Genomic DNA, 72,089 nt, shown 5'->3' with positions numbered 1-72,089 from the left:
CAGCTGAAATGTTGAGTATGCTCCTTATCTATCAGCTGCTAGTTTGAGGATTTGACCATTCTTAAGTTCCAACATGACACATTTTCACATTTGGATTTGGTAGGCACTTTCTTCAAGCATATAAATATTTTGAATGAAATTGCTATTCCTGTTATTTTATCAAGGTTTGTGAAATGTTTTTATCTGACTCTGATTTTAGGCAAGGATACTCCTGGAGCCTGGATATGTTGCTGCCTACAACAACCTACAACCATATGAACAAAATGCTGTAAATCAGGAAAATGCCTTTCAGCCTCCTGAGGATTTTCCTGAAACAGACAATTTATGCCAAGAAGCTTATGAAATTCAAGAGCAGGGCACTATAAGTAAAGAAGAATATTTTAGACAGTTAGATGAGTTCAAAGCTAAAAATATAGATGAAACTGATGAGGAAACGGATGTTCATGATGGAGATACATCTTGTCTTGCAACATGCACAACAAGTGACATAGAGGATGATCCTTTCAAGAATTCATATTCATACAAGGCTGAGGGTGGTGGAGATGATGGACAAGGTTGTCTTACATCCTGTGTTGGAACTCGTTGGTTCAGAGCCCCTGAACTACTCTTTGGATCCACTGACTATGGTTTAGAGATTGATCTGTGGTCATTGGGTTGCATATTTGCTGAGCTTTTTACTCTGGAGCCCATTTTTCCTGGAACTGCAGATATTGATCAACTCAGCAGGATTTTTAGTGTTTTGGGAAACTTAACTGAGGAAGTCTGGCCAGGTTGTTCTAAACTTCCTGATTATAAAACAATTTCATTTAATAAGGTAGAAAATCCAATTGGTTTAGAAGCCTGCCTGCCCAACTGCTCCCCTGATGAAATATCTTTGGTAAAAAAACTTGTCTGTTATGACCCAGCTAGCAGAGCTACAGCAATGGAACTGCTCCATGACAAGTATTTCAGTGAAGAGCCTCTTCCGGTTCCAATGTCTGAGTTATGGGTTCCTTTGACCAGAAGTGGGCAAGATGAGAATTCTCCTAGGGGGTGGTCTGGCCATGATGGAATGGGTTCGGATTCCGATTTTGAGGACTTTGAGAATTATACCAGGACTGATACTGGATTTTCCATACGGTTCCCTTGAGCTTAAAGGGCATTAAGGCACTCTGATTTGTTAAATTATTTGTTGCAATTTTGTGTGATTAGATATTGGAAAGTTCATCTTACCTTTCTTCTCAAAAAAAGAAAAAAGAAAGAGAGGATATTGGGAGTTCATGCCAAGAGCCTCGTAGCTTAATTGCAACTTCTTAATGGTTTCAATAGAGACATCTAGAGATCAAATCTCTCCACCCAACCATTGAATTATAAAATAAATATATTGTAAGTACATAATTTAATTTAGTATTGAAAGATATCTAGAAATATATTGGACCAACCTAATGTTTATATGAAAGTAGTACTCGCCAACTACCATCACTCCATAAAAATAAAAACCCATAAAATCTGGAAACTCTCTTTCTTGTTAATTTGTGAGGAGTGTGGTTTTAGCACCACCACCACCACCAACCTCTGGCACCCCCACTATAAAGATATCGTCAATGCCATTAAGGCCATTAGCGGCCATACTTGATGCCTTTGCTAGCACAACCACACCGATTTGAAGCACTACCGCCAACCTACAACGCCACTACAACCACAAGACATCACTATCGTTATCTCTCTTTAAGCTCAACCACCAAACAACAAGAACAATTTTAGCTAGCAAAAATCCACTAAAAAAAAATCAAAGAGCAATTACATTTCCGTATAGTTGCAAAGAGAACGTAAGATGCGAGTTTTTTTTTTTGACATACTTATAATATACGCATATAATATGCTTTTTTTTTTTTTTTTTTTTTTTTGGGGTCAAAAAGGGCTACTTATATATTAGAAGCAACAATTTTATTACAAAAAGTGTTAGCTTTATCACAAGCTAACAGATGCTCCACCACAGACGGTGGTTCCACAAACACTACAAAAGATAAATTACAGCTAGCCCCTACTCTAGCTAAAGCATCTACGCAACGATTTGCTTCTCGGTAGGTGTGCTCAACCCGTTTGTTAGGGATGGCTCTCAGGAGGGTCCTGTAGTCAGTCAAAAGAGGCTCCATTAGCATATTGGCAGAATCATTATTCATTAGCTGAACAACACTCTTAGCATCCAATTCAACAACAAGGCTATTAAGATTGAGGTCCTTAGCAAGAATGAGTCCATCTCGTAAGGCCCACAACTCTGCCATAAAGCTATTAGTGCAGCCAAGACTTCTAGAGAAGCCTGCAACCCAATCTCCATTGTGATCCCTGATCAGCCCACCTCCTCCAGCCTTTCCAGGAAATCCTAATGCCAAACCATCAGTATTGAGTTTAGCCAATCCCACTGGTGGTTTTCTCCAAGCCACAAGTATAATGGACTTAGATATAGCAATCTTAGATCTCATTCCTATAGCAAAAAATTCAGCAGCACTCTGTTTGCATTTCTCAATAGCCTTAGTAGCCGAAGTACCAGTCCTAAACAAACAATCATTACATTGCAGCCAAATGTGCCAAATTCCCAAAGGAAAGACAATACTCCACGGGATTCCCATACAATTAGATACAAGTTTTGTACAGCAGTTAACTTCCAACCATTCCTTAATGGGTTTATTGAATGATTCCCTTAGCAAATGAGGAAAATTTAGCTTCAGCCAAAAATCTTGGGCAAATTCACAAGTACGCAGCAAATGATCAAGTGATTCAGTCTCTTTGAGGCATAAAGGGCAAGTTGTATTGAGGTTTAAACCTCTTGAACCTAGTACTTCACCTAGGGGTGTGCTCGGTTCGGTTTCGGTCGGTTTGTATAGGTATGGCCAACCGAAACCGAATATTTCGGTTTGTGAAATTCTCAACCGAAACCGACCGAAATGGCTGGAAAACCATCGGTTTCGGTGTATATCGGTTTCAGTCGGTTTCGGTCGGTTATTGGTTTTCCAAAGAGAGGGATATTGAGATTTTCAAAACCCTAAATTTAATCACATATAAAAAACAAAATAACAGAGCAACAGAGAAAGAGCTGATGAACAAATCAGAACGACAGAGAAAGAAAAATTTCCAACAATATTTGTTCAACAATTTACAGTATTACATACAGAATCCAACAAAAAATTGAAAATATTTTTAATTAGCAAAAGGGTCCAGACAGAACTTTACCGTTGTTGCACCATAGCAGGATCCTACCACCATGCTTGAGCCTACCACCATGTCTCTGTAGTGATTTTTCAATCTGAATTGAAGAACGAACAGAGACATGTGACTTAGAGAGAAGAGAAAGGCATGGCCATGGCCCATGGGACTCAGAGAGCGAAAAGAAAAGAAAAGAATGAGGCGGCTGGACTGAGAAGGGCAGAGACCAGAGAGAAAACTGGGGAAGGACCGAAGGGTAGAGAGAAAAAAATTGAAGGATCGAAGGGAACAAGCTGAAGAAGAAAGAATTGAGAGAAAAAAAATGGGGAAAGGGGCGGCTGAAGAAATAATTGAGAGAAGAAAGAATGGAGAGGGGCGGCTGAAGAAAGCAAAAGGGAAAAATAAATAAGGGTATTTTAGTATTTATGCTAGTACTAGGGTTTTAAAAAATTAAAGAGCAAAAAATACCCACACGTCCAGCGCGAAGGCTTGAACTTGGGATCATGTAGCTGAATCATAAAGAGCATACCATTAAGGCAACTGATCAGTTGTGCATTAACATTACATAAATATATATATTCGGTCGGTTCGGTTTGGTTTCGGGTGAAAAAATCCAGCACCGAAACCGAAACCGAAAATTTCGGTTTTTAAAAAATGAAACCGAAACCGAACTGAACCGAAACCGAACCGAAAATTTGGCAACGGTTCGGTCGGTTTCAGTCGGTTTGTTCGGTTTGTCGGTTTTTTGCACACCCCTAAGTCTTCACCAATGGGAAGGCTATTATGCATGCACAGCCACAGGCAAAACTGAACCCGAGGTGGTGCAGTAGTCTTCCAGACCCAAGACATATCTATGGTATCCAGGTTCAAGGGGTTTAACCATTTTTGGAGAAGGCCCAAATGAGAGAGTCTTCAGCATTGGTGTCACATGAGAAAGGAATTGCTATAAATTTCTCTAAAATTTGATCAGGTAGCACAAAAGAATTGTTTTGCAAATTCCAGCCAATGCCATTGTCAAAACATTGATGCAACATTACTTTGTCTTCATCCCTTGCAAGTGGTCCTTCAATAAGGCTTCGGAGTGTGCCATTAGGGAGCCAAAAGTCCAGCCAAAGGTTGACATGTAGACCATTTTTCACTGACCATCTTAATCCTTTGACATAGACAGGTCCACCTATTTTGCAAGCTGTCCAAATTCTTGAGCAAGGGAGGTTTCTGCCCTCCTCAGACAACCTCTTAGGAGTGAGATATTTCTTTACCAGCATCTTTGCCCAAGGGGCTTCACTTTCATTAGCTAGTCTCCAGCATAATTTAGCCAAAATGGCTTGATTCCTGTATTATACGCATTTTTACTATGGTCGGTAGTGGTGCTAAGATATGTAACGATTTTTATTTTTATTATTTTAGGTAAGTGAAATAAGAAAAGGTATAAAATAGGTTAATTAAATTAGTAGACTTCATGGCCAATTTTGATTTGTGGTACATAAAGTGATATAGTGAAAGTGGTATAAAATATTTGGATTCACATTAACGTATATGTAACAAATTTTTGCCTTTTAGATTATAGGGTAAATTGCAAAGTACATCATAAAATTTAGGGTTGTTTAAATTTTACATCAAATTTGAAAAATTAGATTTTACACCCTGAAATTTCTCTCTATTAGCAAAAGTAGCTTCCATTAGTGACTCGCTTACATGGCCATCAAATGACATGATGGCAACCAAGACACACTCTACTTGAGGTTTACTCCAAAATTATTTTGTCTACCTGTGGTTTAAAAAATGTCACTTTACCCACCTGATGTTCACTTTGTTTGTCTCTCATAACCCACCTCTGTTAAAACTGAGGGTGTTGATGCTCATTTTGGGAAGCCTAGTAGAAAGAAGAAAACCAACAACATGGGCAGAAAAAAGAGTTAGTAAGTGGATAGGAAAACTATTAAACCCAAGAGACAGGAATAATGAATCACAGACCCATGAAATAAACAAATGGGCCTTGAAGAAGCAAATGGGCTTAAAGGAGCTCAGAAAGGAAGAAGTAGCAAACCTATAGGCAGTATATGATGTAGAAGAGAATGGGCCACAGCAGGCCCGGAGTAATGAAAGTAAAGAAAGTAAGGGGTTGATGGAAAGTCCATGAGCCCTAAGGATGAAGAATAAAGTAATTGGGCCAGGGAAGCCCTAAGGAGTTAGTTAAAGCCCAAGGGAACACAAGACTAGAAAGGGCCGAGGATGCCCAAGGAAAGTAAAATGGGCCAAGGATGCCCAAAAGGAAAATGGGACACAAGAGCCCGCAAGCAATGTAACCAAAAAAGCCCAAATGACTATACTGAGTCATTGAGAAAAGAATAAGCAACAAGCCCAAAAAGGCCTAGCAGGCTTAGGTCAAATAACACCACAACAGAAATAGCAAAGTGATATGATAGGAAATGATGGCAAGGCTATGGAAAGAGTAAAAGGGTGTTGAAGGAAGGAAAGCCCACAATTAGGCAAAGCCTAGCCCCCAAAGGAAGTAAGGCATAAAGAATGGGAGATCAAAAAACAATCCACGCCATAAGAAACCAAAATGACCGTCATAATGTGCAGACAAGCCTCCAGATCACGGCAAACGCATGAATGACAGGCAAGCTTTGAACACACATAAAAGAGAAGCACGCGCAAGGCCCAAACATCACCAGCCTGTACCCAGCCAATACAAGACGTGGTGAGGTCATGGGTCAAAGGTAAGAGGGCATGGTCTAGCAGTGGGCAGAGGAGAAAACCTATTCTGGGTATCTTGTTCAGGCTCTTTTGGGAGAAATGTCCTGCTGAGATGACATGCCACCCAAAAGAAGTAAGGATGAGTTAGAGCTACTAGGTGCATGCCATGAGAGAGAGAGAGAGAGAGAGAGAGAGAGCACCCACACTGTAACAAGTAGGAGGGTCACGACAGAAAAATAAACAAAATAGCCTTCTTTGTCTGATAAGGGGAAGTGGCATAGCCAGCACAAGTAAGTGGTGATGGTTGAACGACTGACAAACCAGTAATGGTCGACAAGGACACCCATATCAGACAAAGGTAGTTAAGGGCTAAAATAGTAAAAACCAGTCACGGTAAGCACTATAAAAAGGGGCCTTTGTCGTGCACAAGGGGATCACAATCATGGTAATAGTAATCTCTAAGAGAAAATCATAAGACAGAAGAAGCACTAAGAAAGGAAGGGGGGAAAAACAAAGGAAAAAGAGATAACTTAGAATGGCAAGCATGCACCAATAGGTTGATCTCCTCTCTTCATCTAAAGCTCTGCTCTCTACCAAAGAAAAAGGATCCTCATTGAACATAAACCATTTAGGCCCATTCCTTAAAAGCGATTAATTTCTTTTCCTGGGGAGATTATTCGCATTGAGGAAGTGGTTTTCCTTCTAGGTTTCAAGCTCTGTAGCCTTACTTGGCAGGGCAAACTGATTTTTTCCTTCCTTGATTCAAGAAGCCCATTATTATTATTTCCCCATTTATTTATGTTACTTTGGTGTACGGGGGTGCTTCTTGCTGCCTCCTTTTATTTATTTCATCTAATATTTCTTGTGTTATCTTTATTATATCTGTCTGCCATAGCTTTCCCCTAGCATCTCTGCCTGCCATGGGTATGTGATCAAAACCTGTCAAAAGGGGTATAGTTTGTGCACAAGCCGGACCAAAGTGAGTTGCAGTTAGATCGGTCTCAACTCCTTTACTTAAAACACTTGACCTAGTACCGCAAGAGGCAGCCCAGCCCAACATTGTAAAAAAGGCCCACTACATTAAATTGGTGACTTCACTGGGGAGTTAAGTCACAGATAAGGATAGAAGTCCTCGCAAATAAATGCCTCTAAAATCCAGGACGACGCGAAACATGAGCGCTATGCCCTCACAAGCAGAGTTCAGACCAACAACGCCTCACCAATATCAGCCTAACTAGACGGAAGGTGCTGACAGAATAGGGGCTGAACCCCAACCACAACCAAGAATCCCTATTGACAATGCCAACATCTTCATTGAGGTGTTGCAATCCCTGCAGCACTCACAACAACAAATGATGGAAGAAATCCGTCAGATGAAAACAGACAAAACAAAGGAGAAAGGAAGCCAGCATGACCCTGAGCATGCAATAGACAAAGAGGAGACACTAGCAGGAGGTGTCTCATAGAATGCGAAACAATGTTTCATCACTATGGCCGAAGTAGCGACCCTCCTAGAGCAGGAGAGGGCTATAGCACCTAAGGAAAGATTTTATGCACGAAGACCTTCGTACCCACTAAGGGTACTCAGCAAACCATACCCTGAGAGGTATGAGCCGCGAGCCTTTGCATAGTATGATGGCAGGAAAGGAAGTGTTGTTAAGCATGTGAGCAAGTTTAATGATACTCTTGGCCCTTACACCACAGACGAAAACTTATGTCTTCAAGAGTTTTCCAAATTACTATGTGACCGAGCATACACTTGGTACATCGGCCTAAAGCTAGGATCAATCCTAACTTGGGATGACATGGTGGACATATTATGCACTAAATACTTCCACGAGGAAGAAACAGTAACGCTTGCAACCCTACAAGCAACCAAGCAAAGAAGTGATGAGGATTTAATGGAATATATCAAAATGTTCAAGGACATAGCACTTGACTGCTATGATCATTGTGAAGAAAGAACATTGGTGGAAATGTGTATGACAAACATGATCAGGGAGTACAGGGCAGTCCTGGAAAACTTAGAAATCTCCCAGTTTGCACAGTTGTTGCAAAAGGCTAGGAAGACTGCCTAGTCGGTGAAACCAAGTTCTGACAAGAGGAACGCTCTACTGGCTATGGTAGTATCCACTAGCAAACGGAGAAGGAAGACTGATGGAAGGGAGTATGATACTCCCCCACCAATACCATGTACCCTAAAGGAGTTAGATGTACTCCTAGACAAGTGGATAGTATACTGAGTCCTTAAGCCTAATTAAGTTTCTAGAGAGCCCACAGAAGAGGAGCGAAGGGACCCACGCTTCTGTCGTTTACACAACTACGTGCAACATCCTACTGCAGAATATTGGGCGCTTCGCAGACTGGTGCACTGTAGGATTAAAGAAGAGACTTTAGAACTATCGCAGTAGGAAGTTCAAAGAAACCCATTCCCAAACTACAAAAAGGAAGGGTGTAGTAGTGGTAGTAATTTGCACAAATCTAGGGGAGGACAAAGAGGAGAATCCAGCCTTGCCTACCACAGTAATTACCACCTTACAGAAGAGCTCTAAATTCAAAATTTTTTTTGACCAATTGGGGCTTACGGCGAAGGAGTGAAAGATAGCCACAGAGGCCCTGGTGAGCATTGCCTCCGGGGGCAAGAATAGAATGTTTATCAGCAAAAGTCATGGATGACAAAGCCCTCTTACAGGAGTCAAGTGAAATCACTTTTAGCAATAAGGATATGGAGGTGAGGCACCCGGACCACAGGAGGCCCATCTACTTAGCAGCATCTATAAATCAAATACCCATCAAGAGAGCCTTGGTGGATACAGGTGCTTCTATAAATCTCATTCTATTGAGCACTCTACAAGCGGCAGGAATTTCAGAAAGAAAGATTCAGGGTTGCCCAATGGAAGTGATAGGGTTCGGAGGAAGGGGCGAATACACTACAGGCCACATTCAGCTGTGGTTAAAGGTGGGCCCCATAGCTTCCTTAGCTCGGTTCCATGTAGTAAAGACAGAGGTCTCATATCATGTGCTATTCGGAAGGCCATGGTTGCACAAACATCGACTAGTCCCATCCACCTACCACCAGTGTGTGAAGGGAAGGACGAATGGCAGAATGATACGCATAGCAGCAAATCCCTCGCCATTTAAGCAGGTGGAGGCTCTAATGGGCTCCATCTAGGGAAAGCTTAGTATCAAAACCATGAGGCACCTTCGTACCTAAGTAGGAAGACATCCAAAGTGATCCGGAACCTGATCTAAGGGAGTTGCTAGCATGAAAAAAGAAAAGGAAGGAAGCGTCCGCCGCGAATCAGATGACACACCGTAATGTGTCAGGGTCTGAAGCCCTAATGGCAGGATTGTTCACAAATTATGAAGGCATGCAAGGCCCACGAGTGGAATACAAGCGAGCCCCAACCAAGAGTGGCAGTACAGGAGTTTGGCGTGTTGCGTAACTCAAGAAAGTTTGGAGGAAGGTAATGAAGAGAAAGATAAGGAAGTTGTGGCATAAAAGGATGTACAAGTTATGGCAGAAAAAGAGTTGGAGAAAGTTGACCTAGGGTCTAGCTCACAAGAACCAAGGCCTATCTCAATTAGTGCGAGTCTGACGGAAAAGGAAAAATCAAAATTGATACTGTTGTTGAAAGAGTTCAAAGACGTTTTCGTATGGGATTACAGTGAAATGCTAGGGTTAGATCCCGGGCTAGTAGCGCATACGTTGAATGTGGACCTAGAGGCTAAGCCAGTGGCCAAGCTTTCCAGGATATTCCACACTGAGATAGAATGGCAAATAGTCAAGGAAGTACAGAAATTGTTGGCTGCAGGATTCATCAAGCTTGTTCAACACCCGCGCTGGCAATCTAACATAGTACTAGTAAAGAAGAAAATCAGGTAGATAAGATGTTGTTTAGACTTCAGAAATCTCAACAAAGTCTGTCCGAAGGATGAGTTCCCATTACCAAACTGGATTTACTAATAGATTCTGCGGTAGGAAGTGCCATGTTTTCATTCATAGACGGGTTCAGTGAGTACAATCAGATCAGAATGGCACCAAGGGATGCAAAGAAAATTGCTTTCAAAACACCCATGGGCAACTTCTACTACACTGTGATGCCTTTTGGGTTAAAAAATGCAGGTCCAACTTATCAACAAGCAATGATGGCCATATTTCATTACATGATGTATCAAGAACTAGAGGACTATATGAATGACATAGTGGTAAAATCAAGGAGGAGAGAGGAACACTTCCACGTGTTAAGAAAGGTATTCGAGAGGTGTAGAGCTTTCAAACTAAGAATGAACCCTCTCAAATGCTCATTTGGAGTGTCCTTTGAAAAATTCTTGGGCTTCCTAGTTCACAACAGGGGAATAGATGTGGACCCGGCCAAAGTCATGGCCATAGCAACTATGAGACCTCCAGCCATAGTAAAGGAGTTGAAGAGCTTCTTAGGGAAGGTATCAAATATCCGAAGATTCATCCCTAGGTTAGCATCAATTACTTCTGCTTTCACCAAATTACTCAGGAAAGGGCAAAGCTTTGAATGGGGAGAAGCGCAGTAGACGGCCTTCAAAAGGCTACAGCAGATCATGATGAACCTCTCTACTATGTAAGCCCCAATTCACAAAAAACCATTGCTAATCTACTTGGCCACCAACTCGTATGTCATTGGTGCATTAATCACCCAAAAGGATGGAGGTGGCATTGAGCAACTAGTGTACAACATCAGCTGTGCCTTAAAAGATGCAGAAACTCGTTACCCAAGGGCAGAAAGGGCATGCCTGGCTATTGTGTATGCTTTGCAGAGGCTACACCATTATTTCTTGGCTTACGAAGTATGGCTGATGACCATGTCTCATGTTGTCAAAACTTTGATGCGGCAACCAATCCTCTCTGGTAGAATATCCTAGTGGTTGTTACAATTGTCACAATACGACTTGAAAACAAGAACGCCCAAGGCAGTAAAAAGCCAAGCTATAGTAGACTTGTTGGCGCAGTTTCCAAGAGAGGAAGAATTCCCGCTGGATGATGAAATTCCAGGGGAAGTAGCCATGGTGGAAGAAGTCAGAGAACAATGGGTAATGAAGTTTGATGGGTCTTCTACCGCCCAATCAAGGGGAGTGGGAGTAGTTTTATACCTTGAAGAAGATGAGGCAATGGCGCTATCGTTCAAACTAGAATTCCCCTGTTCAAACAACATGGCAGAATACGAAGTCCATCTAATTGGGCTAGCCACGGCTCTCGAAATGGGAGTCAAGCATTTAAGAGTAATGGGTGATTCGAACCTAGTAGTCTGCCAGACCAAGGGGAGCTTCTCCTTAAAGGAACTGAGCCTAGCCCCGTACAAAGCAATAGGCCCAAAAGATGGAGGAAAAGGTTTCAACCTTCGAGATAGAACATGCTCCAAGGAACGAAAACCGGTTTGCAGATGCATTCGCCGCACTAGGCTCATAAATAATTTTTGAAGGGGATAACACCAGGATAGAAGTTAGCAAGAGGAGGGAGTCTATTATTGAGACCTTGAAGGAAAGGTTCCAGGAAGAACAGTGTGAAGGAGATTGGCGGATTCTTATAAGGGAGGCCCTGGTGAAGGAAGAAGACGCCGCAGAACTAAAGGTGCTAAAGGACTATGCCCTGGTAAAAGGAGAATTATATCGCAGGATGCCAGGAGGGGTCTTGTGCAGGTGCGTAGGACAAGAAGAGGCCCAAAGAAAGTTAAAAGAAGTGCACGACAAGACATGCGGATCTTGTAAAGAGGTCAATCTTAACCGTATGCTTCAAAGGGCAGGCTTCTATTGGCCAAGTATGGGTAAAGACCCAAACCAAGTCCAAACCCAATGTGAGACTTGCCAGTTTGTGGCAGATAGAGTAGAAAGTTACGCTGTATTCGCCAGCGAGGACTGGAAAAGTCCATTTGTGCAGTACTTGACGGAGGGTATCCTACCACAAAGGCACACGAAAAGATGTAAGCTTAAGAGGTTGGCAACACGCTACTTTTTGCATAACAAAGTCCTTTTCAAGAAAGTGTATGATGGGGACCCCTTAAGATGTTTGGGTCCCGAGGAAGCAAAAGGAACGATAAAGGCGGTGCACTCAAGACAGTGTGGGGAACACCAGGGGAAGAAGAAGCTATACGTATGTCTACTACAAATTGGCTATTACTGGCCCACCATGAAGAAAGACACAGCGAAATTTGTAAAACAATGTCATGGTTGTCAAGTATAAGCCAACCTGATTCACACCCATCCGTAGAACTTACATAACATGGTCACCCCATGACCCTTTCACACTTGGGGGCTTGATTTAGTGGGACCAATTAACCCACCATCGTATGGATACATATGGATCATAGTTGCTACAGAATACTTCACAAAGTGGGCAAAGGTAGTGCCACTCCGTAGAGCCACAGAATGAGCAGTAGCAAACTTCATCAAGGAGACTGTAATTGTGAGGTTTGGGGTACCCCACAAGATTATCAGCGACAATGGCACCCTTTGTCAACAGCGAAGTAAGGAAGATGCTGGAATTCTACCAAGTCAAGCACCATCGTTTATCACTCTATTATCCTCAGGGAAATGGGCAAACAGAGGTGACAAACAAGACCCTCATAAAGATCATCAGTAAAATGAGCCAAGAGTATAAAGGAGGATGGGCAACGCACCTGCTGGACGCTCTTTGGGCTTATAGAAGTTCACCAAAGTCAACCACAGGGTTTTCACCCTTTTCCTTGGTCTACAGGACAGAGGTAATGAGCCCGGCAGAAGTAATGACTCCGACAGAAGTAATGACTCCATCAATGAAAGTTATGCAAATGCAGGAGAAGGAAAAAGAAAGGGAAGTATTTGCAGAAAAAAGGTATGAAGACCTAAAAGGGCTTGATGAAAAGAGGGAAGAGGCCCAAGAACACAACCATAAATATAGACAAAGGATGACTAAAGTCTATGGCAGGATGACTAAAGAGAGAGTGTTCGCAATAGGGCAACTCATGTTAAAAGTAGCGAACTACGTCAGGCGAGGGATGGCAGGACCATCTAAGTTTGCACCAAAATGGGAAGGACCCCTTGTGATAAGGGAGGCGCATCCAAGTGGGTATTACCATTTGACCCAAATAGATGGCAAAGACCTAATGGACCCCATCAATGGAAAGTGGTTGAAACGTTATTATGCTTAAAGAGAAGAAGTTACGTAGTTATCCCTTTTGTTTAATAAATTTTATGTTTCATTTTCTTCCTTCAAGTGACTATGTCACAAGACAAGATTGTAACGTGCTTTTATGAGTATGTAATAAAAAAGTGCAAAGTATTATGAAAGCATTCTATGTCATAGCAATAGCAAAAGCAGTAACAAAATGTAGCATCATAATTACAAACCCAATCTGTGGCAAACTTGCCAAATAAGTGCTATAGGAAACATAAAGTGTACTAGATGGGGTAATAAGAGAAGGAAAACAACAAAAAAGGGGGGACTACATCATCATCAACGAATCCCGGAAATAAGGGTCTGATCTTCAAAACAACCGGATCCACCAATACTAGAAAGAAGGCACTCATGATGGCCCTCCAAGTCTGCTACCTCCTTCCTTAGAGCCTCAATACATGTATCAATGGCATCAATAGCAGGCTGAACCCTCCTCAGGCAATCTCATGAAGATGGTCTAAAATGAACTCCACAGCAAAACCCACGCTAACAAGCTCCTGAATCGCAGCCCTCCACTGTAGGATCCTCTCGGTAGAGACAGTGTCAACAAAGTTATGCTCAATATCGTTCATCACACTCCCCAGCATCTTCAAGAAATTCTCTCTAGCAGAACGGCCAAGGCGGAATCCTTGTATGAAGTTACCACAGCTACTGTAGACCGCCACCAAATGAGAAGCACAATCCTCGAGGACCCTGAAACTGTGGAAGTCTACATAGGGAGGACCAGAACCCCAAAAATCTACAGGATCGAGGTCATTAACTTTAGGCTGATCAAAGCATGTAAAGAAGGTCGCGGCCTCACTCACAAGGTCCGGAATGGTGGTAGAACTGCTGCCCACCTCAAACTGAGAAGGGGCAGTGGGAATTGGACCTACCAGGAAAACACGAAGCATGGTGTGAGAAATCACAAGTTAAAGAGAATGAGCTCGCAATGAATAAATGAAGAAGGAGGGGAGGGAAAGAGACACACCAAGACCCACAGGAGTAGGGGCTATAGGGATAGCAGGAATGGGTGATGTGGGAATGGCAGAAACAGGTACAAAAGGTACTGCAGAAACTGGCACTGTAGGAACGATAGTAACGAGTGCTATGGATGTGGCAGGAGGAGCGGCTGTTGGCATCCTTATGTTTGCTGCAACTCCTGGCCCCTCAAAGGTCTCTGCAAATAGGGAAATAGACATACAAATAAAAGAAGACTGCAGCAAAGGGGGTGACACAAATACATACGTATAAGGAGAAGATAACAAAAAAGAGGGAAGAGTGAACTTAGCAAAAAAAAGGGGGGGGGGGGGAAAGAGGCACGTACCCATGAATTCTGTCTCGGGGTTAACACTCTCCTCTTCATTAGAATCAGAAATCCTTTTCTTTATGGTAGGCTCGTCGCCAAGATCCTCAAGACCGTCCTCAAACCCCTCAGAGGACAAGTCTGCATCAGGCCCATGTGTAGCAGATCTAGGAATGGAAGATGGGGTAACCATCAAAGAGGAACCATCATTCACAGCCTGAGATAGAGCTACAAAGGGGTCACTGGTGGAGATAACAAGGGGTGTGGCAAGAGAAGCAACCTCGGTCTGAGCATCAGCAGGAGAAATGACTTCGTCTTAGGGAGTAAGTGTCTCGGCAGGAATGGGAGTGGCCTCACTAACCCTCTCAGTATAAGTACCCTCATCTATGGGTACCAGCTCAGTGGAGGGGATAGGAGCCTCAGCAAGAAATCCATGTGCAGCAAAAGGAGGGGCAAGTGTTGCAAATACTACATCAGCCCCATCGAAGAAACCTTCCATAGGCGTGCCCATGGAGGCAAAAAGCTCCTCGGCCGTGGGGTGGTATATAGAGATAGGCTCGGGCTCATCCTGGAAAACAAAAAAAAACAAAAACAAAAAAATGGAATAAAGGAATCCATAACTAGTGATGATGCTGAAAGAAGGATGAAACAACCAATGCCATATGGCAGAGGAAATATGGGCCGAAGAGAAGAAAAAGAAGGAGACATACCTTAAACTCGAGCTCATTGAGTAATATGGGACGGGTGGCAGATACATCCTCCTTATGCTTAGACTGCAAAGGGAAAGGAAGAAAAAGACAAAGATGGAGAAATGAGTTAACAGGTATATGAGGGTTAACCGTAGGAAAACCCTATATATAAAGAGAAGGGAGAGGCAAGGTTAGAGATAACATAGTCTCCGCTCAGTGGTAGTGGACAAACGAGGAGAGGTCTTTCTCTTACTACCTCGGGTCCTACTGGAAGGAGGAGCATAGGTAGGCAGTCACGGAGTAGTGAATTTGGACTTGCTGGCAGTAGGGCACACACTAGAACGGGTGCAGGTAGAAGCAAAAGAAGGGCTCTCCAAAGCTATATTGCCTATGTGAGGAAGGCCACTCTCAAAAGGTACAATGCCTAAATAAGCTTCAGAAGAATCACCACATTTTTTGGCGGATTTAGGCTTGGAAAAACCTTTCTTACCTGGCACAGAAATGTTCGTCACTTTCACTTTCTTCTCCCAACCCAGAGGATAATCACCGGCATGCCAATACCACCATATATTCTCCTCATCCCACTCAAAGATGGCAGACCGACTCTGCTTCCTGGCATATGCTAACACAAACTTGGAGGGCAGGAGCAACTGAGGATTAGCCAAAATGACCGCACTGAGCCCATCAGGAGGAATAAGGGAAAAACCATGACTACCCATCAATTCCTACTCAAACGAAGTCATCACAACCTACCAGTATCCGTGCATGGTAGGAGTACAAATGCCCTCTCTCAGTAAGCCTGGAATGGTAACTGCAATAAAACGTTGGCTCCAGAATTCGAAAGCAGTATGCCGCAGGAATGGTCGAACGGAAGTAGGAGACTCCATAAGAAAAGAAAGATCATCGGGAATGTCCTGATCTAGCCCAAACTGTCTTCTTACCCGGTTAGCAAAATAATGCACAAACCTAATGCCTTTGTCGACCAGATAAGGTAACCACCCAGCATTGGTGGCCACCAAGTAAGTAATCCCTATCTCCTCGAAATCGGTCAAGAGGTAATGTCAACAAATAGACCCATAACAGAGTCTGCACATGTGTAACCCATACCTAAGTTCCTGTAAGCTCTCCAAGAAAACCTAACTCCTTTATCAAAGAATTCAACAACAAAATGATCAATTGGCTTTAAACTAGCCCAACGAAAAGCCAATGGGAAGTAAAACTCAAATCTACCACAGAAATCAGTAATGACTCTCGGACACAACTGATATTTCTCCTTAGCAAAACAGACGGGCCTACACTTCGCCAAGTGCCTGGCATAACACTCATATAACAAGTGCTACAGAATAGTACTGTGAACGAAAGTAGTGACTATGTGACAAGAGCTTGACTGATTCTCATCACTCCATTTGATGTTTAACTGAACATACAAATGCCCCAAAAACATGGGAGCCAATGGCAGGCTTGCCGCTGCAGATATCTTGATAGCTAATTGAAAATATAAAGGCTTCACAGCCAAAGATAAACTTACAAAGCCAGAACGTGATAAAGGCTACATGATGAGCAGTAACGAAGATCTTAGCAGTGGAACTAACCCAAAATGACAACTTTGCATTGCCACTCATCCTTTTCTTCAACTAGGCCTCCACGGCCTTTTCCTTTGGAGAAAACTCTAAAACGCCAAAATCAGCATCACCAAGGATGGGCAAGAGCAACTGATTCGCTACATCTTCCAAAGTCACGGAGATCTCACCTTTGGAGAGAATGAAAGTATGAGTGGTGGTACACCACTGGCGGACCAAATGGCAAAGGTTGAAGAGGTCCCTATAGTTAGATAAACAGGGGGATGAAACAATAGCCTTCAATACACTAGCTCACTGTAGCAACCCCATGAAACCCATATCAGATAACTCCTTATCCACCCATTCCCTCCAACCCAAAGCAGTGCCCAATCCAAATTCAAAGTGAATGGGCACCAGGAGTGAAGTGCCTCGGCGGATGACGAGATCGGGGATCAAGGAAGCCAACGAAGCCCAAGAAATGTATGTATTGTGACAGCAAAGAGTTAGCCACACACGGCCTGGTGACGGCAGCGTGTAATCACCGGGAACCTTTAGGAAATGGGGATGGGTATTGTACCAAGGATCAATAAGAGGAGTGCACTCACTATCCGGGGCACGCTACGCTTCTTCCTCATCGAAATGGTCCAATTCAGAGTACATGGCCCCCTCACCTACATCACATGCGGTAGGAGGATCGAAGACAATCTCTTTTCCCTTATAGCAGGAAGAGCTTTGGCCTTTCTTCAGCGTCATGGTATAGGAGTTTGATCGGAGTAAACGAATAGGAGTGTTTTAAAAGAAGGAAGCGGTGAAGAAAGGGAAACGGAGAGAGTGTTTATGTTGGAAAGGGAGAAGATGTTTGTGTTTGGATTACGAAAGGATTTTCTCTTAAATACCAACTTCATTAATACTGGCACGAAAGGAGGCGTCGGCCATCAAAAGAGGGATGAAATTAATGAAACGGCGACTGTGTTTCAGAATAACTGCTAAACTGGGAAATTCAAAGAGACAACACCGTTCATAGCATAAAAAAAAAAAAGCATACAAGTTAAGGTCCACTGTTCGAAAAAGCTCGCAAAGGAAAAGAAGAAGAAAAGACAGAAAGGGTAGAGAAGTCTTTCATTCACATATGAATCACAGGAACGCTTTATATGTTTAGGGGGCTAAATGTTGATGCTCATTTTGGGAAGCCCAGTAGAAAGAAGAAGCCCAGCAACATGGGCAGAAAAGAATTAGTATGTGGATAGGAAAACTATTAAGCTCAAGTGGCTGGAATAATGGATCATAGGCCCATGAAATAAACAAATGGGTCTTGAGGAAGCAAACGGGTTTAAAGGAGTCCAGAAAGAGAGAAGTAGCAAACCCATAGGTAATATATGATATAGAAAAGTGAGAATGGGCCACAGTAGGCCCAAAGTAATGAAAGTAAAGAAAGTAATGGGTTGATGGAAAGTCAATGAGCCCCAAGGATGAAGGATAAAGTAATTGGGACAGGGAAGCCCAAAGAAAGTAAAGTGGGTCAAGGATGCCCAAAAGAAAAATGGGACATAGGAGCCAGCAAGCAATGTAACAAGAAAAGCCCAAATGACTATACTGAGTCATTGAGAGAAGAATAAACAACAAGCCCAAAGAGGCCTAGTAGGCTTGGGTCAAATAACACCACAGCAAGAATAGCAGAGTGGTATGGCAAGAGATGATGGCAAGGCTACGGAAAGAGTAAAAGGGTAGGCTGAAGGAAGGAAAGCCCACAATCCGGCAAAGCCTAGCCCCCAAAGGAAGTAAGGCATAGAGAATGGGAGATCAGAAAACAGCCTACGCCATAAGAAGCCACAATGACCGGCATAATGTGCAGACAAGCCTCTAGATCACGGCAAACGCATAAATAGCAGGCAAGCTTTAAACACACATAGAAGAGAAGCACGCGCAAGGCCCAGACATCACCAGTCTGTACCCAGCCGATACAGGACGTGGTGAGGTAACGTATCAGAGGTAAGAGGGCATGGTCTGGTGGTGGGGAGAGGAGAAAACCTATTTTGGGGCTTCTCTCTTTTGGGGAAAATGTCCTACTGGGATGACATGTCGCTCAAAAGAAGTAAGGATAAGTTGAATCCACTAGATGCATGCCATGAGGGATAGAGAGAGAGAGAGAGAGAGAGAGAGCATCCACACTATAACGGGTAGGAGAGTCACGGCGGACAAACAAACAACTAGCCTTCTTTGTCTAATAAAGGGAAGTGGCACGGCCAGTACAGGTAAGTGGTGATGGCTAAATGACTAATGAACCAGTAGTGGTTGGCAAGGACACCCATATCAGACAAAGGTAGTTAAAGGCTAAAATAGTAAAAACCAGTCACGGCAAGCACTATAAAAAGGGGCCCTTGCCTTGCACAAGGGGGATCATGATCACGGTAATAGTAATCTCTAGGAGAAAATCATAAGACAGAAGAAGTACTAAGAAAGGAAGAGGGAAAAACAAAGGAAAAATAGAGAACTTAGAATGGCTGGCATACACCAATAGGTAGATCTCCTCTCTCCCTCTAAAGCCCTACTCTCTCCCAAAGAAAAAGGATCCTCATTGAACATAAACCATTTAGGCCCATTCCCTTAAAGCAATTAATTTCTTTTCCTAAGGAGATTATTCGCATTGAGGAAGTGGTTTCCCTTCTCGATTTCAAGCTCCTTAGCCTTACTTGGCGTGGCAGACTGATCTTTTCCTTCCTTGATTCAAGAAGCCCATTATTATTATTTCCCCATTTATTTCTGTTACTTTTGTGTACAGGGGTGCTTCTTGCCACTTCCTTTTATTTATTCTATCTAGTATTTCTTGTGTTATCTTTATTATATCTGTCTGTCATAACTTCCTCGTAGCAGCTCTGCCTGCCATGGGTATGTGATCAAAACTTGTCAAAAGGGGCATAATTTGTGTACAAGCTGAACCAAAGTGAGTTGCAGTTGAATCGGTTTCAACTCTCTTACTCAAAACACTTGGCCTAGTACTGTAGGAGGCAGATGTCTCTCTCCTCCTAAAACAAAACAAAACATACAAAAACAAGGAAAACAAGATTAAAAAAATGTCATTTGTAAAAATGGTAGAAACTTGCTAAAGAACTTCAAGAACACAAAAATTACAAATATAACTTGGAAAAAAAATCTCTCTGCTATTTCTCAGCCCTAGATCTCTCCCTCTCTCTTTCTTCGCTCAAACCCCCAATTTGGCCTTGGTTGTGGATTTTTGCAGGTTAGTGGAACAGAACAAGTGACTTAACCCGAAGCAAAAACCACAGTCAAAGCCCCAAGTCTTTGCTTTAACAATTTGAACATAGATTTAACAAAAACCCACTATCAAAATCACTACTATTTATAACCAAAACACAAATTTCTTCGTGACTTACAAAAGAATTGCAGGGAAATAAGCCGGTGAAGTCTCCTTGTCCCTAGAAAGCCAAGATCTAGATGATTTTTGGATGGGAAAAGGTTTCAACAAAGAAATGAATAACATTCAAAACTGCTCCAAAAAGAAAAAATTACAATTTGTTCACAAAGCTCGGTCTCCCGAAAACAATGCAATCTCTTAATTTTCGTTATTACACCCACTTCATATTTCAGTTAACTCATCAAACTTATATAATAATCAAAGAAATTCTCAAATCCCAATCTTCCCAATATGATATAAATATCCTCATCAAAATTCCTCAAATAGAAAATTACCCATATCTTCCCCTAGAAATAAACATAGGTGCGTGTTTATTCCTAAATTTTCACTATACTTTTTCTCTTGTTTTGTTCTTCTATACTACTGTTTAAGAAGCTTCTTCTGTTTTGAGTCTTCATTTTTTTGTTCAAAAATTCTCTTATATCCCTATGTTTAAGTAGACTCAAAATTAAATGACAATTTGGTAAAAATTCGACTCTAACTCCCACTAAAATATTGCCTAAAAAATAGAGTCACTCTCTTATTCATTTTCNCTTCCTCCGTGTTGAACAGCCCATATAACATCTCTTCATTCCACTGCCTACTGCTTGGGTCGATAAGGATGTCCACTTTAGAGTTCTCAAATTCTGTCTATGGAAAAGATACTGCATGTGGAGGGTGCTTCCTTGGCAACCAATGATCTTGCCAAATACTAATTTTTTTCCCATCACCGACTCTCGGCCTAGCCCCCTTTTTAATAACATCCCTCCCTATAAGTATACTCCTCCAAGCATAAGAACTCATTCTTGAATCCTTGGCCTCCATAATAGTTGTATTTGGAAAAAACCGAGCCTTGAACACTTTGTAGAATAGGGAATTGTGATTGTGTAAAAGCCACCACGCTTGCTTTGCTAGTAATGAATCATTGAATTTTGCTAAATCTCTAAAGCCCATGCCACCCACTCCTTTGGCCTTGATCAAGTAATCCCACTTAACCCAATGGATCTTCCTCCGGTCTCCTCTTTGACCCCACTAGAATTTTTTAATCATGGCCTCAATCTCATTACATAGGCCCATTGGGATTTTGAAGCATCCCATGGTGTATGTGGGAATAGCTTGGATGACTGATTTTATCAATACCTCCCTTCCAGCTTGTGAAAGTAACTTCCCTTCCCATCCTTGAATTTTTCGCCACACCCACTCCTTAATGTAGTTGAAGCTTTCTTTTTTCCTTTTCCCTACAAAGGATGGTAGGCCCAAGTATTTCTCATATTGCATAATTTCTGGTACACCCCATGCTTCTTTAACTTGGTCCTTTAGAGCACCATCAGTCGCTTTGTTGAAGAAAAGTGCTATCTTGCTCCTATTTACTTTTTGACCGGAAGCAACTTCATAGGTATTCAAGATATCCAATACTTTGCCACATTCCTCCGTTGTTGCCCTGCAAAAAAGGAGATTATCATCTGCAAAAAGCAAATGTGTTAGTTTTGGGCTTCTTCTACAAAGGGAGAAACCATGGATATCCCCATTCCCTTCTGCTTTTTTTATCAAACAATTCAACCCTTCAATGCAAAGCAGAAAAAGAAAAGGGGAAATAAGGTCGCCTTGCCTAATTCCCCTTGTAGGATGAATCATTCCACAAGGTTCTCCATTCACCAACACTGAATAAGTAACAACTTTTACACACAACATAATCAGATTTATCCATCCTTCATTGAAACCCATCCTCCTCATAATGCCTTCCAAAAAAGGTCATTCCACCCTATCGTATGCCTTACTCATGTCAAGTTTAACTGCCATATAACCATGTGAGCCAGATTTATATCTTTGCAAACAATGTAAAGTCTCAAATGCCACCATTATATTGTCAGAGATAAGTCTATCTTTAGTAAAGGCAGATTGGTGTTCTGTGATGATAGAAGGTAAAACTTTTTTTAAACGGTTGGCTAAAACTTTTGAGAAAATTTTATACAACACGTTACACAAGCTAATAGGGCGAAAATGGTGGGCAAATTCAGGGGATTTAAATTTGGGGATTAGTGTGATAAAAGTATGGTTGAGAGATTGGGGCAATATACCTGAGTTTAGCCACATAAGGATGGAGGAGGTAACATCATGTCTAACTATTCTCCAAAAGTGTTGGTAGAATAATGGTGGCATTCCGTCCAGACCAGGGGCTTTAAGGGAAGCCATTTGTTGCAAGGCCACTTCTACTTCATGTACTTCAAATTTTTGGCCTAATTGGGCATTCATCTCATCAGTAATCACCCTAGGTACACACTCCCACACCTGTGAAGAATCCATATGACCCGTAGAAGTGAAAAGTGATTGGTAGTAACTTACAAGAACTTCTGTAATGTCTTCCGAGTTGGTTTTCCATGAACCCTCTTCATCTCTCATACCTTCTATCAAAATTTTCCTGTATCTTTTCGTAGCACAACTATGAAAGTATCTCGAATTTTTATCCCCTTACCTTGCCCATAAAATCCTTGAGCTCTGTGCCCACATTGTAGCCTCCTTATCACACCACTCTTCAATTTCTTTTTTTAATTCTCTAACCCTAGTATTGTCACCCCCTAGAATGGCCTCCTCCTCGACCTTTGGTAGAAGTTTTTTCAAATTTTCCAGCTCCCTTCTCACATTTCCAAACACATTCTTATCCCACCAACTCAAATCCCTACCACATTTTTCAACTCTACTTACAATCCCTCTCATAGGCTCAATTTCACACCTACTCCACACAGCTTCAACAATCTCCGAACAACCAGGATTCGACAACCACATTTCTTCAAACCGAAACACTTTCTTCCTTTTAGGAGGATCCAGTCCCGAAAACACAATGAGGATCGGGTTGTGATCCGAAGAATCACACCTTGAGCAAGGTTATGTTCAGAGTGATAATTGTACGGAAAAACGGGAGGAAAAAAAAAAAGATAATTGATTTCTAATATACAATTACCTCTTGATTTAGGGCAAGCAAGAGATAACTTTTTCAATTTAGCACACAACAATTTTTTAAAAAAATTTCATAAAACTTCAGTTATCAGGATTTTATTAATTTTTATTTGTACCTATCATTAATATCACTTATTTATTTATTATTTATAAATTGTCACGTATACAGTTATAAAATAATTTGTGAAAATTGTTAGACTTTTTTTTTTTTTGAGAAAGTTTCAACTTATGGCGCTCCGTTCTTGATGATAACTCTTTATCATCATACCAAAATACCAATTGGTATTTAGTATAAGCGGGAATTGAACCCTAAATTTTTTATTCAACTATCAAAAGTTTTATCAATATAATGAGCTAAATGGAACCTACTAAAAATGGTTAGACTTATTGCTACGTGAAATAGTTCTAGAATTGGCATTTTGTGGTAGCTAGGTATGGTCGTGTGGACGAATCATTAGCATAACGTGACTTCTATGCCTTTTGTTACTTTCTAAATTTGATGATATTCTTTCATTGCATTACATGGCACGAAACTTGCATGAAAACCATCATCTTCATGCTTTGGGTTTGGTCTCTCTCTCTCTCTCTCTCAAATCTCAATGGCAAAGCTTTATCAAATGTGAAACGTTGAAAGCAACTTGGCCCGATGTGACTGTGTGATGGTAATTGATCGAAAGGACATGTATGTGTATATGATGAGATCCCTAAGGAAAGAAAGTGGTTCTCCTAACTAAATAAATCACCGTCCAAACAGTTTGAAACTTTTGGGTCTACTTCACGTTGACAGTAATGCACATGTTAAGGTAGGTGTTCCTTCTTAACCAAAATAATTTTGACTTGCACGTTAATTCTACCTACCAGCCTGGTCCTCCATTTTATGCATAAAATCATGATTGCACTTGTGCATTAGACTTATGTATCGTACCTTATCGAAGATAAAGCTTGAAAGCCTTAAGCCTTAAGCACTTTAAAAGTAGGCAAAGTTTATTTATTATAACACCTTTAAAATATATATATATATATATATAATAACACATTTCATGCAAAGTTTATTTATTATAACACCTTTAAAATATATATATATATATATATAATAACACATTTCATTAAACCAAAAAGTATTGTATTGTATAATTTGTCACGTCCACCTCTAAGAGTTAGAGGTAGCTTGTGAGTAGAATTTGTTTTATGTTTTTGTGTAGAATCTCATTCTCTCTCTCTCTTATGTGTGCGTGTTTGTTTCTAAAAATAGAAGAATAGAAAAAGAAAAAGTTGTATTAACATCATTTTGTAAAGCTCTTGGGAGAAAACTTGGGCTTTCCTCAACCCATACACCAACAGTTGCAATCATTGGGGTAAATAGACCAATTTCCCTCTTTGACACAATGTTGGGTACCCTTCGCATTTCATATTATAGAAATCTCTAGGAAGAAAAAGTATTTTGTATTAAATGATATCATGTCATTTATATCAAAACCTAATAAATGAGAGATATATGTATAAAAATAATTACCCATTAATATATATGTCTTTCATTTGTTAGTGGAGTAGTTATTTTTTGCTGACATATTTTGCACTTATTAGATTTCGATACCGCTAACATGATATCATTTGATACCAAATACAACTTTTATTTTTCTGCTGTCACCATTCTATTCTCTGTAAATGCTGTAGATTTATTTGGAGTGATTCATATTCCTACAAATACTTCTTGGCATATTCTGGTATGATATTGTGGTCTAATAGAAGTCCCCCATGTATGAAGTGATTTATTTGACTCCAGATATGCCATGTTGCCTTACATCAGCTCATTTATCACACGCAAAAAGTTAGTGTCCCTTGACAAACTTCCAGATGTCGGTACAATTAACGGTATGTTAGAATATAAGTGCCCTCCAGTTTTACTTACATGCGTGAGGGAAAAACAGAGAACCTAAGGTGATGATTGGTTCTTAAAAAATGGTGTATTCACTTTCATTTTCACTTTTCTATATTCATTTTGAAGAATTTGATTATAAAAAAAATGGCTCATTTTCACATTTGAGCCTATTTGGAAATCAGTTTTGAATGTATAATTTCAGTTCAGTTTGGCTATTGTTCTCTATTTTAGGAGAAAAGCACATTTTTTCTTTACTTACCCAAGTCACTACAGTTATTGTGTAGGTCAGACTTGAAAGGACTTAACAGTTCGTGGATTCTAGTCATTTTCAAGAAATTAACGAGAATGCCACTCTACTCGTTTTCACTTAAAATGAAAAATGCTGAAAATGTGTATTCAGATCCAAATTTTAAGATACTAAAAATGAAAACTAAGTAAAAATATATTAGTTTTTTCAGTGGTGAGTCTCACAAAAAACTAAAAATGAATACATAAAACACTTACTTTTTTCTCAAATAAAACACCCTCTAAGGAATTACTATAACATAATTGAACTCAAATTCAAGAAAGACGAAAAGTAATTCTCTTTTTTTAAAAAGAAAAAGAAAAAATGTGTTTGTTCAATTGAGCTAGACAATTCAGGAAATCATGGGCCTCTCTACAACTAGCCCATCATCCACCATGGACAAGAGCAGAAGCTAATCACCAATCGGTAATCCCAGTCTGAGCCCAACCAAAGTCCAAACATCCTACTGAGCCCAAGCCCCATGGCCCAAACTTTTTGCTTGGATCAGGGGCCAGATAACCAAGCCCTGCCTGCTGAGCCAACCAATGTTGCATAGGATTTTTGATTGTCTATGAGTTTCTTGAAAATTTTGCTTTTTCTTTCATCCATTTGTGAAATCTATTACCTGGGAAATTTTTTTTTTTCTTGAAATTTGAAGATACCTATGATCTATAAGCTAAAAATTAAAAATTTCAAACATGAATAACTAAATGTAACTAAATGAATTTCAGTAAACAATAAAAGAAATGCGCCAACAAATGAGAGAACATGTCCTTACACTGCACAATTTTAATAAGAGTTTGAAAAATATACCATATAGACACTAATTCAGAATCCCCCAATTAGACTAAGCTGACTACCCTTGACTTTACTAGCAGCAGGCCTTTTGTAATAAAATTTGGGTGTGGGTACAGTAATAGGATTTGAGGATGATTAGGGTTTTGAATTTTTTTATAACCCGGCCATTTTTTTTTAAAGACAGTACAGGCAGGGACGGACCCAAAGGGCCCGAGTGGGTATAGTAATAAGATTTGAGTAACTCATGTTGAGGCCTGCTATGCGATTTGGGAGTAGCTGATGTGATGATAAAAGTGATTTAGGATTTTAGAATATGACTAAAACGATATAGTTTAGGATTGGTGTTTTGTATTTTAGCTTGGGAAAAACTGTACTGTTTGGATGGTGCTAGGTAAGCTTTTATTTTAATAGCAAAAACTAATCGTGGAGGTGAATTGTTAATAGAACCAAACTTCAGGGTATAAAATCAAAGTTTTGAAACTTTGAGGTGTAAAGTCCAACAACCCAAACTTCAAGGGTGTAATTTGCTATTTACCCTAAATCTTATATCAAAATGAAACTAGACATTCCTTTAAAATCATTTATGATTGATTCTATATTAAATTTAGTAGCACTCTCTTTTTCAAAGTACAAAATGAAGAGCCTGTAAAAAATTCACATTCCGTAATAAAAAAATTCTTTATAAAATTTTGTTTGTGAATTTTTAGAGATTGAGATATTGGCATTATAGGTTGCAATATTGCGTAGCATTGACTTTTGAAATATTTGCATTTTTTTTTTTCTTGAAGCTAAATTGCAGTTAACTTTCACCTAATCTACAAATAAAATAAAATAAAATATATTGCATAGCATTGACTTTTGAAATATTTGCATTTTTTTCTTGAAGCTAAATTGTAGTTAATTGTCACATAATCTACAAAATTAAAAAAAAAAATTATTATTTCAGTATATGTTCAATATTGATCTGACTAAAAAAATAATAGGTTTTGATAAAAAAAAAAAAAAAAAAAAAAAAAAAAAAAAAAAAAAAAACTAAATGAATTCTTTAGGTGCAGTCAAATAGCAAAAAGCAAAATGTTAATCAACTCAACACACTATCATGCACCACATAACTATACACACAACTTCACAGCCAATGATACACATGCCAGTTAGGGACTTTTGATTTGTAAAGTTGGGTTTGTTAGGGGCCACGGACCAAAGAATGGGCCAACATGGCCATTTTATTTTTAGATTATTTGGGCTAATTTTAGTTTCTGCGGGGACTAGTTTTAATTCTTGAAGGGGATCAAGTACTATATTTCTTAGGTTTAAATTTTAAAAATAAATCTACCATTTAATTTTCAACTCCAATGAGCATGTATCACCGATTCATCATTGGATATTTTGTTGATGACCCTGTTGGAATTATACTTAAAAAGTAATAACTCAAGAGAAAAAATATAATACATCTATCAATTAACAATTATATCATGTGCATATGCAATAAAAATCAACAATAAGATGTGAGAAATTTACATACTAGATTATGTTATTCAAGGACCTCACAAGCAATCAGGATGCTCTCCCCAGCTGGTCAGGATTAACAAGAGCTTTATTTTCTCTTTTACACCCCCTTGCAAGTGTGGCCTTGACAATATTTATAATATTCAGAAAGGACATGACCAGCTATAAAATCCTTCCTATCTTAATAACACTTCATGTAACAGAAATGTTACATTTGTTAATAAACAACTTTATTAATTAGATTCATTAATGAAGAAGTTCATTAATGTGTTATTACTTTTGTAACTCCATGCTAATACATGGATACATCTATCGTTCATATCCAGAACTACTATAATGACAACACCTTTAATAGGAGTTCAAGTTACTGGTATTGACACGATAAATTTATTAAAGCCAACACTCAACGTGCATGAATCTCATTATGGAAGGACTTCCGAGATTATTATGCACTGACCATCGAAAGACTAGCCCTTATTGTCTTCCATAGTCTGAGCAATTTTAACTTGCACCTCATTTCCATCATGGTCCAACAATGTACCTATCAAAATAGGCTACATCATGATAGATATGGTCAAGTCAAGGACTACAATGAATGAATTCATAATCTTAGTCTACTAAATCAAGTAGACCTATTTCAATATATCAATATCTTACATCATAAAAATATTGCATAATTTCATAAGAGACTGAATATTTATTTGTTAATAATAAAGGCATTATATATATATATATATATATATATATATATTATGTTGGGCACATTATTCTAACAGACCCCACAGAAATTTTATTAACATTTGATTGCTATCATCACACTACAACAACAACAAAAAAAAGTTATAACAGTTGTATTTGTGCTATTACTCATTTTATTTGCAAGCACTAAACGCTTTTGTGTGCAGTTTTTGAGGCAATAGCACTAGCCTTCACCACGATACGTGCTGACAAGAGTAGTGAGTTAATTCAGCATCCGTTTTGAACCTTGGTCTAAAACTAAAAGTGAAGCCAATCCAAGCACCAATACATGGCAATGCCAAAGAAAAAGACCTCTAGACTACATATATATAGTTATGGGGTTGATGGATTTTCTTTACTATGGCTTCCATAATAATGAACCAAGATTTGGCTTCTACTCCAAGAATTAGGTTTCACTCAGATTTCCCACCTCAGTACTAGCATGATATATCAAGGAGAACAAAATGTCATGAATTTATCAGGAAATTGGGAAGGGAAGCCATCTCATAATAGTCATGGCGCACAAGCAAACACGATAAACTAACAAGACTGCTAATCCCAGATATTCAGTTCACAACATTTACATTCTGCCCAGAAATTCAGCTTCAAACTCAAACCTACCCCATTATGTTCTTTAATAAATGAAAAAGCAATCCAACAAAGTTGATAAAGGAAAAAGGGAACCCCAAAAAATAAATAAATAAATTAAGATGAGGCTCAACTATTCAATCTTGATAAAGCTTTTGATATTACAATACCTATCTGTTCTTTGCCTTTCAAAGGATTTTGATTTCTTCTATTTCGTTCTACAGGTGAGTTTGGTGTTTGATATAATTTTCATAAACGTTTTTCTCCTCTAAATTAATATGGGGGTTTACAAAACTTAAAAACTTTCTTTTATTGTTTCAAACATCATATGTGAATGTATGCAGTGGCCAGGAGCATACTGTGACTCAGCACAGTAGTTGCTATCCTGAGACAGGAAAGCCTGCGACTGATTTCACCATTCATGGACTTTGGCCTGAATACAAGGATGGCTTATATCCTTCAAACTGTGATCCTAACAGTGTTTTCGAGAAATCTCGGGTACTTATAATTTTTAGTACTATGATCTTATAAATTATTAGTGGAAGTTGAATTGAGCTTATCATATATAATAACATGCATTTGAAGATTAGGGACATAGTTTCTAGGGTTATTTTATATCTGTTTTAACAAATGCCATGCATGCATCTATAAGTGAAAAAATACAGATCTATGCCTCGATCAATTGCCCAAGAACTTGCTAATAATATTTTCCATTCATTGGAAAAAGAGAAAGTAAATGCTTTCAAACATCTCAAATTATTCTCTATATCATGGCCACTCAAAAAACAAAAAGTTTGTCTTCTCTTTTTTGCAAATTGAATACAAGATTAGACCTCCCATATGGAAATTAATTACACATTTTATATGGCCACTCTAAATTAAATCATGTAAAAAAGCAGTGTGTAAAATGTGAAACCCCTGCCCTTAGGATATATTTATATATATATATGAACAAGGACATGTTCATGCACTCCAATTTTCTTATCCACTTCAAAGACCAAATGTAAAGCACACTATTATCAACAGCTTTGTCATTTAGTGATATTATGTAATTATCTTTACAAGGAGAACTTAGGTTTGAATCCCACATCAGAATTGTTAAAACCATTTTCAAGTCTTCTCTTCCTCATTTTTGTAATTATCAAATTCTATGAAAAAGGAGAATTCTAATTATTGTCATGCACTTCAGCCTCTTTTGAGTTTGGTATTTCACAAGCTAGGACATTTTGCCCAAGTTAATTATAAGTCTGTCTGCTCAGTTTATATAATACATATTTTGCCTTAAATTTTCTTATGCATGTGATTCATGTATATATGATGGTTTCTGTAGCTCTCAGACCTCATGACCAATCTGCAAAAGGATTGGCCATCACTTAGCTGCCCAAGTAGCAATGGCTTTAGGTTCTGGTCACATGAATGGGAAAAACATGGGACATGCTCAGAATCTCAAGTTGACCATACTTTGAAGCAGCTCTCAATCTAAAGAAAAAAGTAAACCTGCTACAAATACTCAGGGTTGCAATAATTGAACCAGATGATGGATTTTACAGCTTAGGCAACATTGTAAGAGCAATAATAAAGGGCATTGGGTACACTCCTAGGATAGAGTGCAATAAAGATTCACATGGTAACAGCCAACTTTACCAAATCTACTTCTGTGTGGACAGTTCTGGGTCAGAAATCATTGAGTGTCCAGTGCCTCCAAAACGAAGATGTGCTTCAAAAGTCCAGTTTCCTAAGTTCTAAAGATTGTGGCTGAGGACTAGCTAGAGGAATATATCTCTTATCATTATTTACTAGTAATAATTTGTTTATGTTTACTCTTGGAACAAATTACTGTAATTTGTCACCTACTCTATAATAAAGTTGTAAGGGCAAGTTTTGATTCCTAAGCCCAAACAATAGAAGGACTCAGGCCCATAAAGCCCAACACAATGAATTTTTAGAGGGTGGGCTGAAAAACTAGGCTTCTATGGATTGGACAACGCTCACAACAGACCAAAGATGATGATGAAGCAAGGAAAAACAGAGGAAAACAAGTCTTTTGCAAAGAAATTTCCCCTCGGCAAAGTCCGAGGAGAGTAATTCTTGAATATATCACTCTAAGGCTTGAATACAATTTCAGTCCTTTATGCTACAGTGTTCTTTCTACCGGTTTTCTGATCCCCCTCTCCTTGGAGGATCTTTTACATTATATAGACCCTTTTAGATAATCTTGGCCTTACATTTGTTGATAATGCAAGCCACCGCTCGAGTGTTAATCATCTCATCAGGCACCTTCCCAAAGCTTCTGTGAGATGCGGCAACCAAGGCAGCTCTGTTCAGGAGGGGGTCTTCTCTACATAAATGCGGTCAGGAAGTTTGGTGGGATGCATTAAATGGGGTGGCAACTACCATCCCCCCAGTTACGTTAGGGCTAACCCCCTCTCCTAAGTTATTTCTCTACAGTAGGACCTCCTCTAGTAACGAGCCATTGACGTGGCCCCTCCATTCGAGGGTGGGATCTCCTCGGACTTGCCCTAGCCTTCTCGGCCTCTGGTACGACACATGGCAATGCTACCTTATCGAATTGCTGCACCCCACAAAAGTGATGGCAAGCTTATTCATAATTCTAATTTGAGCAATAAGTCATATCTTCTCTGTATTGGTCTATAAAATTTTAATTATTTTTTTAAAGATATGATAAAATTCTTCTTTTTATTCTAAATTAATCAATAAAGTATATTACTACTAATTAGAATAAATAGGCATGATATTTTAATTTTCTAATTAGTAGTAATATAGTTTATTGATTAATTTAGAATAAAAAAGAAGAATTTTATCACCTTTGGCTGCTAATGGATATGGATTTGTGCGTATTAATCCTAAATAAATCCTAAATAAGGAGATTGGGTTTCGGTAACCCAAAAAAGGCTCCAATAGTTTCAAACAAACACCTGAGTAAGGTGTATGTCATATTCAAAGAATTCCAACTAGGAATCTATGCCACTCCTAGAACTAGAAGACATTATCAATTTATTGAAATCCCCTTTGGACTTAATATAGCTACTCAAGTCTTCAATAAAAAATAAAAAATAAAAATTGTCATTCTTCTTCTTAACAAGGAAAATCTATCATCAATTTATGAACTCTATTATCTAGGAAATAAGGATTTGACTTTTTCCTGAAGTTTAATTCTTTGAAGATACATATGGTCTATATCTTTACTTTAATGTTCAGTTAAATAAGTTAAAAGATGTTTATAAAAAAATAAAAATAAAAATCAGTTAAAAGTCATTGTTTTGGAACTTGTAGATTATTCCAATCAATTTAATTTAGGACTGATCTGTATATCAAAAGATGCTACTTTGAGACCACCAGTTGAAGCTATCTACATTATTTGCTTCTTTTTGTCTGAATAATTTTTCTCTCGTTGGACAAAATTCTGGAAGGTTTTGTGTGAGAGTCTTCCGAAGTAGAAGAGATGGGTCAAACAATCTTAACTGGGATCCTTTTGGGCTTTGTAATAGCTTGACATGGGCTTGTTAAAGAATCCATTGTGTTCTTTGCATAGTACATAGAGTTCCAAAGGTTCATGTGTATATTACATGTACTTTTGGGCTTTGTAATAGCTAGGCATGGGCTTGTTAGAGAATCAATTTACACTCCTAGTATATGAGTTTCACGAGTCTAAAATCTAGTTCTTGACAAAGAGAATAAACGCATTAATATTATTGCCATGGACTGGTGATGGAGGTGAAACGAAACAGCTAAATATAGCTTAATAAAAAAAATATTTCTCAAAAAAAAAAAAGAAAAAAAAGGAAAAAGAAAGTCACCATCCAACATATTTTTTTGGATAATTTAAGACCAATTACAATTTGCAGTCTCCAATTTTTCTTCCTACCCTTCGAACAAAACTTTAAGACCATTTATTCAACAAAGAGTAGTTAAAACTAAAAGTACAAAAATTTGTGATGGAAAAGAAAAAAGGAAGAAGAAGAAAGAAAACATGAGAGCTTATGTGGTTTGGCCTTAGAGCATCCACATCAGTGGAGCTATAAATTTAGTTATTTAGCTCCACCAAAAGTTACTTTATCTATTTTACCTACACACATGCTGCAGCAGTGGATCTATTTTAGCTTTCAATACAATAAAATAATATAAATATCACAATAAAATAATACATCCACTACAATAAAATAATATATCCCACTACCCAAAAAACATCCACAGTACCAACCACAACCACCTCTACCACCAGCCACAGCCACAACCACAACCACCACCACCACCACCACCACTAGTCCACTTGTCCCTTTTTTTTTTTTTTTTTTTTTTAACCACCAACCCAAATCTCCAAACTTTTTCCTCAACCCAGACCAAACAAAATAACCAATCACAAACAAAATAAAAAATCACCAATCATAGAGCTGGGCTTTGGTGAGGAGGATAGTGTCGGCGTGGGTTTGATTGGCGGAAGAGAAGTGGGTCTGAGGTGGATCGGCGGAATGGGTCTAACACATGCGACGGCGGAAGAGGCAGCGTTGTCGAGGAATCCAGAATTCCCTGGCTCTTGATCGTCGAGGAAGAGATCCTTTTGAACTCTAAACGCACTGTTCGCGCACATGATCGCGAAGCCAAGCATCAACACCGAGATGAGGAACGATCTGACGATGGTGAGGAAAATGATGACGATAGTTAAGAGTGAGAGACCGATCTCTCAATCGGAGAACGTGCGGCCGAGAATGATGAGAGGCTAATTGTAAAGTCTAGGCAGCGAGGAGAGAGAGAGATAGGCTGAGAGGGGAGAGAGAAAGTGAGAGACGATTTTGAGAGAGTTTAAGGGAATATTATTTTAATCGGGGCTGGGAGTAAAATAATATTTTTTTTGTTTAGCTCTCATGAACAGTGCACATCTATCTATAGATGTGCATTGTAGTAATGGGGCAAAAAAAAAAAAAAAGATTTAGCTCCATTGCTGGAGCATGCTTTTTGATGTTTGGGGAGCTAAAAAATACCAATATACCAATATAGCACCACTGCTGTGAGTACTCTTATGACCTATATTTACGGGACAAAAGTCTAAAGAGCTATATTTTCTCGTACATTTTTCTTGATAATACATTACAATATATTTACAATAGGATTATAATATTACATACAAAAATTTTTAAAAAAAAAAATTAGAATTTTAATTGCATATTTTTTTTTTCTCAATCCAACAAATTTCTTTAATAATTAATCCTTTAAATTTTATCTTGAAATCAATGTATTGATTTGGTCTTCAGTGACCTTTTTTTTTTTTCTCCTTTTGAGGGGAGGTCTTCTAACAAAAATACACTTAATTTGCTTACCCCAAACAACCCACCATACTTCACAAAGGTACACAAATTTCATTCAAACAAGTGAAATTTTATTTCTTCATTCAAACGAAGGACTCAAAAGAAACATGAGCCTTCTAGTCCTAGTGTTTGATTCACTTTATTTTGTTTGACAAAATCTCTCCAAATAAAATTCCTTTAACAAACATTGACACATGAACTTAGTGTATTACAGTATTATTTTTTTGCTGAGTATGGTTGGGGATTCAAATCTAGGTTCTCCCCATTGAAAAAAAAAAATTATAAAATCTAATAATGTTATTGAGTTAGACTATTAGCTTCTTTACTTTTCCTTTAACAAAGCTTCAAATATAATAAACCCTAATAATTAGAGTCATTGAAAACCCATTCTCCCAAACTCAGTTCTCTTCTCTCCATCCACAAAGAGATTTACCAAAAATTGGACTCTCATTGTGGCATTCACGCTAGACTGAACATGAACTCAATGTTAGGTTGTGGGCTATCAGATTTCAAGGGCATTTTTCAAAAGAATAATCTTTGAATAGAAGAATATTTCATTGCATTGAGCTGTCCATGGTGTGTACGTAGGACTTATCAATCATCAGTCTGGCTATGTTATAAATGTGAAAGCATTTTGAGATGTAATTGATGAAAGAAAAATGTGTTTCTAATTTTCTATAACCCAAAAACATAAAATAAAAAAATAAAAAAATAAAAAGTTTTTGATTCTCAAACCAATCAAAATCCAATCTTTTTTATATTAGGTGTGTGCGCTATGCATGTCTTTATCCTAATCTTTACCAGAGGTCAAGTGTCAATCTTCTTTTCTTTTCCTTTTTTCTTTTTTTGAGAAGATGGTCCAATGTCAATCTTAGTTCTGCCAAATATGAAAGCATAATTGTTGTATTAGGCTTTTATGGGCTTCGGCCTAATTACAGATTTTGGCATTCATGGGCTTTGGCCTAATTACAGGGATGGTTCTTACCCTTCAAATTGTGGTCCTAACAATTCCTTCAATCAGGATAAGATACTTGAAATCTTTTTTTTTTTTTTTTTTCATATATCATTGTCTTTTGGCATCAAAATCATAGCAAATTTTATTCTTAATGTTTTTGTGAATCGTTTTTATTGGATTAGAAGAAACAATGGTTCTGAGATGATCAGTCACAAGTATAACATAGTGTAATTTAGCTATGAAATTCCATCAATTTCTACAAGTCTGGCCATGTAATTAACGGAAACTATTTTAAAATTGGACAGTTTTTGTTTTTTAGAAATGACTGGACTAACCACCGCGTACTCTTGGTGCGATGGTCACTCTACAAGTATAAAGGCTTGTGGGGTGTGGGGGCAAGAGCTGAGGTTCAAGATTATATGAGGGAGCTTCACACACATATACACTTAAATTAGGTTAAAGTATAAATTCTATCTTGTATATAAAAAAAAAAATAATAATAATAATAAAAAGACTAGACTATTAGCTATATACTATTACTATGTATAAACCAACTAAGAATGCCAACCCTTAAGGAGAAAACAGTCCTTTTACTTTTATAAAATTTCCCATTTTAGATTTTTCCCCCATTCTTTTTTAGGTGAATGCATATCTAAAACATCTTTTTTTGTTTGAGAAATGATATGTCCATAACATTTTTACAACAAATTCTAAGTGGCAGGTTATTACGGATTGTTATTATTGAGGCAAAAAAGTAATTTTAGTGTTAGGTTCAAATTTGAACCAATAATAATTAACCACCTATGATTTGTTGTAAAAATGTTGTGGACGTAGCATCTCTCTATTTGTTTCTCATGACAAGAGAAATGACATCCTTTATTTATTATTATAGGTTTAGTTAACAAAAATACAATTATTTTATGGAAGTTTAATACAATTTTCACGAAAACTATAAAAAGTTGTCAAAAAGTTGATTATTTATTTCTTTTTCTATTAAAATTTTCTAAACATATTTTCTAAACTAATGCGGGAATCTGTTGACTTTTCTCAATTATTATTACAGAGTATTATTTGGTAAGAAGGAAAAAATAAAAATAAAAATTATTCAAATTCTATATTTATTACCCAACTACTTGAGCCAAAGCCCATATAAATAATTTCCTTAAATCATGGGCGTGCTTATTGTAAATGCTTAAATGAGTTACCGTAACATGTGTTTCTGTCTGAAAACGCAAAATAAAAGGGTAGAAACTGCATTGGGCTAAAAAACAAAAGGGTAGAAACTGCATAGTTTTTTAATCATGATAATTAGAAGTATCTTGCAAGGACAACTCTTGGGTCGAGTGTTTTCAGTTTTGTGCACTAGACCTGATATGTTGCCGCCGAACCACAAGTCTCTTTATGTCACGGTTCAGTTATGTATATTATATTGGGTCCTATGCAAAGGATGCACTGAACTGAACCCAAACCTTGTTCATCTTAAAAACATTTGGAGTTTAGGCTTAAATTGCTACTACTATTATTATTTTTTATGGGAAGGCTTCAATTAAATTAGTTAAATATTGTTTTAATTTTTTCTAGATTGAACTATGATTCAGTATCGAAGTATCTATATTCTATAACCCTTTGAATTCATTATGTAATAGAGTTTACTTGAGATAAAATCCTAGGATATTATCTGGATGGAAGGGATTAGGTTATTCTACTTTTGGTCTAACTGTTTTAGTTTTTTTTTTTCAATATAATTTTCGTATTTATTTATTATATAGGTTAGAAATCAATGTCATTTTAGTAGTTCTAAAAAATAATTTATACTATTTCGTGTGACTTGTAATTTAACTTGGAGTAGTATTTGTGAGTTCTAGTTAGTTTAGTTGGTAAAGTCTTTTGTTGTCAAATAAAAGATCTAGCTTTCAATCCTTGCCTACATTAAAAACCAATTAATGTCTTAGTTTAATGATAAAAAGTCATCACCAAGATTGAACGTTATAAATTAAAACTTTTTTAAAAAAATAAAAAACTTGGCATGGTATTTTTTTTTATAGAATAAAGCTATGAATTTGCAATAAACTTAGCATCTTGGATAAAATAACCAAAAGAGGACATAGAAGTAGACTCCTCTCTTAAAGAGTCGATGACAATCTCCAAAAACCATTTGGTATAGGGATGGCAATGGGGTGGGGCGGGGCCGAAGGATGGGGTCTTCGTCCTCGCCCCGCATAGTTTTATCTTGCCCCATCCCCACCCCGCCTCACATGATGAGGAAAACTTTTTCACCCCATCCCCGCCCTTTGGGGTTCCACCCCACCTCATAAAACTCTACTTTTTGTTAATTTGCCTTACAACTAGTACAATTTTTTTTAATGAAACTTATTTCATTGATAAAAATATACTTGAAATTACAACTAAATTTATCCCATCAAATCAAATCAATTTTTAGAAAAAGTTAAATAATATATCCAAGTATTTAACAAGACAATCATAAAAAATAAAAATAAAAATAAAATCTTATAGTATAACACATAATAAAATAAAGGCAGAAAACCACATTATGTAGAATAAAATAAACTAATACTGATATGTTTGTTTAAATAGTAGGGTTTTAGGGTATAAAAAATTTACAATTATAACTCTTAGCAACGCGAGGCAGGGCGAGGACAGGGAGGGGCAGGGCGGGGTGGGTCTAAAAAGTTTAAACCCATCCCCACCCCACCCTGCCCCGTGGTGCAGGATTGAAATCTTGCCCCATCCTTGCCCCACCACTTTTGCGAGACGGGAAAAACCCGCGCGGGGTAAAGTGGGGAGGAGTGGATTAAACGAGGTGGGGAAAAATTTTCATCCCTAATTTGGTACCTTGGTTTAATGATAAAGAGTTATCATCAAGAGTGGACGTCGTAAGCTAAAATTATCTTTAAAAAATTATAAAACTTGACGTGGTATTTTATTTTATTTTTTCTAAGAAGAAAGCTATGAATCTGTAATAAGCTTAGCATCTTGGATCAAATAACCAAAAGAGGACATAGAAGTAGACTCCTCCCTTAGAGAGTTGATGACAATCTCCGAGTCATCCAGACTGCTATCGAGGTAGTGTCAAGACTGCTATCGAGGAGGCAGTAGGTTTCGAGCTTCTATCGATAGGTATCGAGGTAGTATCGAGACTGCTATCGAGAGGCATCGAGATTGCTATCGAGGTACATGCTGAAAATGTGCTGAAAATGCATTTTTCTTAAGCAAACTTTGTGTCTTCAACTTGATCTTCAATTACAGCTTTAAGACACATCAAAATTCAATAAAAGACATATTATTCCGCATGGTTTGACAATACCAAAACACATGATCCTAATGTGGTGTTTGGTACGGGAGAATCTATATTACTCCTATCATCTAGATCCCTAGGAATGTGATTCATTGCAATCTGGATGCCTAGGAATGTAGTTATTCCTATGTTTGGTTTCATTGAGAACCTTTTAAGATTCCTAGGAATGTGAGATGATAATGTTTGGTTTATTCTTAGGAATCTTAAATACATTATTTATTTTTCCTATTCTATCATTAGATTTGAATGTGAACTACCAAGTCCTTCAAAAAAAAAAACTTCCTCTAAATAAATAATGAAAAACAAAATATAAACTATTAATAATTTGTTGAGCAACACATACACAACAGCAAAAGTAAATACCTGGCAATAATGGAGGGTCCTCTTCGAACTTTTTTTTTTTTTTCCACACGTGAAACCTAGATAGAACTTTGTTAAAGAATATATCAACAGAGTTGTCTATCCTGTTTGTGTTATTTTGGCGGAAAAAGATAAAGACAAGAGAAAAGATATTGATGATTTGTTTTATATTTTATTTTAATTGCTTAAATGATAAGGAAAAAGGGTTAAAATTGTCAATTTATAAAAAATACAATTTCCTTTAAACTTGGAAATCTGGATACCCACTTGTTTTAAAGGGAATTCGCATTCCTACTGTGAGGGGTTTAAAGGGGGAATCCAGATTCCCCTAGCATCTAATTTCCTGGCGTAATTTGCAACCAAACAAGGGAATCTTTAAACATTCCTAGGAATCCTAAAACATTACCCCGTACCAAACACCACATAACATAAATTTATATTTTATCTTTAAATTTTTTGGTAGAAAAAAATACATTAATTGATTAATTGCAATATTCTTTAAAAAATAGAAGGAAAGATAAAAGATGAATTGAATGTATGTATTAGATAAACGTAAGTGGTTAGTCGATACGTTGGAAAACTTTATTATGAGGATCATTAATTGTTTCTTTTTCCTATATTTAATAGGGCATTGTAAGAGAGTTGCTCATGATTTGGCAAGTACACTACAAGATGAGGAATACATAGGGCTCCCAAGTTTGGCTTGAGGATTGTCCACCTTTTATTCTATCACTTTTACAATTTGATTTTTATACTCAAATTTCAATAAATTGACTATAGTTTATTACAAAATTTAAAATAAAAATAAAAACTTATTTTGTAATTAATGAGACAATCTCAAAGGAGTTTTTTATTTTCATTTTTATTTTTATTTTTATTTTTTTTAATTTTAGAAGGAATCTAAAAAAAGAGTTTGGAACCCTTAAAATTTAAAAATAATTTGTAAGTGCACAAGATTAGTTAATGTAGTTGATTAATTTATAACATGGATTTTTTTTTTTTTTTACTATTACTTATTAAAGTAATGTTATTTTAAAAGTTTTTTTCTAAATAATTTTTTTTTGGTTTATTTTATTAACTGATCCCATTTTGTGATGTGATGTGGTGTTTACAATTAATATTTAAATCCAAATATTTTGTATCTTCGGTCTGTTTAATAAGAGGATTTAAATAAAATTTTTTGTATTGAAAAATATAAAATGGTGGATTCCACACTTGAATCTATTGTTTAGCTAATGTTTTCTAAATACAATTTTCATAAAATTATTTCTTATTTTCCCTGTTGAAAACAAGATTTTGAAAATGATCAAGAGGATGTTTTCAAGATATATAAAATGATTTTAATGGCATTGTTGTAAATAAAATGAAAATAGTGGACTCCATAGATTTGCCAAAACTCTTCTATATCTTAAATTAAGAAGCTTCTCTTTATCACAAATTTGAAGTTTATCCTTATATAAAAATAAAAAATAAAAAAGGTACATTAGTTTTACTCCCACACTTCAATTTTGAAGCTTATAATTAATTATCCAAAAAAAAAAAAAAGTAATCTACACACTACTTTCTATAATTTTTGTTTTTTTTAAATCTCAAAGTAAAATGGTCTCCCAAACATCATTTTTTTTTTTTTTATAAAAAATATATTTTGAAAATTGTTCTTGTAGGGACTTAATTTGGATTGACCCTGAATATGAATGGGTTTTCAGCCCAATCCAGCCCAAACAATAAATTTATAGAGAGTGGGTTAAAGGTTTAGACGCTGGCCGTCGATCACCATGCATGAACTTTCTTTTATAAAAAATACTAAGAGTTTTTTTACAAATGGGGGGATGCTCCTCGGCCATGGCCGAGGAGACCCTTTTCTTCTCTCTTTTCCCCCCCCCCTTTTTTTACTTTACTTGCTTTTCTTATATAGTTTCCATCTGCCTATCTCCTTATTCCATCTGTTGATCATCCATTTGCCTTTCTTCTGGCCGTCCGTCCCATCAGGGGCCTTATCAGTACTCAAGTGGTTCACTCTGATCAACGTTGCCCTGCCAAGGGGTTATATCCCCATTAATGCGGCCAGAGGGGTTAGGTGAATGCATTAAGTGCGGGCTTGTCCCCTCCCAAAAGTTATCCTTAGAATGCCGAGGACGAACAGGTTCTCGGCGTGGGTTACAAAAGAAGCTTTGTCTGACTTAGCCTTGGCTGGTCAGTCCTCCTCGGCGTTGGCCTTGGGCCTACTATGCGGTGGGCTGTGGTTATCAGGCCCACGGGCCCCACAGTTCTTAAAAGTGAGATCCAAACACATATAATGTAAAAATTATTCTCTAAAAACTAGTTTCACATTCAATTTTTTGAAAATTATTTTCTCACTGTTTTGAAAACAAAAACAAAAGTCCTCCTATACCAAACATGCCCTTATTTATTATATGAAACTCATTCATATGTTAAACAAAGTAGATTTTCAAGATATGTTTAAATTAACATTTTGTTTTTAAAATATGGAATGTCTAGGCTTTAGGAATTATCCTTTTTTTTTAAAGGGAATTTTAGGCATTATCTTAGAATTATCTTAAAATTTTTTGCACTTCATGAAAATCTCCTCGTAAGGATGCCAGTTAATTGAGTATACAAATTGCTATTCATGTATTATTCCCTTTTGATAAGAAAAAGAAGGTGGAAGTAGTTTATTGAACTACTCCATTAATATGCCTAGTTTTTACTTCACAATTCAAATTTAGATATTATGATACAATTGATTTTGATTAAAAAAAAATTAAAAAGTTAATAAAATTATTCCATTATAAAAATTCATTGAAAAGGTACAAAGGAATATTGTATTATTAAAATGTTTCTCAATGAAATTTGTATTTGAATAAATGATAAGAAGTTTAGAAATTCTTTCATAAAATAATGTTGGGATAAGATTCCCTCCCATTAAATCCTTCAATTTCCTCCAATTTTTAGTAAAATGCAAGACACTTGACATTTATTTAATTTTGTGTGATTGATGAAAATTGAACGAAAATTGAATATTAAATAGAAGGGGATCTTATTCTTATTCCAATCTAAATTAGAATAAATTGACTTAATTAATTGGAATCCATAAGAGATGGGGTTAGGGGTTTTGAACCCAACACCTCATGGTTTTCATGATGTTTTTAGAAGTCAGAACTCAGAGCCATTATACCAACTCATTGAAGTTTTAATTATTTAGTTTAGATATATATGAGCTTGTTAATTTCAATATAAATCAACAAATGGATAAGTATAAATTTGACTATTTATTGGTAGGTAGATCATGAGAGCTGCTTGAACTTTAAGAAATACTCAATTAGAGTTTTAAAGATTCACTTGGTCGATAACTACTGATGTAAAACAAAGCCATCACTCATCACAATTGATTTATTATGTAACAATGCAGTCATTGGCATAAAATATATTGATTTATGTTACATTAATATTTACTTTTTAGTTGCTACTTCAAGAGAAGAGCTTATAGTTTAGTAATATTTACTGATTTCCTTATGAAAAGAATTGAAGTTCAATTTTCCATTTTCCAGTTCATGTAACAATTCAATTATTTAAGAAAGAAATTACTTTTTTTAAGGGAAAAACAAAATAAAACTTACTTTTAAGTCCCATGTTATGAAACAAGGAAAAAGAAAGAAAGAAAGAAAGTAAAAGTATTCATTGTAAGAATTATTACTAATATTGTAGGGGAGACTACAAGAGTTGGTCGTGAAGCACATGGTTGATTTGGTATATTTGATATAAGAGATATTTTATATCAGACTAGAAATATTACATGCAATGATAGAAAGTTCAGCCCTAGCTAAGATGAGGACTAAGAAGGGCTCCCAAGTTTGGCTTAAGGATTGTTTCTTTTGATGATAGCTCTTTATCATCAGACCAAGACACCAACCAATTTTTGGTATAGGTAGGAATTGAATCTCAGATCTCTTATTCAACCATCAGAGACTTTACCAATTGAGTTGACTAGAACCCACGATTTAAAATTGAGATTTCCATTTTTAAATCTCAATAAATTGACCATCGTTTATTTAAAATAAAAAACAAAACCTTATTTTGTATCTAATGAGACAATCTTGAAGGAGTTTTTTTTTTTTTTTTTTGGGAGAAGGAATCTCAAAAGAGTTTGCGACACTTCAAATCTAAAAATAATTTGTAAGTGCACAAGATTCGTTGATGTAGTTAATTAATTTATAGCATGGAACTTTTTTACTGATACTTATTAAAGTAATGTTATTTAAAAAAATAATTTTGTTTTTGTCTAGGAAAAAGATTTGTTGTAAACTAAGTTACAGCAATTCTCGCAAAAAAGCACACATGTCAATGCCTCAAATAAACACCTGTCCAGACTTATATATAAATGAAAACTTCCTTGTTAGCATTGAATTTTTCACCAAATGGCTACTTGATATGTATGTATTTTACAAGAGTTACTATAACTTATTTTGCAGCAAATCATTTCCCTTTGGTTTATTTTAGATCCCCTTTTTTGATGTGATGTGGTGTTTAGATCATTAATATATATATATATATATATCTATTTTTTTAATACAAGATAGAATTTCTACTCTAGCCTAATTTAAGTGTATATGTGTGTGAAGCTCCCTCCTGAAGACTTGAACCTCGGCCCTTGCCCCCTACACCCTGCGAGTATTTATACTTGTGGAGTGACCATCGCATTAAAGGTGCGCGGTGGTTAGATCATTAATATTTAAATCCAAACATTTTTGTAGGGACTCAAATTGGATTGGACCTAGAACAGGGATGGGTTTCTAACCCAACAAGCCCAAATAATAAATTTTTAGAGCGTGAGTGCAAGAACTAGTTCTACTTGATAGGAAAGGTCATGGTTACAGTGCAGTAAAAAAAAGGCACTTCAAGATGATAAAAACTCTCCTCGGCTAGGTTTCAGGGGGTATTTTTCTGAGTTCTCTCCTTCTTCTCCTCCTTTTTTCGTTTTTCCAAAAGTCCTCTCCTAATGTCACCCACTTTCTTGTTATATACTCCGTTCATTACTCTCTTTTCATCGTACACGTGTAGGCTCTGTTCTTAGAACTCATTTCTGTCCCATCCAGCACCTCCCGGAACCTTCACTTAGTAGCCATAAAGCTGCTTGATTACTGTTCAAGTATCACCTCCACATTAATGCGGCCAGAGAGTTAGTTGGGAAGCATTTAATGTGGAGGTAGCAATTCCACAAGATATTTGTTATCTTCCCCGGTTCTTCCCTTGTTCCATGTTCACTATCCAGTTCTAATGCAACTTTGCGGGGTACCCTGAATAGTCAGATAGTTATATCCACCTCGGACCATGGTATCTGAGATGAGTCTTATCATCGGGCGCAGTTTGGGCCACTGCTCATGACCTCCATCCCTTTTTCCTATTCTGGTCCCACAATACATTTCTTTAATTATCCTCGGACAAGTGAATGTCCTCGGACTGGGCCGTTAGGCCCCAAGCCCATCTCCTATGATTCCTATATCCTTTTAGATAACAGGGCCCGCAATTTTGTATCTTATTTATTATAGGAAACTCATTCATGTATTAAACAAAATAGATTTTCTTGATATGTTTAAATTAACATTTTATTTTTAAAATATCGAATGTTTAACTTTAGGGCTTTAGGAATTATCTTTATTATTATTATTATTTATGGGAACTTTAGGCATTATCTGGAAATTTGCTTTAATTTTTTTATAATTCATGAAAAATTTATTGTAAGGATGCCAGTTAAATGAGTATGCAAATTGCTCATCATGTATTACTCCCTTTTGATAAGGAAAAGAATGCAAAACAAAAAGAAGGTAGAAGTAGCTTATTGAACTAAGAAAGATAGAAGTAGCTATAACATACGAAGCTCCAAAATTTGGTATTATGTGGATGTGGTGAAAGTGTTATCTTATAAGCTCTATTATATAATACCTATCAAAACTTATTTTCAACTTGTAAAAATAAGGTACTTTCTTTTAAATTTGGGTATTTTGTGGATGTAGAAGTGTTCTCAACATCTGACGACTTTAAGCACCGCATTGGACTCTTATGAAGTTTCATGGCAATTGACTTGAAGGTTTTTGGACTTTCTTTTCAATTTGTGGACAAACTTCTTCGTCAAATTTTTTGTTTTGTTTATAGTTAGATAGCTCCAACAAATAGAAATATAATATCAAAATATTTACTTGACTTGACTTACTTTTTTTTTTTTTTTTTAATGGCATGCAATTGATTGCAATATATATTTTTGAATGCGTTCACTCTGCGTTCTTAATTTTCAGTCAAAAAAGAGGAGGCATGTATGGTGGAAAGAGTGGCAAAGCTTTTGGCATGTATAGTGGAAAATTAGAGGAAAGTCAGGAGACAACTGTATAGTAGCTTCGCGGAAAAGGGCGTCACATATAGGATGGTATCACGGTAGTACTCACAGACCAATTATAAGTCCGTTGCGCGTTGTCAGAATATTAAATGGAAAACGCGTAGCTTCATGGAATATTAACATAGCTTCATGGAAAACGCGTGTCACAGTGTCAATGTCCTTTTAAAAGCGTGTTTATACAGTGTTACCTTCTTGAGGAGATTTCTGTACAGTATATAATAGTGTTTTACTCTACTGCTGTTTTTTTTTTTTTTTTATAAATTTTTTTATACAAATTCTTAAGGAGTGTTTGGTAGGGTAGTTTGAAAATTGTTATTTATAATTTTTTAAAATACATGTGGGTGAAAAAATATGTTAAAATACGTGAAATATTGTTTAAAAACTAAAAAATATTGTTTGAAAATACAAACCAAACAGGCCCTTCTTACCGGACTTTCTTCTCTTCAATTGCAAACACATTTCCTGTACTGATCTGATTCCTATTTCTTTTTCCGATTCAATTCACTCTTTTTCAATGCCTTCACTCTCTCTTCTTAATCTTAATTATCAGTCATTTATTTTTTAATCATGACACGGCATGATTTTTAGTTTTACACTGTTTATTGGACAGTAAAAGATAGGAGTTTAAAGTTTTTGAAATTAAACTGGTGTTCAATCAAAATTGAACTGGGATGATGTAATAATTATTTTAATAATTAATAATATAAAAATAAATAAATTAAATGTACAAAATTTATCAATATTGATTAAAATAATATAATGTTCAAAAAATTTCTCAAAAAAAAAAAGTTTTAACAAATTTGTAAAAGATAAATAATATCTCAAAAGGTTCCATAAACTAATTTATTTAAAAATCGTTTAAAATAAATGGGAAAGAACATTCCAGTATTCCACATGGTTCTTTCCTTTTTGCTGAATAGTCCACATGGCTTTTTAAGTTTTTTAGAATAAAATAACTCCACTAGTACGTTTTGCCTCTCTACCACAAAAAAGAACCCGCCTTTACTTCTGTCTCTCTCAGGCCCGTTCTCCCTCTCTCAGTGCTCACTTCTCAATCATCTCTCTCTTTCTACCTCCGCCTCACTTCACGATCAGAAACCAGGCCAGCCTCAATCTCTCTTACTTCGCTTATTCACCCTCCAACACAAGCAGATCTGGAAAAAGCCTCTAATCTATTTCAAGCCATCTCGTCAGTCTCTCCCCAAACAAACAGATCCGGCAAAAAAGAGGTAACTTCGGCTTTTGAGTCCTGACAACCATTTCTTTTTTAGAAAAAAAAAAAAAAATTTAGGGAAAGAAACCGGCAAGCCTGTGCACGGTTCCGACAACCGGACGGTTTGACCGCGGTCGGAACGGTTTCCTGCAAAAATAAAATTTCCGGTTTTGTGGGTTTAAAAAACCGGACTAGTGACCGGTTTCTCTCTCTCTTTCTCTCTGTTTTTGGCTTCATTATACCTGATCCATATCTGTTTTTTTGTAGTTCAAGAATCACCAAGTTAACATCCGATGGCTTTTATGGGCTCAGAAAGCGCATCCTCATCTTCTTCTTCTATCATGTCTGGATTTAAATACGATGTCTTTCTTAGCTTCAGGGGCAGTGACACCCGTAAAAATTTCACAGACCATCTATATGCTGCTTTGAATCAGAAAGGTATATTCACATTCAGGGATGATGAAAAACTTGAGCGAGGAACATTCATTGCTCCAGACCTCTTGAGAGCAATTGAAGAATCTAGATTTGCTGTTGTCATTATCTCACAAAACTACGCTTCATCGAGTTGGTGTTTGGTTGAACTAGCAAAGATTGTTGAGTGCATGAAAAAGAAGAGGCTTATAGTTTTGCCTGTTTTTCACTACATTGATCCTAGTGATGTGAGGAATCTGAGGAAGACTTTTGGAGAAGCCTTTGCTAAACATGAAAAGCGTTACCAAGAGAAGATAGAGGAAGTACATAGATGGAAAGCTGCTTTGGCAGAAGTTGCTAGTATTGCTGGATGGGATTTACAAGACAAGTAAGAATTTCTTCACTTCACCATACGATCACTTTCTTTACTTGTCTTTTTGCTTTTGATTTTCCACTGGCTAGTGATATTTAAGCCAATCAAATTCCAACTTTGATAATTGAGTAACTTTTGCAAAGTTTGTATATAATCAATTACACTTCAAAGGGAATTTGATGAGTTTCAGTTTCTCATATAAATTTTCAATTAAAAAAATATTATATGGATCACAAATAAGTTGCTTTATGTATATTTGTTAGAGATAGCAAGTCACAAGTCCACCATTCTTGCCCACTTCCATTGTAGAAAATACGCTAGTATTCCATTCATGCCCTCTAAACTTGCCTATTCTTAATATTTTAATTTAAAAAAAAAAAGTAATGCACCAATATTCTTCAAAGTTTCACAAGATGACACTCGTTCCCAAACATTTCAAGATATGACGCTCTCTTTCTTGAAACTCTATAAATACAGATAAGTTAATCTCCCCGCAAATCATTACTTTTCTAATTGAATATTCCATTATATAAAAGTGTTGTTATAAGAGGCGATGACCTTATTTGTTGCATCTGGGGTGGAGCCAGACCAGCAGGGTGGGCGCAATTGCCCCCAACCCCACCCCTAAATTCCCTCAGGTTCTCTCAAAAATTGAGATTTCAGTTTTGTTTGTATAAAATATTCTTAATTTAAAATTTTTAATTGAAAATATAACACTCTCCAAAAGCCCAAAAAAAAAAAAAATTATTTATAACCTTAAAATAATAACATGATATACATTCACATTGAATTAAATTTCTGTCTATTCAAAAAAAAAAAAAAAAATTTCTGTCATTATCTTAAAAAAAAAATTATAATATGATATATTATCGCAATATCCCCTAATCAATCTGCCAATTTTTATATGTTGTTGTTTTCAGAATTCTTTGAAACTGCCATATACTTTAGTCTTTTAACTCTCCCAATATAATCAAGGAAAAAAAATTCTTATTTGTAGCATAAAAATTATGACATGGTATGTTTTCACAATTTTTTCTAACCAATTTTTTGAATTTTATTTGTTGTTTTAAAACTTTTTTGTGCATTGCAATATAGTTTTTAAAGGACTTTAAAAAATCAAAGACATACATTGAGCATTTAAATTTTTTTTGAATATATGACCATACTATTAATACTTCCAAGTTAATTTATTTTTCATCTCACTTTTAAGCATTCAAATTATATGTTTTACATCTTCTCAAAAAAATTATATGTTTATTTCTTTGAAATATATATATATATATATATATTATAGTTAGCTTTAAATTATGATGTAGTTTAAACATAACAATGAGCCTCTCAAAAAAAAAAAAAAAAAAATAACAATGATGTCATACTAATTCCAATACTAATAGGTGCTGTACCACCAAAAAATAAAAAATAAAAAACCCTAAATAAGAAATTGAAACCAATTACCAAAAAAAAAAAGCTATAACTTACATCTACACTATATTTTCTTTATCAATCAAATTTTTTTTTTTTTTTAAAATTACCTAAACGATTACTTTAGATTTGTGAGGATTGATGATCCATGTCAGTTGTTAGTGTATACGTGTTAGCTTACTGGGCTTGGGCCCATTATAGTATCAAACTTGCCCTACATTCTTATTGCTTATGCTACAAAAAAGATATGTCTGTATAAAGACTCACTTTTACATTTTTTGACCCCAATTAATATACGGACAAAATCACAAAATTACAGAAAATAATAGCTCATTTTTATAGGTTAAATTATAATTCATGCTCAGTAATATGTGGTTTGTTATTTTGAAAATTTTTAATTAAAAAAATTATAAATTAGGGAAAAAATGTTTATCTTTTCTTTTCCAAATTAGAGGAAAAAAAGGAAAGGAATAAAAAAAAAAAAAAAATCTCATCTAGAATACATAAATACAACAAAAATTTATACATATTTAACCCCCCACCCCAAAAAAAAAAAAAAAAAAACTCCAACAAATTTTCTGTACAATATTTTTTCTGAAACAACTTTTCTTTACCTTTCCATAATTTTCCCAACAAACAAACAACTTCCACATATTACACCCTTCTTCGTCACCGACAATTTGTTTGTGGCGCAAGGGGTGCAAGGTTTCAGACTCGGCGTGGAGCTTAGGCAAAAAGGGATGGATGGTCCAGCATCTTCCTCTCCATCTCCACTCTCTGCACCTTTTTCTTTTTCTTCACCAAGGCCTCTTTGTCCACCACCTTCATCGCGTAGATGTCACCCGCATTTTAAAAAGTTTGTATTAGTTTTTTAGATTTTTTAATTTTAAAAAATGTTTTTGGGGACAATAACAATATGATCTTAAGCACTCGTTTAGGATGATGAAATAAAATTAAATGGAAATGAATGAAAAGTATAATTTTAGAATATTCTTCTCTTCCTTTATTTGAGAGAGTTTTAATGGAGAGAATGTAATCATTTTGATTTTTTACTAAAACCCTCAAAATACTCCTATATATTTTTTTTTGAGAAAAAATACTCCTATATATTTAGCTATTTATTTTGAAATAAGGGTCTAATCGTAATATTTTCATAAAATGATTCCATTTCTTTCCTTTTATGTTATTCTCAAATAAGGTTACTTATATTTCATTCCTTTATTTTAAAATTTCCAAACAAGGTTACTTAATTCAATTTCATTCATTTCTTATGCCTTACTTAAATACATTCAATTCATTTCCATTTCTTTATGATTATTCATTTTCATTCCATTCCATTCTCCTATGAACTCTCAAACGAAACCTAATTGAAGATCTTAATTGAATAAATTTGAAATTTTAAAATTTAGAGGACTCAATTGAATGGAAATGAAGTTAGAGAAATGAATTAAATTTTGGTCAAAGTTAGATGATGCAAGCTGTAATTTAGTCTTCTTTTATAATATGACAAATAATGAATTTTCATTGATAAATCCATAATAGGATTGTAGGGTTTAGAAAATGTTTAACTCTTGTAAAACCATATAACATGTAATTTGAACCCATCCTTTTTATATATTATTTTACTAGACCTAGCAAACAAGGTGGGTTGATCAGGTTTGGGTTCAACCTAGTTGAGCTTGGGTCAAATTGGTTTTGGGTTAGAAACAGTTGTCCTAAGTGGGTCACAAAACCTATGACTCTAACCCAGTCTTTTGAGGGCAACCCAGTCTTTTGAGGGCTAGGTCGACCCGATATCACCCATATCTTTTCACATTAAAAAATATATATAAAATGAAAAAATTAATCATTCTATCTTCTCTTCCTTTTATAACAAATAAGAGAACTTACAAACAAAATCACTTAAAAATAAATGTTGAATAACATAAAATCATTTTTTTTTTTTGACAAAGTTGAATAATACTTTTTTTTTTTTTTTTTGAGGAGGAAGTTGAATAATACTTAAAATCATAAATGAACATAGTCCAAATTAAATAATACATAAATATTTAAAGTTATATGGTCCAAACTTGTTTACTAATCTTATCATCATTACACAAGAACAGAAAAACAAACACTAGATTTGGACCATATCACATTAACAAACTCATTAGGTGCACCTATTGCATCCAAAATATAAATAAACTTAGATTATCTTCAAAGGTTACTAAATGTATAAAATGTTGCGAATAAAATATAACATATTGGGGAAAAGAAAAATAAGTAAATAATTAATATGAATTACATCTCAATTTACTTGAGAATTGTACACCAAGTTGGTGAGTAATATTGTCAATATTTTCAACTCCAATATAAAATTTTAATATAAATTAGTATTCAATAAGCACATGTCAATAAAGAACTATATTTTTTATAACTATGACTATTCTATAAAGGAAATTAAATAAGTAGAAGTGACAAAAAAAAAAAAGGAAGAAAAGAACAAAAAAAGACTCAAAATGAAAAGTTCATGTGTTGTTAAAAAATGGTCAACCTGCAAATCCACCTGACCCAGACTTTCACAAGATTGAATTGACCCGTTTTTTCATGGGTCCAAAAAAACCTGACCCATATTCATTTTTTTTTTCTTCGAGTTTAATCAGGTTAATGAGTTCAAGTCCCATTTTTCCTGGTCTAATTTTGACATGTTGTGATGAAAAAATCCTGGAATAATTGCAATTATATTTTCAATTTCAAAAGATTATTGAAGGTTATTAATTTCATATTTAAGGATGTTGGCATATTTTAACCATTCTCACCCAATACCACCATGTAGATTTTTTTTTTTTATGAGACCACTACTCAGATCACATATATGTGTGCGTGTGTGTGGGAATGCTTTGATAAGCAAGGACAACTGATTTGCTGAATAATTTCTATCTTTATGGCATTTGCTAACTCAATAAAATTATTGTCCTACGTTCGTTGCAGACATGAGGCAAAAGTTGTTGAAGAAATAGTTAGAAAGATATTTAATAAATTGATTTCTACATGCTCGATTGTCCACAAGGATTTTGTTGGAATAAACTCTCGTATGGAGGAACTGGTGAATTTATTTGGCATGGGGTTGAATGATGTTCGCTTTATAGGGATTTGGGGAATGGGGGGATTGGGCAAAACAACTCTAGCACGAGTTGTTTATGATAGATTTTGTCATCATTTTGAAGGCAGTAGCTTTCTTGCCAATGTTAGAGAAGAATGTGGAAAACATGGTTTAGTTCATTTACAAAAACAGCTTCTTTCTGATATCTTGATTGAAAGAAATATTGATTTTTCAGATGTTCAACGGGGAAGTAATGTGATAGAGAACAAATTATGTTATAAAAGTGTTCTTATCGTTCTTGATGATGTGGATCAACTTGATCAGTTAGAAGCGTTAGTAGGCGAGCGAGGTTGGTTTGGTCGAGGTAGTAGAGTCATTATAACAACAAGAGATCAACATTTATTGATCAAACATGATGTGGTTGAAGCTGAAATATACAAGGCTAAGGAATTGAATAGTGAGGACGCTCTTCAGTTATTTAGTCGAAAAGCCTTCAAGAAAGACCATCCTTTAGAAGGTTATGTGGAGTTGTCCAAGAAAGCGATATATTATGCTCAAGGTCTTCCTCTAGCTCTTGAAGTTTTGGGTTCCTTCTTGAAATGTAGAAAACTTGATGCATGGGAAAGTGCCCTAGGTAGACTAAAAGAAGCTCCTCCAAAAAAAATTCTAGATACACTCCGGATAAGTTTTGATGGCTTGGAAGAAACAGAGAAAAAAATATTTTTAGATATTGCTTGTTTCTTCAGAGGAGAAGATAAAGATCGTGTAATAAATATACTACAAACTCCCCGTTACAAGCCAAGCATTGATATAGATGTTCTTGTGGAAAAATCTCTCATAACCATTTCATGGGGAAAATTGTGGATGCATGATTTACTGCAAGAATTAGGTCAGCAAATTGTTCATAGCGAGTCCCCTGAACAACCTGGTAGTCGTAGTAGGTTGTGGCTCAAGGATGATATCCTTCATGTACTGAAAAATAACACAGTAAGTTGATTATGTAGAATTTTTCTCTTTATTTTTTTTTTCTTTTTCACTAGGTAGATGTATTGTATTTTCTCTTTCATTTTTTTTTTCTATCATTTTATAAAATATTAGTTCATCAGTATTATTTTTGCTTAAAATTTTAAAATCATTATATATTTGGAAAATTCTATTATGAGTTGACTTGATGCTTCTCCAATTAGGGATCAAAAAAAATTCGAGGCATAATGTTGCATTCGCCCCAACCAGTAAAAGTGCAACTACACAAGAAAGCTTTCAAAAGGATGGAAAATCTCAAATTTTTAATAGTTAAGAATGTACATATTTTTGAACCGCTTGAATTTCTTCCCCACAGTCTAATATTTCTTAAGTGGCCCAATTATCCTTTTCACTGGCCATCCGAATATTTTCCTGAACAACTTATTGCTATTGAGATGCCATATAGTCGCATTAAATTGCCAAAGCTAATCAAGCAGGTATGATTATGTACATTTTTAAATTGAGATTTTTGTTAAATTTTTTATTTCAAATTTTGTTGTAGTTAACTTTTGATTTTTTTATTTTATTTTTCCCCTACAGGAGCATCAGTTAGAAAATTTGAAAGATGTCAATCTTAAAGGTTGTGAATTTATTACAAAATTACCTAAATTATCGGCCCCAAATTTAGAGAAATTGAACCTCTCTAATTGTGAAAATTTAGTTGGATTACCTAAATTAAGGGCCCCAAATATAAAGTTTTTGGACCTCTCTTTTTGTCGAAATTTAGTTGAGATTGATGAGTGCTTTAGTTCTCTTGAAAAGCTTGAAGTATGGTTTCTCGATGGTTGCAAAAATCTTCAAATTCTTCCAAGCCAGCTCAAGTTGAAATCTCTTTATTTTTTTACTCTTTCCGATTGCTCAAGGCTTGAGAAGCTCCCTAATTTTCATCCAGAAATGGAATGTTTAAAGACTTTATATTTAGATGGGAGTGGTATTAGAGAGGTGCCTTCATCAATCGAGCATCTCGCTAAGCTTGAAAAATTAAGCCTTTTTAGTTGCAAAAACCTTCGGGATCTTCCAGATAGCATTTATAAATTGCAACAGCTTTGGAAATTCTGGACTCCTACTGGCAAATTGAGACCGACGTGCGATTCATTTGATAGCTCTTCTGGATATGGGTTTGAGAAGATGAAAAAACTAAAGTTCATGGGATTTGAAGGCATAATTGAATTAGATCTTTTGAAGAAGCCTAATTACTTCCCCGCATTGGAAAGAATAGAGCTATATAAAAACAATATTGTTACCATCCCTGATATTAGCAGATTTCCCAGATTAAAATCACTTGATATTAGGGATTGCAAACTTCTTCGTGAAATTCAAGGACTTCCACAATCGATAAGGTCGGTTGAAGCAGGGAATTGCATGTTGTTGGATACCCAATCACCAAGCGGGCTATTGAGTCAGGTTTCTCTCTTTCTTTAAGATATATATATAAAGAAACAATTTATGTTACTTTCTCTAAATACTTACCGAGATTTGCTAAATGAAAAATATCTTGAATTTTCTAATTGCATGCAGGTAGTAGAAATTATTGGGATTTTACCAAATAGAGTATGTGGTAGGGCAAGAAGCAACAAATTAATGGATCCACAGTTGACCAATTACTTCCCATCTGAAACTGAGGGTGCTGAATCTGAAGATGGGGACATTGATCGTGCTATTTATTGTTGGGGAACTGAGATGCCGAAATGGTTCAATCATCAAAGTGTTGATAATTCCATATTTTTCTTTGTTGGTCACAAATTTCCAAAATTGGCTGTCTGTGTTGTTCCTAGACGAGAGTTTGTTTCTGGCTTTGTTCACATTTCCATCAATGGTTATAAAAAATCAGATCTGTATGTTAGAGGAAATTCTCAAAAAAAAAAATCTATATATAGAAGAGGAGGGCTTATGAAGGATCACAATGTAGATTTTGATCGGTTCAAATTTTTCAGTCGAGAAAATAATCTATTTTTATTTTCTCTAACTCAAAGGTCTCTGCAGAGACATTTGAATGAATCAAATCCAACTGACCAGAATCGTGTTGAGGTTTCAATTACATATGGCAACAATGAGTATTCTGTAAAAAGGTGGGGGGTCCACGTAGAATGTACCTGTCCTCCTCAAGGAGATGATGCTGTTGATTACTTGCCAACTTCGAAGAAACTGGGGACATTTTGATGACCTCCGAAGAAATATGCCTCAATCAAAAAATCACATTGAAACTGTTTCTCCTCTTTCGTGTCGGTCCAGTTTCTTTTGCATTTGATGCGACGGTATGTTTCCCTTTTTAGTAGCACTGTTTCATTTGCAACTTTTACCTAACGGCAATGGATATCATATCAACTTATAAGTATTTATTGTGTTTCTGTAAAAAAAAATTGGGAGCTGAATATGTTTCTGAACATAAAAATTGTTATTTATAAAATAATTATTCCATTTTGGTTAATTGGTATTATTTTTTTTTGTTAATGCAGTTGATTGCGATGCTTGCGGTTGAAGTCATTGGTAGGCCCCAGATTTCCTTTTGCCTTGGATGTGAGCTCAGTCTGGTATGATTTTGTTTTTTTTTTTATCTGATTTTTTAAATTGAGATGCATAATTTCTGCTTAGCTTACCATGTGGCCTTACCATGGTGAAGAAAGATCTTGCAATTGTTTCCTAGTTTTATTCATTCGTTTGGACTTAATTGGTTTCGTGATTTAAAAAATTATGTACACCAGTTGCTTAGAATCCTGACTTTTGTAGAAAATGTGTATCATTTTGAATTTTAGAAGCTACATCAAATTTGTTGGCTGTGTACAAGATTGTTTGAGATAAATCATAAATGATTTGCATTACAGCATCACACCTGAATGGTCTATAATAATTTACTAGGTTAGCGGGTCATTTAAGACATGCTAACCAAAAATTAGAAAGGCTGTGCATTTTAATGTCTTTGGTTTGGTCTCTGGAAGAATATAATTCGTATTTGACTGGTTGAAGAGCTGATTTTCAAAGATATAATCTAAAAGTACAGGTCTTTAATATTTTTTGTTCTTTCTCTATTAATTAGGATTGTTTGATATAGTGAGGATCACAGGGCCACGATTTCATTATTGTTGGCATAGCAACTGTAGCGGCTGTTATAACTCTTTTATTCCTTTAAGTTTTTGCATTTAAAATGATCTTTCTATCCTTTAGGATCCTTTGTCCACATTTTATAGCCAATCCTCTAAAGGTCAAACTTAATTTTCACAGTAGTTTGAGTCACCCTATTACCATTAGAATACAAGACAAGCATTAATGGGAAAGCTTCAATTTCAAGTCAGTCTTATGCAAGTAGAAAAGATAGTTGGAAAATGAAAATCAGCATTTAATAGGTTGACCCAGTTCTGAATTCTGCAGAAGGTTATGAGCTATAAGCATCTCAAACTTCATGGCATACTGTGAACTGAAGACAAGGCAGTCTAGCAAATTTTGTGTGGAACCTTTAAAAAAGAATCCTTTGATGAGCCCTCTACACTGAGGTAAACTTGAAGCTCCTCCTTTGCACATTGATGAAGTCACTTAGACTCAGACTCGGCTTAACCCTGCATTACAAATACAGGATGAGACATTGTTTCCTTCAAGTTGGAGGAAATGACAAACCTTTCAAGTACTCAAAGAATTGCCTCTTGGCATGCTTGTCCTCAGGTAAATAATATCCATAGACATTTGTCCATTTAAGAACTTGCCACAATTCAACTTTCTGCATAAACAGCATATTTGATGAGAACAAGGAGGGTTTGTGCTTTACTTGGAATAGACTCAGGTATCGGGGGTGCTATCCAGTTAGGCGTATTGGATGAGAATGAACTCAGTAATTGTATCAATAGAGGCCTTGAGCATTGGTTTCAAAGCTACTTTCAGGTCTCTCTCTTTCACACTCACACTCTCACTGTCTCTCTCTCACTCTCTCATGAAGCTCCATATTTTCTATTTTACAGGGCTGCTCTTGTCAACGCTATATTTATAATGATTGTTTTCCAAAATGTGAAATTCCGGAGCGGTTTTGCCATCAAAGTGGTTCTTTATTGAGAATCCAGCTAATTCCAAATCTTTATACTAATTCTGACTGGATAAGAATTGCTCTATTTGCTACATTCACAGTGCACAAGCATCCAACTCTCATTCTTGACAACTTGGCTACAGAAATTTCTCATGGCTTTTCTTGTTCTTTGAGAAGTGACATGGGCAGCTGGACAGTATCAAATAAACATTACATCACTGAGTCTGAACACAACAAATTTATTTGGTTAAAGCAATGTAAATTCATTTGGATCATGCATGTACCTCATGCTCGAATTTCAGATATGTTGAATTGTAGCAATCTCTTAACTGCATTATTTGGTAGTGATAGCCAAGACTTGATGGTGCAGAACTGTGGTTACGGTCTTGTGTACCAGCAAAATGTGGGAGAGTTGGTGCAAACATTAGTCCAATGCTCAACCATGTTTTCTCATAATTCTGATCTCATCCATCAATTTACTGCTCAGCCATGATAATGATAATGTTGAGGGGGAAACCAGTGGAACTGGTGGATCTAATGGGACATTGAGAGGGCTTCAGGATAAAATAAAGCAGCAGAGCCATGATGATGATGATGATGATGATAAAGATGAGGGAGAAACCAGCGGATCTGGCAGATCTAATGGGACATTGAGAGTGCCACATTATCAGGAAAAAGTTTGTGCAACTTGCTATCAAAAATTCATTGATGCCGGGGGGCCAACCCATTATTGTCATCGTCGAGAACACTCTGAGGTACCTCTCTGTTTCTCTCATGACCTTTATATGTCTAATTTACAAGACTTTCATTTACACTTTACACCATCTATAACCTTCAATACCATTGTTAAAGAGAGCACAACTTTTTTGGTGTCTGTTTTTTAAATGATCCAAAATACTCTTATACATTAATTATAATAATTTCAAAAAACTTAAACTAATAAGATCAAATAAAAAATAACGAACTTCAAACATCTAACTTTTGAATACACATGTTGCACTTGTGAAGAGCTTTTTTATAATAATTCTGATATAATCCCAAAATTTTTTGAAAGTACAATTTTTTTTACAAAAGGTTTTGCGTTTTGGAAGTTCATATTTTTCTACGTCATTATTCTAATATGTAATTTTTAATTGAGTTTAAATTTTATAAAAATTCTTTATAAAACCTCTTATATTTATCCCATCAATTGATAAACTCTTATCAAATATTGACTACTATAAGTCTGTAATTATCAAATTTATATTTTGTTGAAATTTCCCAACATTGTATGTGTTACTAAATAGTTATCAATATACCTATTTTACAGGAATTTCATTTACACTATCCATATGATCGTTGTTTCCCTCCAACTAAGATTCCAGAGTTATTCAGCCATTACGCTTCTGGATCCTCAATGACAATCCAGTTACCTTCAAATTTGCATAATGATTCTAATTGGCTGGGATTTGCTTTATGTGCTGCATTTTCAGTCCAAGAGTATCCAACTGAGTTTCTTGACAATCTGGAAACTGAAATTCCCCACCACCTTAGTTGTCTGTTTGATATGGATATAGGTGGTTTGAAACCTCTCCATGTATATAGCACCTTTAAAGAAGAACTCAAGTGGTTACATCTACATGGATTCATTTGGCTATCCTATATACCATATTGGTGGCTTTCAGATAAGATAAATCAATGCAACCACATAGAGGTCTCAATTGCAAGCGACTGGCCAGGCTGGATTGTACAGAAGTGTGGACTTCGTCCTGTGTACCTACAAGATGAACAAGAGTTTTGACAAATTCGATTCCACTTGAGGGCTTCACTTTATGACAATTGGGACATCATTCATGAAGATTTAGTGGAACACCGACCATTAAAATCATCCTCAAAAGCATCCTCAAATCAAACATTCTCTATGAATAAATGTTTTCCTCAAAAGTGAAATTCCGGAATGGTTTAGGCATCAAAGTATGGGCCCTTCTCTGTCTATCTAGCTACCTTCAAATTTCAGTAATGCTAGTACTTGGATAGCAGTCAGATTGAGCATCCAACTATGTAGTACAGAGAAATTTCTCAATCCAACTCTCTTATGATGCTTCATTTTCAGTCCATGAGCATCCAACTATCACAAGTGATAATCTGGATTCAGACATTTCCCACCACCTTATTTGTCATTTGGATGCTGAGAAAGGTAGCCTAGAATCTCCCCATCTCTATGAAATCACTGAAGAGAACTTCACATGGTTAAATATACAGGGATTCATTTGGCTATACTACATACCTCGTGGTCGTGGGTCATTGTCAGATTTTTTTAATCAGAGCAGTCAGATTGAGGTTTCAATTGGAAGCGACTTCCCAGGTTTGATGGTGAAGAAGTGTGGGCAACGTTCTTATACCATCAAGATGTGGAAGAGTTTGAGCAAACGATCATTAAGTGCCCTACTGTGCCTTTTTACAATATGGAACTCATCCATCAATTAGTAACAAGTGATACTCCAAATGGTAAGCCAAAGAATGAAGCTGGTTGTTCTTATGAGAACCTTGGAAGGTTGAGAAGACCCATTTACCCGGAGCAAAGCAGTAGAGATAGCATCTATCTTGAAGATCAACACCTTGATAATCAACTCAGCAAAAGTGATTTACAGGTAACAAATTAATGTGTATTTCCTTTCAATTTACTATCAAGCTCCCTTGTAGTTAAGTCATCAGTGGCATTGTCTGATCCCCCTTATAAGGAGAGCCATGGTTGAATCACCCCCTCTTTTATTGATTTTAACAATTTTGAATTGTCGGAAAAATTCTCTCTCATTGAACATCATGTTCCTATTTTTCAGGAATTTGATCGAAGTTTGGTATATAATTCTTGTTTTCCTCCAAGTGAAATTCTTGAGTGGTTCAACCATCGTAGTGGTGAGCCACCAGTGACAATCCATCTACCTCCAAATTTATATGATGATAGTACTTGGAGGGGACTTGCTCTATGTGTTTCTTTCTCAGTCAACATCAAGGATCCTACTGCCATCCTAGACATTCTTAATTCAGAAAATGCTCATCATCTTTATTGTCATTTGGAAAGCAATGTTGGTTCTTTGGAACCTCTCCATGCCTATTGCCTTACTAAAGAAGATGTCATGTTGTTACATCTAGGTGGATTCATGTAGCTCATTTCCAGATTGGCTGAATCAATGTAGTCACGCTGAGGCTTCAATTGTTAGCGATTGCCCAGACTTGACAGTGGTGAAGTGTGGACTCCGTCTTGTACATCAGCATGATGAGGAAGAGTTTAAGCAAACTACAAGGCACGGCTTGGCCTCATTGTCTGACAATTGGGGCCTCATCCTTCATTTGACGGCTCACAGTAGAAAAAGAAATAAGCAAAACCTCTCCATGCTTAAAGAGAAAGGCAAGCATGTGCTAGAATAGCATCTCCTCTTATTGTTCTGCTGCTTTTCTTTGCGGTTCTCACTTCTGTTCTCAATTACAAGTCTAACTAGACACTCATAATCTCTGCCGCTTAGTTAACTCAATATTGGTCTCGAGTTTCTTGTTCGTTGGACTAATGTGAGCACTATCTTTAGGTTTTGCATTAATAGGAGGCAACAAAGGCATTGTCACTAATAGTGAGCTGTTAAAAATATGCTTTAATTTTATTGGAAGGAACTATTATAAATGAGCTCTTGTTTGCACATTTTCTTCGTTTTAAGGGAATAAATGCATGTTCATGTAGTAATCACTAGAAAGTGGTCTCTAGTTGAGATAATTGAGTAGAAAACAATTATCATAAACAATAATGCGACTTCTACACATGTTGGAAACACTTTCTGTAAGGTGATAATTGCCCACAGAGAGTTAAGAAGTTAAGAAGGTAGGCTCAATTGGATTTGTATATAGTAGCTGATTGGAATAAGGTTGTCAACTTAAAGAACATTTGGAGCCTATTCACTTAGTCAGGTTTCTGTGAGTAGCCTAAGTGCTTCCGAATAGTGAAAATACCCAAGAATTCTTTTGTTCATTGTTATTGATTTTTAATAAATTGAAATTCCTTTGTTCATTGTTATTGATTTTAACAACAATTTATTGTTTGCTTTAAAGAAATAATAATAATAATAAGGAAGGGAGAAGGAAAGTAAAATGGTGGATAGAAGATTGTGCTTGGAGGAAAAGATGGACAATTTTTTTTGAATTATTTTTATAATAATTCAATTGTTACCAAGTGGAGGAGAGGAGATTTTTTATTTATAAATTTTTACAAGAAGTGAGGGAATGAGTATTTGAATTATGGTTCTTCTCATAAAGGATATCATTCAGTATCACTGAAACTACAAAGCTTTTGGTTGGAGGAGAGATTTGATTCATTTGAACTTAAATTGAAGACAGACGAACTAATAAGTAATTTGTCACACATCTCTCAAGTGTTGGCACAAAAAGTTATTAAAAAAATAATAATAATAGAGAAAAACGATATGTACCTATAAAAGTTAATATTTACCAAGTGTATAATCCATAATAAATCAATATTAGAGGACAAATATTGGATCCAATGCTTTGTGCAACGAACCCATCAGAATTATGACACGTGTTCACTTTTAACCAAGTGTCACAATCTTGACAGTCATTGAACCAAGCCAAGTCCAATTTTAGGCACCATGAGTTTATATATTGTTTTCAAATCAAGGTGAATATTCGGACCACTATCTTCATGCATCTACTTCATAGACACCAATTTTACTTTTGTTCTATTTCCCTCTTATATATTATACTACCGTCATATTAATTCTTCACTGAATTATCCATTACTATTTAGCTACCATCTCACACAATCCATTTCACTAGCAACAGGGTAAAAGAAAATCAACAAGTTCGAACTCCCAATTATTAAAAATTCGAATTAGTGCCGGCTTAATACTAAATGCAATTGATGCAATTGCCAAAGGCCCCAAGTATAAAGAAGACCCCAAATTTTAATTTAGCTCAGCCTAAATATTAGCCAATAAATAAAATAATATTTTTTATCAAATGAAAAACAAGAAAAAATAAAGAGAAAAAAAATGCTACTTTCACAAAATTTTTACAACAAATCCTAAGTAACAGGTTGTTATAGGCTGTTATTGATACCCAAAAAAAAAAAAAAAATTCAGTGATGGGTTCTATTGTGAATGTAGCACTTCTCAAAAAAAAAAAAAAAATTCACAACATTTTTCACAATAGTTGAGTTGGCAAATTTTTACTAGTTCTCACCTAGGTCTACCACTAACATTACACTTTTACTTACCAATATCATTCTACCACATCAACAGGTACAAAAATTTTTGTCAAATTTTTTGTGTTTATAGACTTTTTATATAAAATTTTTTTTTACATGGTTCATGTTAATTAGTAATAATTTTGCATCTAAAACAAGATAATAAATTTTAAATAATATTTAATTTTTTAAGTCATATTAAAATATATAAAAGGCATCAATTTTATTTTTCGCCTTAGGCTCCCAAATATATCTTGCATCTAAAACAAGATAATAAATTTTAAATAATATTTAATTTTTTAAGTCATATTAAAATATATAAAAGGCATCAATTTTATTTTTCGCCTTAGGCTCCCAAATATATCAAGCTACCCCTAGTTCAAATAAAATTGAGATTCCAAATGCGTAGTCTAAGTCTAACAACTCTTTTTTGCTCAAAAAAAAAAAAAAGTCTAAAAAATCTTTCGAATCAAGGCAAGATTACAGAACACAAAAGCATCTTCCTTCTTAGCAATCAAAGACAAATTAGGAAACACATAGTTTAAATTTAGTTCCCAGCACCAAAAATTATAGCAAAACCTAATCCTCATATTAATTCTAATCCCAAATTAACAAAAGCAAAGAACAAACCTAATACCAAATAAGTCAATATTTTACTGATACCAGCTATACTAGCTATATATATATTGTATTGGCCATCAAATAAGTTGCTACTCCTCTAAAATGTATCATCGGATAAAATATAAGGTCGTACTGGCAATTTTCGGGTGTTTCACCAAGAATAGATGTTTCCAACGATACAATAAAAGATATTTTAAAATTAAAAAAAAAAAAATGTCATAGAAAATATTTTTTAGGCTAATGCATTCGGTTAGTGTATTTTGGCTAATGTTTGAGCTCATAAAATATATATGGATTTGATTATAAAGATATATATATACACACACACACACACACACATGCATAAGTATACAAAGAGCGGTAACCCAAAACGAAACATCAAAATCAGCTAGTACTGAAATATTTCGTTCTCCTATCAAATCGAAACAACCTTTAGTACAAAATTGACTCTCTTACTTAATACTACTCCAAAAACTAGTCTATATGGCCTGCATATCTCCTACGAAGCCCATTTACTTTAAGCCTTTCTATATTTTTAACACAATTGCAAGTCTCCAAATTTTATCCCTTCCCTCCTAACAAAACTTTAAGACCATCTATTTAACAAAGATTAGTTAAATATGTGTAGAAATTATGATGACTAAAAAAAAAAGTGTATGTGGTTTGACTTTGTGGCCTGTATTCATGGGACAAGTGCCTAAAAAGTCATATTTTCTTGAACATTTTTCTTGATAATACATTACAATAGAATCTGTTGTTATAATGGGATTACCAAAAATAAATAAAAAATAAAAAAATTTTGAACTTGAATTTGAATTGCATATTAATTGTCTCAATCGAACAATTTTCTGTTGTAATCAATTATATAATTTTCTCTTGAAATTAATGTCTTGATTTGGTCTTCAATGACTTGAAAAGTGAAATATGCATTCTAACAAAAAGACACTCAGTTTGCTTACCCCAAACGACTCACCATACTTCACAGGGTACACCAACTTCATTCAAACAAGTGAAATTTGAATTCTTCATTTGTCCCACCCGATTATGCTGCAACTTCTCTAAGCTATTAGCCACATGGATTGGAACAATTAAAAGAGATAGAAACTAGGTGGGGATGCTCAACAAAGTACTCAAAAGAAGCATGAGCCTTCCATCATTAGACAAATAAATTCTTCCATCGGCCTAACATTCTTCTCTCTTGTGCTAGTGTTTGATTCTCACTTTATTCAATCCAACAAAATCTCTCCAAATAAAATTCCTTTAACAAACATTCACAGATGAACTTAGTGTATTACAATATTATTTTTCTTCTAAGTATGGTGGGGGATTCAAATCTAAGTATTCCCTATTCAAAAAAATAAAAATCAAAGGGAAAATTACACTTTATCACCCTAAACTATACACCAGATTACACTTTGTACCCTAAATTATTTAAATGCACGCTTTGCACCCTAAACTATGAACCTTGTTACACTTTGCACCCTGACATTAGTTTTACCGTTAAGTTAGATAGAAATTAATATCATATGACTTGCACATGAGTTTTGCTTAAGTGACACAATGTTTAAAGACCAAAACGCCCTTTCACAATCAATTAAAAACACTTTTTTTTTCCAGACCTGTATTTCTATTGCATGCGTACAGGTAAAGATACAACTCTCTCTTTCCCAAGGTTTTCTCTTCTTATTGGACTGCACCTTTGAATGGCTTTTTCCAAAGTTAGCACCACCACACGTTAACTGTTATCACCACCACCATATGTTGTTGCAGCCGTTGAAGTTCTTACAGCAGTAGAACTTGCAGCAATAGTTTGCAGTTCTTGAGCCTTCTACCCAAGAATTTTTAGCAATTCTTGCTCCTCCAGCCCAAGATGATTCGGGTTAGTTAACACTCCGTTCACAGTTCTAAGTGTTTAAACTTAAATCCAATCATGTCTGTAGTCCTCGGACCAGATGATTTAGGTTAGTTAACACGTTCACAGTTCTCTAAGTGTTTAAACTTAAATCCAATCATGCCTGTAGTCCTCGGACCAGATGATTCGGGTTAGTTAACACTCTGTTCACAGTTCTCTAAGTGTTTAAACTTAAATCTAATCATTCCTGTAATCCTCAGACCAGATGATTTGGGTTAGTTAACACTGTTCACAGTTCTAAGTGTTTAAACTTAAATCCAATCATGCCTATAGTCCTCAGACCAGATAATTTGGGTTAGTTAACACGTTCACAGTTCTCTAAGTGTTTAAACTTAAATCCAATCATGCTTGTAGTTCTCGGACCAGATGATTTGGGTTAGTTAACACTCTGTTCATAGTTCTAAGTGTTTAAACTTAAATCCAATCTTGCATGTAGTTCTCGGACCAGATGATTTGGGTTAGTTAACACGTTCACAGTTTTCTAAGTGTTTAAACTTAAATCCAATCATGCCTGTAGTCCTCGGACCAGATGATTTAGGTTAGTTAACACGTTCACAGTTCTCTAAGTGTTTAAACTTAAATCCAATCATGCATGTAGTCCTCGGACCAGATGATTCAGGTTAGTTAACACTCCATTCACAGTTCTAAGTGTTTAAACTTAAATCCAATCATGTCTGTAGTCCTCGGACCAGATGATTTGGGTTAGTTAACACGTTCACAGTTCTCTAAGTGTTTAAACTTAAATTCAATCATGCTTGTAGTCCTCAGACCAGATGATTCGGGTTAGTTAACACTCCGTTCACAGTTCTCTAAGTGTTTAAACTTAAATCCAATCATGCCTGCAGTCCTCGGACCAGATGATTTGGGTTAGTTAACATTGTTCACAGTTCTAAGTGTTTAAACTTAAATCCAATCATGTCTGTACTCCTCGGACTAGATGATTTGGGTTAGTTAACACGTTCACAGTTCTCTAAGTGTTTAAACTTAAATCCAGTCATGCCTGTAGTCCTCGAACTAGATGATTTGGGTTAGTTAACACTCTGTTCATAGTTTTAAGTGTTTAAACTTAAATCCAATCATGTCTATAGTCCTCGGACCAGATGATTTGCGTTAGTTAACACGTTCACAGTTTTCTAAGTGTTTAAACTTAAATCCAATCATGCATGTAGTCCTCGGATCAGATAATTTGGTTAGTTAACACGTTCACAGTTCTCTAAGTGTTTGAACTTAAATCTAATCATGTCTGTAATCCTCGGACCAGATGATTCGGGTTAGTTAACACTCCGTTCACAGTTCTAAGTGTTTAAACTTAAATCCAATCATGCCTGTAGTCCTCGGACCAGATGATTTGGGTTAGTTAACACGTTCATAGTTCTCTAAGTGTTTAAACTTAAATCCAATCATGCCTGTAGTCCTCGGACTAGATGATTTGGGTTAGTTAACACTCTGTTCACAGTTCTAAGTGTTTAAACTTAAATCCAATCATGCCTATAGTCCTCGGACCAGATGATTTGGGTTAGTTAACACGTTCACAGTTTTCTAAGTGTTTAAACTTAAATCCAATCATGCCTGTAGTCCTCGGACCAGATGATTTGGGTTAGTTAACATGTTCACAGTTCTCTAAGTGTTGGAACTTAAATCTAATCATGTCTGTAGTCCTCGGACTAGATGATTTGGGTTAGTTAACACTCCGTTCACAGTTCTAAGTGTTTAAACTTAAATCCAATCATGTCTGTGCCTATAGTCCTCGGACCAAATGATTCGGGTTAGTTAACACTCCGTTCACAGTTCTAAGTGTTCAAACTTAAATCCAATCATGCCTCTAGTCCTCGGACCAGATGATTTGGGTTAGTTAACACGTTCACAGTTCTCTAAGTGTTTGAACTTAAATCTAATCATGCCTGTAGTCCTCGGACCAGATGATTCGGGTTGGTTAACACTCCGTTCACAGTTCTAAGTGTTTAAACTTAAATCCAATCATGTCTGTAGTCCTCGAACCAGATGATTTGGGTTAGTTAATACGTTCACAGTTCTCTAAGTGTTTAAACTTAAATCCAATCATGCCTGTAGTCCTCGGACCAGATGATTCGGGTTAGTTAACACTCCATTCACAGTTCTAAGTGTTTAAACTTAAATCCAATCATGCTTGTAGTCCTCAGACCAAATGATTCGGGTTAGTTAACACTCCGTTCACAGTTCTAAGTATTTAAACTTCAATCCAATCATGCCTGTAGTCCTCGGACCAGATGATTTGGGTTAGTTAACACGTTCACAGTTCTCTAAGTGTTTAAACTTAAATTCAATCATGCCTGTAGTCCTCGGATCAGATGATTCGGGTTAGTTAACACTCCGTTCACAGTTCTCTAAGTGTTTAAACTTAAATCCAATCATGCATTTAGTCCTCGGACCAGATGATTCGGGTTAGTTAACACTCCGTTCACAGTTCTCTAAGTGTTTAAACTTAAATCCAATCATGCATGTAGTCCTCGGACCAGATGATTTGGGTTAGTTAACACTGTTCACAGTTCTAAGCGTTTAAACTTAAATTCAATCATGCCTGTAGTCCTCGGACCAGATGATTTGGGTTAGTTAACACGTTCACAGTTCTCTAAGTGTTTAAACTTAAATCCAACCATGCATGTAGTTCTTGGACTAGATGATTTGGGTTAGTTAACACTCTGTTCATAGTTCTAAGTGTTTAAACTGAAATCCAATCATGCCTATAGTCCTCGGACCAGATGATTTGTGTTAGTTAACACGTTCACAGTTTTCTAAGTGTTTAAATTTAAATCCAATCATGCTTGTAGTCCTCGGACTAGATGATTTGGGTTAGTTAACACGTTCACAGTTCTCTAAGTGTTTGAACTTAAATCTAATCATGCCTGTAGTCCTCGGACTAGATGATTCGGGTTAGTTAACACTCCGTTCACAGTTCTAAGTGTTTAAACTTAAATCCAATCATGCCTGTAGTCCTCGGACTAGATGATTTGGGTTAGTTAACACGTTCATAGTTCTCTAAGTGTTTAAACTTAAATCCAATCATGCCTGTGCCTATAGTCCTCAGACCAGATGATTCAGGTTAGTTAACACTCCGTTCACAGTTCTAAGTGTTTAAAATTAAATCCAATCATGCCTGTAGTCCTCAGACCAGATGATTTGGGTTAGTTAACACGTTCACAGTTCCCTAAGTGTTTGAACTTAAATCCAATCATGCATGTAGTCCTCGGACCAGATGATTCGGGTTAGTTAACACTCCGTTCACAGTTCTAAGTGTTTAAACTTAAATCCAATCATGCCTGTAGTCCTCGAACCAGATGATTTGGGTTAGTTAACACGTTCACAGTTCTCTAAGTGTTTAAACTTAAATCCAATCATGCCTGTAGTCCTCGGACCAGATGATTCAGATTAGTTAACACTCCGTTCACAGTTCTAAGTGTTTAAACTTAAATCCAATCATGCTTGTAGTCCTCGGACCAGATGATTCGGGTTAGTTAACACTCTGTTTACAGTTCTAAGTGTTTAAACTTAAATCCAATCATGCCTGTAGTCCTCGGACTAGTTCTCTAAGTGTTTAAACTTAAATCCAATCATGCCTGTGCCTATAGTCCTCAGACCAGATGATTCAGGTTAGTTAACACTCCGTTCACAGTTCTAAGTGTTTAAAATTAAATCCAATCATGCCTGTAGTCCTCAGACCAGATGATTTGGGTTAGTTAACACGTTCACAGTTCCCTAAGTGTTTGAACTTAAATCCAATCATGCATGTAGTCCTCGGACCAGATGATTCGGGTTAGTTAACACTCCGTTCACAGTTCTAAGTGTTTAAACTTAAATCCAATCATGCCTGTAGTCCTCGAACCAGATGATTTGGGTTAGTTAACACGTTCACAGTTCTCTAAGTGTTTAAACTTAAATCCAATCATGCCTGTAGTCCTCGGACCAGATGATTCAGATTAGTTAACACTCCGTTCACAGTTCTAAGTGTTTAAACTTAAATCCAATCATGCTTGTAGTCCTCGGACCAGATGATTCGGGTTAGTTAACACTCTGTTTACAGTTCTAAGTGTTTAAACTTAAATCCAATCATGCCTGTAGTCCTCGGACCAGATGATTTGGGTTAGTTAACACGTTCACAGTTCTCTAAGTGTTTAAACTTAAATCCAATCATGCCTGTTATCGGACCAGATGATTTGGGTTAGTTAACATTCCGCTCCGTTCCCTAAGTGTTTAAACTTAAATCCAATCATGCCTGCCGTCCTCGGACCAGATGATTTGGGTTAGTTAACACTCCGCTCCGTTTTCTCTAAGTGTTTATACTTAAATCCAATCATGCCTGCAGTCCTCAGACCAGATGATTTGGGTTAGTTAACACTCCACTCCATTTTTCCTAAGTGTTTAAACTTAAATCCCATCATGCCTGCAGTCCTCAGACCAGATGATTTGGGTTAGTTAACACTCCGCTCCGGTTTCTCTAAGCGTTTAGTCTCAAATCCAATTATGCCTACAGTCCTCGGACTAGATAATGTGGGTTAGTTATCCCTCCTTCACTATCTCTGTAGTCGTTTAAATTTAAAATGCCTTCATGCCTGTAATCCTCGGACCTGGTGACATGCGCCAATTAACATCCCCCATACAGTTGTTATTATTGTAATATGACTTAGTAATGAACCACGCCTGAGATTCCCGAATGTTTTTAAACTAATTCTAGCTTGTATTGGCCCCCTTCCTTTGTGTGCATGTTTGAAAAGACCTTTAAGGTTTCCATACACTCGTCGCATTTATTATTTAGTAGTAGTCTTTATGCCTAACGCTCTCTTCAGCGCTAATGTTAGTTATGTGCATTATTAGTATGATGTAGTGATCAAGTTTATTCGCATTGTTATAATCGCAAAGTACAGTTATATACAGCAATAATCAGTCATAAGACATAAGCAATAATAAGTCAAAAGGGAAACTGTTTCATTGATCAAAATAAAAAGGGTTTACAGTTCCTTACATAAAAATAAAATTAATACAAGTACAAAACAAAAGCCCCTATATCTAAGTCTTCGGTTTAGGGACCACAGGGTCGGCAACCTGATCTGTCCGAGTAGCAGCAACTTCTGGGGCCTGGTCCTTGGGCTCAGAAGAGGTCTTCCCCTTTTCCAGCCCTTTGCCCTTATCCTTGGGTGGCTCAGCTTGTTTGCCCTTGTCACCTAGCTGGTCAGACTCCTTGGAGGCCTCAAGGTTGGCAGGAGGGACTTGGCTGGCCAGGGGTTGATCCAAGGCCTCTAGGAGTTGTGTAGGAGGAGGGTCATCCACTGGGAGCTCTCGGATATCAGGATCGTAGTATATGCTCCCAGGCAATCTCAGCTCCGAGTCAGCAGGGACTCCAGCGGCGTCCAATGCTTTGTTCCAGGTTATGTCGCAATAATCTCGACTAACCGAGGCAAATTGCTCCGTAAGCTGGGACCCTGTCTCATCCACCCCCAGCTGGTATGCAGCTTTTCTCTCAGCCTCGATTGCCTTCTTGGCCAGTTGGGCATTCTGCTCGGCCAATCGGGCGCTTTCCTTGGCTTTCTTAAGTTCAGCTCTAAGCCCTTTCACCAACTCCCACTCGATTGCCAAGTTGATCTCGGCCATATTCAGTAGCTTGCGTTGTTCTTCGGCCTGTTTTTCAACATTTTTAATACCAGCATCGAGGCTATTTTTTTGGTTAGTCATCTCTTTGAACTGCTCAGATAAATGGGCATATTCCTCCCTCAGCTGGCCCAGAGATTTCTCCGCCTCGTTCTGAGAGTAGGTCGCCGCCTAGGCCTCAAGAAAGGACTTTTTATTCCATTCCTCGGCCACAAAGATCTGCTGGGTAACCTACAGGATGGAAGTTTCGAATATAAAGCACAGAAAAAGGGAAAAAAGCAAAAGTTTCAGCAATTTAGCTAAGCAGACTGAGCTCACTTACCATGGCTAAGTCCCTCTTAAGGGATTGGAAGAGCTCCTGTTGGTTGAATCGCCTATAGGAGTCCATGTCATGGGGGAGGAGGAGTGGCTGCTGCAAGGCTTCAGCAACATAACCTGCCCTTCCCCCATCATAATTCTTGAGGGAGGTGTCCCAGGAGATTAGAGCGCCATCCAACTCCAACCTTGGAGACCAGATGCGAGGTCCTCCTCCTCGGTGGACATCTGCCACTAAGACCTCATCTTGGCTTTCAATGGACGAGGCCCTCTGGTTCCGGTGGTCTTTCACCACCTTCTGCTGCTTGGTCCCTTTGGGTGGCAGCGCTTGCCTTTCTTCAGTATCAAGGAGGGGCCTCTTCTTCTTTTGGTCTGGAATGGGCTTTAAGCCGGGGTCAGGAACCTGGGGTGGCACTGGAGGCAGATTCACCCCTGGTTGGGAAGTCCCAGTGCCTTTCTGCTTGACCTTTTTGCCCCTACCCTTCATTAAACTCTTTAAATCCATGTCGTCGCCCGGGGAGTCTTCAGGATGAGCAACTAGCAAAATATGGTGAATGCTTGACTGCCTGTCGGTCTCTTCCTTGGCGTTTGAGACCTCTATCACTCGATCTCCTCCTGAAGCCTCTCCTCTGAACTTGAATTTGTCTATTTGCTCCTCTAGCGAGGACGTGGAAGAGCCGACCCTCTCACCCTCAACCACCTGTTCGAGGGGAACTTGCTGGAGCAGCTGGACGAGAGGGGGTATACCCTGAGGGTTTGGATGGGGTACGGGTGCAAGCACGTGCAGCGCCAAAAAACCCTTCCAAGCAACGTCAATGCGATTAAGGCGATGATCTCCCTGGGTTATTGCGTTGCCGACTGGTTGGAAATTCTTTGGCTTTGCTGTGTATCTTAAAATAAGGGGAGCCGATCGGAGCTGCCCGTCCTCGCTTGCAAAAATCTCTGATCTTAATAAAAAATTAAGGGCGGCGGTGTTTGTAAGGCTGAGCCGAGGAGAAACGTGGTTTTTATCTGTTACAAGTCACAGCAGAATTTTGTTAGAGACTCGAAAATAGCAACACAAGAAGAATTAAAAACCATTAAAAGACGAGGATCCTAGGCCTATGGTTAGTGTGCCTAAATCTAACATGTCTCACCTGGCTCTCCTGGCTTGGTTGGGCAGTGCGGGCTGTCATACCATGCGCCTGAGACGATCACATAGTCGTCTTTCATCCCTTTGTTGGATTTGGGGAGACAGGAAATGAGCCTAACAATGTCGGACCGAGATTTTAAATAATATCCCGCCCCTTGCTGGCTGTGGCACTCGTACATATGTACCACGTCGAGCCAGGTGAGTCCCAATCCTAGGTGACGGTTAAGGTCCTCAATTGCTCCTAAGATCCTAAACATGTTAGGCGCGCACTGCCAAGGAGTAAGCCTATGGTTTCGAAGGTAGCTAGTGGTAATGGGACCCATGGGGATTGTCATCCCCGCTTCTAGGAAGGCGATGACGGGGATCACGACTTCTCCCGTTTTACGATCAGTCAGTATTTTTTTTGAAGGGCAATACCTCACTCCCACGTTTGGAGGTATGCGATATGTGGCCCTAAATTCCTCCAACTGGGTAGAACTGTCCACCCGATACTGGAGTTTACCCATTACGCTTAAACGGAAAAATGGAAGCACTGAGTGTAGCAACCAGGGAGTGACCGTTCAAAGGGCGAGAAAGTTGGCCGAAGAGAGGACTGAAGGCTCGAGAAGATGAAAACTTACAGG

General features: G+C 36.6%; 3 protein-coding genes across 8 annotated transcripts in view; all 3 read left to right on the top strand.

Annotated features, from left to right (window-relative positions):
* LOC136071405 (cyclin-dependent kinase F-1-like) overlaps positions 1-1,260 on the top strand; it is a 2,076-nt gene extending 816 nt beyond the window's left edge. The window contains exon 2 of the mRNA XM_065782644.1: positions 200-1,260. Within this exon, the coding sequence (XP_065638716.1) occupies positions 200-1,129 (930 nt within the window). The 3' untranslated portion in view covers positions 1,130-1,260. The remainder of the gene's footprint in view (positions 1-199) is intronic.
* A 27,626-nt stretch (positions 1,261-28,886) lies between these two features.
* Positions 28,887-30,510, top strand: LOC111987986 (ribonuclease 3-like). The gene is given in 5 exon segments (XM_065782674.1): positions 28,887-28,988; positions 29,109-29,128; positions 29,130-29,262; positions 30,095-30,218; positions 30,221-30,510. Coding segments are annotated over 5 exon segments (669 nt in total).
* A 15,553-nt stretch (positions 30,511-46,063) lies between these two features.
* LOC111987990 (disease resistance protein Roq1) lies at positions 46,064-60,676 on the top strand. Of its 6 annotated transcripts, none has more exons than XM_065782641.1 (13): positions 46,064-46,336; positions 46,588-47,119; positions 51,497-52,595; positions 52,796-53,068; positions 53,172-54,035; positions 54,150-54,886; positions 55,088-55,162; positions 55,998-56,119; positions 56,200-56,285; positions 56,404-56,501; positions 56,579-57,395; positions 57,950-59,270; positions 59,460-60,676. In XM_065782641.1, the coding sequence occupies exons 2-6, from the start codon at positions 46,614-46,616 to the stop codon at positions 54,789-54,791; spliced, it is 3,384 nt and encodes a 1,127-aa protein (XP_065638713.1). In that variant the 5' UTR covers positions 46,064-46,336; positions 46,588-46,613; the 3' UTR covers positions 54,792-54,886; positions 55,088-55,162; positions 55,998-56,119; positions 56,200-56,285; positions 56,404-56,501; positions 56,579-57,395; positions 57,950-59,270; positions 59,460-60,676. The 6 variants fall into 6 exon arrangements, with proteins under 6 accessions (XP_065638713.1, XP_023875507.1, XP_065638714.1 ...); XM_024019739.2 differs by having other exon boundaries at positions 56,398-56,501; XM_065782642.1 differs by having other exon boundaries at positions 56,200-56,501; positions 59,773-60,676.
* The last annotated feature ends 11,413 nt before the right edge of the window (positions 60,677-72,089 follow it).

Source organism: Quercus suber, unplaced genomic scaffold (assembly GCF_002906115.3).
Source record: "Quercus suber isolate HL8 unplaced genomic scaffold, Cork oak 2.0 scaffold_309, whole genome shotgun sequence".
In the NCBI taxonomy this organism is placed as follows: domain Eukaryota; kingdom Viridiplantae; phylum Streptophyta; class Magnoliopsida; order Fagales; family Fagaceae; genus Quercus; species Quercus suber.
The sequence above is the reverse complement of the archived record's forward strand: the minus strand, read 5'-3'. Positions and strand labels throughout refer to the sequence as shown.

Coding starts and splice junctions, on each gene's coding strand:
- LOC111987990 (XM_065782641.1), top strand. CDS start 46,614: ATGGCTTTTATGGGCTCAGAAAGCGCATCCTCATCTTCTTCTTCTATC. Junction 47,120..51,496: donor GGATGGGATTTACAAGACAA/GTAAGAATTTCT, acceptor CGTTCGTTGCAG/ACATGAGGCAAAAGTTGTTG. Junction 54,036..54,149: donor CAAGCGGGCTATTGAGTCAG/GTTTCTCTCTTT, acceptor AATTGCATGCAG/GTAGTAGAAATTATTGGGAT.